At 47.2% G+C, this 70,456-nt stretch overlaps 5 protein-coding genes, 1 long non-coding RNA gene and 2 pseudogenes across 9 annotated transcripts in view; 4 read left to right on the forward strand and 4 right to left on the reverse strand.

Annotated features, from left to right (window-relative positions):
• Nucleotides 1-4,715: 4,715 nt before the first annotated feature.
• LOC133891089 (nucleoside diphosphate kinase 1) lies at nt 4,716-7,019 on the reverse strand. The gene is made up of 4 exons (XM_062331785.1): nt 6,789-7,019; nt 6,589-6,637; nt 5,522-5,753; nt 4,716-5,072 (listed from the first exon to the last, which is right to left on the reverse strand). Exons 1-4 carry the CDS (start codon nt 6,837-6,839, stop codon nt 4,955-4,957), a joined length of 450 nt encoding a protein of 149 aa, XP_062187769.1. The 5' UTR covers nt 6,840-7,019; the 3' UTR covers nt 4,716-4,954.
• A 1,468-nt stretch (nt 7,020-8,487) lies between these two features.
• Nucleotides 8,488-9,979, forward strand: LOC133890289 (uncharacterized; annotated as a pseudogene).
• An 8,217-nt stretch (nt 9,980-18,196) lies between these two features.
• LOC133890290 (BTB/POZ and MATH domain-containing protein 1-like) lies at nt 18,197-18,697 on the forward strand (annotated as a pseudogene).
• A 1,226-nt stretch (nt 18,698-19,923) lies between these two features.
• LOC133891178 (uncharacterized) lies at nt 19,924-24,314 on the reverse strand. The gene is made up of 8 exons (XM_062331896.1): nt 23,770-24,314; nt 23,052-23,191; nt 22,743-22,842; nt 22,545-22,643; nt 22,098-22,445; nt 21,606-21,698; nt 21,320-21,526; nt 19,924-20,385 (listed from the first exon to the last, which is right to left on the reverse strand). Exons 1-8 carry the CDS (start codon nt 24,193-24,195, stop codon nt 20,122-20,124), a joined length of 1,677 nt encoding a protein of 558 aa, XP_062187880.1. The 5' UTR covers nt 24,196-24,314; the 3' UTR covers nt 19,924-20,121.
• Nucleotides 24,315-42,463: 18,149 nt separating this feature from the next.
• Nucleotides 42,464-51,015, forward strand: LOC133890602 (putative casein kinase II subunit beta-4). The gene is made up of 5 exons (XM_062331055.1): nt 42,464-42,893; nt 49,240-49,458; nt 49,938-50,047; nt 50,113-50,278; nt 50,607-51,015. The coding sequence occupies exons 1-5, from the start codon at nt 42,692-42,694 to the stop codon at nt 50,735-50,737; spliced, it is 828 nt and encodes a 275-aa protein (XP_062187039.1). The 5' UTR covers nt 42,464-42,691; the 3' UTR covers nt 50,738-51,015.
• Nucleotides 51,016-59,587: 8,572 nt separating this feature from the next.
• On the reverse strand, nt 59,588-62,549 carry LOC133890823 (ATP synthase subunit delta', mitochondrial-like). Of its 3 annotated transcripts, none has more exons than XM_062331403.1 (2): nt 62,168-62,549; nt 59,588-60,068 (listed from the first exon to the last, which is right to left on the reverse strand). In XM_062331403.1, the coding sequence occupies exons 1-2, from the start codon at nt 62,426-62,428 to the stop codon at nt 59,724-59,726; spliced, it is 606 nt and encodes a 201-aa protein (XP_062187387.1). In that variant the 5' UTR covers nt 62,429-62,549; the 3' UTR covers nt 59,588-59,723. The 3 variants fall into 3 exon arrangements, 1 of the variants encoding a protein (XP_062187387.1); XR_009904116.1 differs by lacking the exon at nt 62,168-62,549 and adding an exon at nt 60,391-62,161 and having other exon boundaries at nt 59,931-60,068; XR_009904117.1 differs by lacking the exons at nt 59,588-60,068; nt 62,168-62,549 and adding exons at nt 60,077-60,390; nt 60,702-62,161.
• Nucleotides 62,550-67,872: 5,323 nt separating this feature from the next.
• LOC133889919 (uncharacterized) lies at nt 67,873-69,732 on the forward strand. Of its 2 annotated transcripts, XR_009903973.1 has the most exons (4): nt 67,873-68,094; nt 68,186-68,589; nt 69,042-69,247; nt 69,513-69,732. It is a non-coding gene; the product is annotated as an uncharacterized LOC133889919 (long non-coding RNA). The 2 variants fall into 2 exon arrangements; XR_009903972.1 differs by having other exon boundaries at nt 69,042-69,520.
• Nucleotides 69,733-70,245: 513 nt separating this feature from the next.
• The window catches only part of LOC133889918 (regulator of nonsense transcripts 1 homolog), a 10,690-nt gene continuing 10,479 nt past the window's right edge, over nt 70,246-70,456 (reverse strand). Inside the window, exon 29 of the mRNA XM_062330339.1 lies at nt 70,246-70,456. This exon is cut by the window's right edge and continues 471 nt beyond it. The gene's annotated coding sequence lies outside the window, so the exon portion shown is untranslated.

A 70,456-nucleotide genomic window follows, 5' to 3' on the forward strand; every position in this document is an offset into this window, starting at 1 on the left:
ATAAAAGACTAGGGCCGGCCAAGGACCCCTGGACGCGTCCCTAATGGACTCCAACACGATACACGGCCCAACGGCCCAAAAGATGGTGGCGCAGCACCCTGACAGATTCTGGACGTCCATTTGTTTTGACGATTCCTGTTGACTCAGAAAGAATTTGGACATGGGTCCAGTCCCGTTAGAAAGCTTATCTCCTTAGCTTTCTAACCATGTGTAGAACGTCAAAAACGGAGTCCGTTTGCGTCCTGGACGACAATTTTAGTGCAGGCTGGTCCTGGACTCCGAAACGGACTCGAACTTGATTGGACCTCCACCTTAGCTTGGGCGCCCTTGCTGTTCTTCTCCCGTGTTCCTAAGTAACAATACATCACAATTATTCAGTAGCATCCCATCCTCATCAAAATATAAAGGAACACTAAGGAACGAGCTCACATCATGATTTAGTTGACGTGCACGAGCTCGTGTCAATGGACCTATTGTTGGAGGAATACTCGATGTGTGTGTATCCGAAAGAGTGATGTCCTCATCAGGCTCACCGAGCTGTACATTTCGCAAGTGCTGCGGAGCAAGTGGGAGGACTGATCCCGCGACAGGGTCTACGTCGACGTCAGCCCTCATGATCGCCTCACGCTGCCGGAGACGGTGGCGGAGCCCCACAGGCCGACCTGGGAGGTGGCCCCGGCGAAGGACGAGCGCATGCGCTCGGTGTTCCACCACATCGACGATCTGTGCCGGGCGGGGCTGACCTCGGTGATGGTGGTGGCTGACTACCTGCGCCGCCGTCTGGCGCCCCTGCGGGAACGGGCCCGGTTCGCCTGGATGTACACGGGCCCGAACGACATCACGAGGACCCACATCGGCGCCGACGGGGACTTGGAGGAGGGAGCGCTGGCGACCCTGCTAAGGGTGGTGACCGGCGTCGATGACCTCACCTGGGCGGTTCTGCCCCGAGAGCAGCTGGCGCTCTGCGCGGACCCGGGCCTGGTGGCACTACAAGCGACGTTGCCGAAGTTCGACGCCCAGGGTTTAGTGGACCGTCCGGGGCGCCGGAACCCCGGGACTATTCAAATCCCCGGGGTGGACGAAGAGGCAGGCGGCGCGCAGCCGACTGGCGGCGGGGACACTGCGGGCGACAGGCCGCAGGCCGGCCGTGGGGACGCTGCAGACAACAGCCATCAGGCCGGCGGTAAGGACGTTGCGGGTAGCAGAGCGGAGGCCCCGGGAGACAAGAGAAAATGCCCCCGGTCGTACGTGCCCCAGCCGACACCCTCGTCGTCGCCATCGCCTCCACGACAATGGCCGGCGGCGGGCGGCGCGAAGGAGGGAGGCCGGGGCGGCCAATCATCGGGCGCGGAGTCCGGGACGGAGGCCAGGTCCAGGGCGCAGGAGCCCGAGGACCAGGGCCGGGCCGGTGAAGCAACAGCGGGCGCCTGAGCCGACTCGCCGCCGGAGGCAGGCTCCACGGCGGCCCCTCTGAGATGGCGGGTAGGAGGTAAGGGGTGGCCCTGCCACCGTCGCAATCCTTACCCCCCTCTGAAAGGGTTGTAGCCATTTCAGAGAGCGGTAGGCGCCAATTTTTGCAAATCTTGCCGCGAGGAGTCTATTTATTTAAATATTTAATCGAAAAAATATTTAATCTTGTCCACGCATGTGATGCTAGCCCACCCACCGCGCTCGCCCAAAATGCTCCTGGTTGTCGATCTTGATCGCACGGTCCTCCGCTGTTTTCACCGAGATAAAAATGTGTCGCCCTCTCTCACTGTCCTAACCCTAATTCCTTTTCCTCATCACCCCTCGAAAGCAACGGCGAGAGAGAGAGAGAGAGAGAGAGAGAGAGAGAGAGAGAGAGAGAGAGAGAGAGATGAGAGCAGTGGCAGCGGCAGCCTTGAGAGAGATGAGAGCAGTGGCAGCGGCGGCCTTGGAAGACCACCAGCGAGAGAGAGAGAAGGGGCAACACCGCTGTGTGTGTGTGTGTGTGAGAGAGAGAGAGAGAAGGTGTAGCACCATTGTGGGTCCACCCGCAAGAATGCATGCGATGAAGGTTGTGTGTGCCTCCGTCGGTTAGTTCTTCGGTGGTGCTCGTTCCATGAGATCGTGCATGTGACGACAAAGGAGGAGCACACTGGCGAAACGACACACAAGCACATGCTCAGTGGCGATGGAACGATGATGCCAACCAGAAGATCCGTGCGCAACCAAAAAGAACGGAGGAAGAACAAGGAAATCCCACTGGAGATGGCGATCCCGATGGGCATTTGGCAACACAAGGCATCCATACGTGTAAGACTCATCCCCCTCCTCTCTAGATTAGGGCTTGATCTGGGAATGTTGGGTTCAAATAGGGGATTAGGGTGTCAAAATTTGGGGAGGGGAATTAGGTAATTGCTTAGGGTTTTGTTAGGTTTTCTTGAGTTTTCCCTAAAATTCCCCTCCTTATTGCTGTTCGAGATCAAAAAGACAACGGCCAAGCCTCAATGGATTTGACCTGAGCCAAATCCATCCCCAAAACAAGCCAGTAAACACATAAACACATAAGCAACATCTAATTCATAAGCATAAACGCATGAACATTCACTTATTACATTAATTTTAAGTCAAAAACAACTAATCCGAGGCTAATGGTTCCAATTCATGAGCATATGGGTCATCAAACATGAAGATAAATGTGAAATTGATATGTTCCGTGAGTCATTAGTATGAAGCCGATGTGAATTAGGGTTAAACCCCATTAACCCGAAACAAAATCACCCTAACTCTATACTGACAATACTAATCTGTAAACAATTAGAGTTCAATTAACATCAAATATACCTAATTCATGAATAGGATTGCATAAACATAACATAAGGTACTGATCCGAGCCTAATTAAACTAAAGCTCGAGGCTAATTAGACTTAAAACATATAATTGATAGCTAATTAGCATCATCCGAACATAATTGAACATGATTAAGCCTAATTGGGTTTTATTAGGGGCTATCAAGGCTCTGATACCAATGTTAGAACTAATTCTCTTAGACATGATCAATATCCCTAAGATCAAACACCTTAATTACTCGTGGAAGTGTAAGACCGACCTGAGCTAGACGATGCCATTAGGTCTTGATTTGTTGGTGCAGTGAGCGCCGCCGTGAGGAAGAAAGCATCAGCTTGATGTAGTTGATCGACGGCACAGTCGTGTGGGCACGATGGTGTGTAGTCCATGTAGTGGACACCGGTGGTGAAGCGGCGGCGGTTCTTTGCTTCATTGGAGCGCCCTGATGATCGATATGGTTTTGGGGTTCTATCACTTAGGGTTAAACCTCATGGGGACCCCTATTTATATTGGCACACCGTGAAATAGGACCATAACCAATGGTTGAGAATGCTTCTGATCAAAGTGTGGATGTGGGATGCTCTCCCCCTCTTTTCTCGGTTCTGTTAGGACATGCGTGAGTTACGTAGTCGAGATCAAATCTAACAACCCGCGCCCACGATGACGATGCCCTCCTCTGATTGCAGCGAGGTAGCCATGGTGTTGCTGCTGCGGCAGCGGCGACGGCTAGGAGAGGAGTAGGAGCGAAGCAGAGGCGAGGAGAGGGAGGTGACCAATGCCATGGCAGCGACAATCGCAATTGTTTCTTGGACAGCAGTTAGAGAGTTGGCGCCATATGACTAGGCGGTGGTTTGGGGGCTTCATATTCCCGAACGAGAGTAAAGCCCTATTTATTTTCTATTTCTGGTTCTGCTGCTTTCGGAAGCCAGAATAAACGGGGTTCTGAAGAAGTGGCTCTTGAAGAAACAAAAAGCATGTTTATGAGGAAAATGAACTAAAGTTGAGAAGCTCGCTGAGAGACGTCCTTTTGAGAAGTTATGTGTTAAGAAGCTAAAAATTTATTATAGAAACTAACAACCTATTTCCAAAAGCAGGTTTTCAGATAAGCAAAAAGCACAGCTTTTCACAAATACCTAAAAGTAAAAGTCTAAACAAATAGACCCTAAGAGAGCAGGCATAAGAAACGTTCATACGAGACTTCACCATCAGAAATTTGGCCCTGTGATTCAGAAGCTTTCTTGAACGATCTGAAGGTTTAAGTGAACCCTACACTTATATTCCGCTATTCTGATTGAAACCTGATTGACCCCAAATCTCCAAGTCAGAGCTACCACCAACTTTTATATCTTGTGAATGTACTTCAAAAGAGAATACAAAAAAAAGGGAACAAAATTTATTTGTTCGCCTTCTAATGGAATCGTGTGACAAAATGGAGTCTCTTCTGCAATAATCAGCATTCTTATGAATTCTATGTGGTATCTAGTTCCAGAAACCATATGTGGTACTTTAAACATCAGCATTCTTTTTAGAATTCTGTCACTAACCCAAATCTCTAAACTTCAGGTGGAATTGAAACTGTCAAAATCTCTGATATATGTTCAGCACATTCCCGGTTTTTGTACAATGTCCCATTAGTTTCAGAACTACCAGCTGACGCGCATCTTATGGACCTGAATTTCCACACTACTGTTTGAGTGAAGAAAATAAGCTCATGCTTCCAAAAAGGTGAAGGAAAGAAACTCAGCAATTCATACTTGTGAGCTGCAAACTCAAAATTGTTGAAAGCAAATGAAATTGGATTGACAAGGAATAATATCACAGTGGTACTTTAACATTCATGATGCATCGAGCCAGGCAGGATCCGCCAGCTTCAAAAGGTTGAAGCAAATGAAATTGAACCGATCTGACATTTCTAAGAAAAACCGGCCTGCTTGTTTTTATTTTAGATCACATCAGTTGTTCGACAATCACAGCAAACCAAAACAGTAAAAAAGGCAGAACTCATAAGCCATATAGGTTCAGGCACATTTAACTGCTATATGTATCACAAAGCACTAAGTATGGCTCTACAGCCAGAACCGACATGTAAGTCTGAAGACAAAACTCAATTTTGACGGAAACCAGGCATCGAGTACCCCAAATCTCAAGCCTCGTAGACCCAAGGATGAAGGTCGCTCCTCCACTCTGCTAAGCCTTCGGGGAACCAAAGAGCGATCTCCTTCTTTGCATTATCCACGGAATCACTTCCATGGATGACATTCCTGCACAAGAATTAACAACTTCAATACGGGACCAAACGGGCAAGGGATCTAGGAACCATGATTCGGTTTTCAACAAAGCTACACAAATGAGACAGTTATGACAATGTTTCACATGATATGGAAGCAACTCTATACTTTAAACAAACCAATTATCATCACTGGTATACAGAAATTATGTGCTCGAATACATACTTCAGAATGGAACATGTCCTCACTCCCACTGAATGTGGATACATTTTCTTTGACTGACAATTATTAAATCCATAGACCACACATTTATTTAGACTGAACCACCAATTCTCATGACAAATCACTATTTGACTTTAGTAGTACAGAAATTATAAGAGTTTAAACTAAAACCCCCACTACAAAGTAAAATCCATCCATACAAAGAAAAAGATTTAAAAGTTCTAGGAAAAATAATTAATGACAAAGAAAGGTGTGTTCACCTGCCAACTTCCACAGCATAGTCACCACGGATGGTGCCAGGAGCTGCCTCCCAAGGCCTGGTGGCACCAATGATCCTGCGGCCAGTCAGCACAACATCCTTCCCCTCCCACACCATTGCAACAACAGGACCAGAAATGATGTACTCCACCAACCCAGGGAAGAAGGGCTTGTCAGAAAGGTCAGCGTAGTGCTGCTGCGCAAAGGACCTCTCCACGTTCATAAACTTCATCCCTGCATTATAGCAAGTCAAAATAATTCATCAACACAACCATCCATGAACAACTGATGTTTGTACCCAGGTTATTCATGGATGATTCGTCAAGGTAAAAGTAAGGAAAGTTGAAGTAAATTAACTCTCTCGTTACGTTTGTTTTGCTTCTATCTTGAAGAACTATCGATTAAATAGTTTGTCACATTTGACATCCATCATAATACGTAACAATATAATGAATGGCAAAACATCCATGGTATTTTGTAATGTTTGGTCTGGAAAAAAAATCCCTTCACACAGAAACGGAAAGAGAAATTTTCAAATACTAATGAAAGCACTAATTGAATTCTACTATGATCACCATGCTCGTTTACTTTTCAATAATAGGAAAGCACAATTAGGAGTATTTGCTTTTGGAGTTCATATCCTAGCCTGTTTTATGTCCTTTACCAATCTGTGGTCTATATAATTCATGATTAGACTTCACAAAGCATCAGCAGCTGAATTTAATTTTTTATTACTAGGACCATCTGCTGTCCAGATCAAAAGAAATCAATCATTGGCAAATACCAAAAGGATCTTGCTTTTCAATCATATCAAAACTCGACACAGTACTTCAGCTACCACACCCCCAACATCCTTTTCTAGATGCTAATCATACCCCAATATCTGTTCTCACAAAATACAACACATGAACCAACATAGATTGATTAGACAAATTTAAGATATCACCGGGCAGTGCTTTCCAGGTCTGCGTAGATCAAATCCCTGCCTAAATAACATCAAGAAGCATAATTCGAAAATAAAATAAGGTATGAGGTCCAGCAATCACGTTGAGAATCAGAACACCCTTACCCTTGAGGTAGAATCCTTTCTTCTCGAACCGACTGATGATATCTCCAATCTACAGAGGAAAAAAAAAAAGAGAGCTCCCAATCAAAACACCCACAAAACGTGTTGCCCAAACCCAAACGACATCAAACAGACACGAGCCCGAGATCAGTTGAATCCCTAGAATCTTCTCTGGGAAACGGGGAGCAGAAATCAGAGATTACCAGGCCTCGCTGGACGCCGTCGGGCTTGATCATGATGAAGGTCTGCTCCATCCTGCCAAGAACGGGCGACACACGACACGGTACACGGCGAAGCGAACGTGAGATGAGGTGAAGCTAGCGCAAAACGGAGGGCGCAAGCGGAGGCGATGAGCGGATGGGGAACGAATCGGGGTGCGAGAGAGACGGGCGCGCTTGCTTTACGTGGGCTTGGAATGGCTTTCCCGTGGGAACCGAATCATTCTCGAGATATTCGCACAGGGGAATCAGAAAAAAAAAACAGTGTGATTTGAAAGGGGCATTTTGGGAGGCAAATTTTATAGTATCTGGATTATCTTGAGCTGTAATAAAAATAAAATGGGACAAATTTACATATTTATATACATTTTGGAAAAAATACAAATACTCCCTACAAATCACTTTAAGCTGTAAATTAATATAGTTGTATTTACCATCCTACATGTTTAATCCTATTATAAAATTTTCTATCAAAGATCTAACTTAAAAGACATGTTAAGATATTTATCGTGATGTGACATCGAGTGCTCTAGGTAGGTTGATAACATAGACATGAGATTATTGGGAGGGTTTATTTGCGTGTTACATCCCACTAAACTTCTCGTTTGATCTAACATGTGAAGGGAATTGCAATGACATTTGATCCATTTGGTGCAACTTTTGTTTTATTCTGTCTTCTATCTTGACCCAGTTTCAAAGTGATATGTCCTCTATTTAATAGCAATTGCACACATGGGCTGTACTCAAATTAGGCCGTGTTTGTTTGACCGGCTATATTAATCCTCTTATGGTGTTTGGAGTAGTAAGCCGTTGTTAGTTGCGGAGATATTTGCATAACTCTATTAGCATTTTTGAAACTTTCTTGGCAATTTGGCATAGACATCATAGATTCATATGTTAGTACAAGGTGTCGTTCGATGTTCTTCAAGCAGCTTTTCTTCTTTAATATTATCTATATTTTTTTGTTCTTTAATTCTACAAGAATTATTCCCGCACAGACCTGACCTTGTTAGATTTCCTTGTTAACAAAGGCAGAGAAAAAGTCAGTCATAGTATTCATACAGACTATCTCCCTCATTTTAGTTGGAGCACCAACGCTTTGCTGGTCAGTATGACTATACAGAAATGATATATATAGTATCTTTAACAAAATAATTTTTTTTATCTCTTTTGCATATTCTATATATATGTACACATTGACTCCGTATTTGGCATGTACTTCAGCATTCAGACTTTCAAGAGATGGTAGCAGCGACATGTACACGACTAGAGAATACGGTCAGGTCTATCTTTTTCAGACACAGATGGAATTCTAGACTCCGGATCATGCTTCCACCTCTATAGTGTCGCTTGTCTCAAGTTTGCCCATACATTTGAGATTGTCTTTTTCTATTCGGTGGTTTCCTTTTTTGTCTTTTGGACTATATGCATCTTGGTCATACAGAGACTGAGAGTAAGCTCTTATATGGTTATATATCTTTTTATAAGGATAAGGATTAATAAAGCTTTTATTATTGAAAAAGTTCAGTTGTTGTTATAAGTCCTTGTTCTCCTTGGGGTTTTGACCAGAAGGGAGAACAACAAACACACAGTTTCAGAAATATCAGATTCCATTCCACAGCTCACTATAAGTTCTCTCCTACACCCGTTGGCCGCTGCGTTGTCTACCCGAAGAGCAAGAGGGAGTTCCCAAATGGAGATTTTCCTTTCTGCATTCCTGGGTGATTTGACAGGTAGATCAATATATTTCATCATTAACAAGTTCTCCAAGCCGCCAGCGCTAGCCGTGGAGGTCCTGGAGGACAGCATGCAAAGGGCTCTACTCCGGGGATAGGTCATCATCGATGAGGTCATGGGGCGGCACATCACAAACCAAGCCATGCTCCGCCAGCTAGACAAGCTGAGAAACGCCATGCACCGGGGCCATTTCACGCTCGACGCCTTCAGATACCAACCTCGCGACGAGAAGGACGCCCGAGGTCAGCCTGTGAGTCGCTCGTCATCTCTGTCCAAATCAAATTCTACAAAGGGTTTCGGTTTACCTGGTACAAGCAGTACACAGATGCATAAAGGTTTCGGTTTGATAGCTTGAACTCCATGATCCTCGGTATGAAGGGGCTCGTCGTGTTCTTGACGAGCTACCCTCGCATGTACCGCCAGCCTTACAGTATGCATCTCCTGCTGGGAAACTGCATGTTTGATCGCCAGATGGAAACTGAAGTTGTCATCAACTTCCTGATGCACACATAACCTCATGGTGCTAAAGAACTGGAGGTCCTACCGATTGTCGGTCCCGGCAGGGTTGGCAAGAGCACTCTTGTTGGTCATGTTTGCAAAGATGAAAGAGTCTGCGATTATTTTTCAAAAATCATCTTCTTGAGCGACTATGATTTTACAGACGATGAGCTAGCTACTTTCAGAGAAGGATGTGCAATGAAACATCAAAACCTCCCGTCAAACTCCAACAAATATGGGAGATTGCTAGTTGTTGAGGTAGCCGGGGATCTCAATGAAGATGCATGGAATAGGTTGTATTCAGCATCTAAACGGTGGGTGCCACATGGAAGTAAAATCATAATAACAAGCCGATCTGACAAGATCACGAAGCTTGGAACAATGCGGGCTCTAACTCTGAAATATCTGTCACATGAGGCGTACTGGTATTTCTTCAAGACACTTGCGTTCGGAAGCACGGATCTTGAGGAGCACCCGAGGCTCACGCACCTGGCCATGGAGATGGCCAGGACACTCAATGGAACCCTGATTGGAGCAAAACATCACCACACGTTTGCTGAGGGACAACTTTGACATGGGCTTCTAGTGCAAGGTTCTGGCGTTCATCAGAGAGTTCATCCATAGGCAAGTCTCCAATTTTGGTGCGCATCCATCTGATCTTACGATCCAAAATAGACTTGCATGGAGAACGGTTAGATCTTCAGAGGAAGTTATGGTTTATCATCAGTATCAACGCTCTTTGCAAGAGGAGGTTCCCAAGATAACATTCCAAGATGTGTTGTATGGAGACGTTAGGCCTCATGGGAGATTTGAAGCCCTACCATGGAGGTCTCAGATACCACCCTGCTATAACTACATCTACGCTTGTGAGATTCGTGAGCTGAGAAACTACAGCTGCTAAGAGGAAGCGTCCGATGAACAATGGAGTCACGCTGCCTTAGTTCTTCCATTATCAGGCTTGTATAGGAGTATATCTATATGTATGTGTTTGATAGGGTGTGTCAAGTTACAGTGCCTATCGTACGTTGCTTTTGATTGGGCTGAATACCTTTATGTAATATCCAAATAGTGTTCTCGCACTTTCTGTTTTGTCCTTGTGATTTCCTTTGTTTTTGTCTTCACTCTCCCCTATTTTGTAATCATCTCCACATGTAAACTTCTTCGCTTTCTTTTTTTGAGAACAGGAGCTTTCAATTATATTGGTATGGCAGGATTACATTGTCCAAGCAAGCAATTACAAAGGAATGGTGGGCATCCCCCATCCACAGATCATGCTTCTTGCTCAACATGGCTTGCTGTGCACACAAATGTGAGCAGCCGAGTTGTTGTCTCTTTGAACAGAACACAACATAAAATCTGGGAAAGACCTGCTTCAGCTCCTGAATCATTAATGAAATTGTTCAATGCTGGTTGTAAGACCAACTTAAGAGGAATTATGTTGCTTTATATTAAGAAGAAATAGATATTTAAATTCGATTTGAAGAAGACTCAAACTTAGGTAGTAGGGTATACACCCGCACCTCCCACCATCACACAATATTTTACTACCTCATCCTATGTAAATTATAATTGTTTATTTTATTTTATTTTATTTCTTGCGAGGGAAGTGTTTATTAACATATATTGCATGATGTCGAGATGTAGATTTCCATGAGATGTAATCATTTGCAAGTCAATGGTTTAACTCCAGATAGCCGCCTCTGAATTCAGGCATCCAGGCAATTTTCCCTACAAATATTCTTAACCCTGATTCTACCAGAGATGAATGATTCAATCATAGAGGTGTGTTTGAAGTCAATGGCAGTTGGGCGATAAACAAAGATGGATGTACTATGATTCATGGTGGCTCCCCAAGTCTATGATGATTGCTCATGTACACTCAAGCTCTCAAGAATTAATGCACGCCACGTTGACCTGCTTCGTTTCAGTAGGAATCCATGTTGATGTTGCAGATAATTATATAATAAGAGCATGGATACTAATATTCCATAAATAAGAGAACAAGAGCTGACCAATATATCTCCATTACACATGATTTTGAAAGAGATTAACAGTAGATTATAGTACATAATTGCAGTAATCATGTGTACTAGCTAATCTGAACAGCAAGAATGTAAGTTGATAAACGAGCTCTCAGATTTTCTGCAACAAATGCCCTCGGGATATATAAAGTCCTGCCTCTAATTATTGCCAGATACACATCATAAACTGGGTTGAAACTGAGCCTTTAAAAAGATTCAGAACCTATATAAACACTCTAGAAGAAAGATTTAGGTGGACAGTGTTGATGTTCTTTTTAGAGTACAAAAATTTAGAGGATAAATTCAGACTATAGCTATAATCAAGACAACAACAGAGCAATAGCTCTCCAATACATTCATTGACCAAAGACTAAACAATAAAAGCCTACTTAATATCAACCACAATTGAACAAACTGAGCCAACAGCAGCAATTAGTCCAGTGAATCAACCAAGCATAATCATACAACTAGAAAACTACACAGGTCTGAATCTAATGTACTTAGATAACAACCTAATTTCAGTGTGTTTTAATCGTCACATAGCATTTCTCATCCAACAAAACCGTCCAGATTAAAGAGAGAAAGAAAGAGTTGTGTAACCTAAAATACTCACAATGCCATACACTCAAAGGAGTCAGCAATTGAGGCTAGGCACGGCAAGAAATCTGATGTCTCATAAATCCTATTCGCTGTCGTTACCGCCGGTAAGAAAGACGAAGATACAAAGCCTCACCGTATCTTGTCGGCGTGTGCGGGTGAGCCTCGACAATCACAACACCGATGAGAACCAACACAAGGTCTCCTCCACCCAACTCTCCAATCTCCGATTCACCAAAGCCAAAGCTGAGCTCCTCTCAACTCCAGCTCAGTGGTGGTGACCAAAATCAAAGAGAAATCCATGAAGAACTCAAAAAGGGAAGCAGAGGTTTTTTTACTCTGTGCTAACCTAAGAGGAGTCGGCCCTAAAAAGATACGACGTCGCCCTCCAGTAGAATCGGAGAGGTGGTTGTGCCACCACAACTGCTCAGCAGCCGCCGCCAACCCCTCTCACTCCTTTTCATTTTCCAGCTCAGTGTTCTAGCTGACCGAGAGTTTTTTATTTTTATATTTTTTATTAAAAATTTAAATAAATAGATTTCTCGTTGAAATAATTACACAAATAGGCGCTTGCAGCCCCTGAGAGGGCTGCAGCCCTCTGAGAGGGCGGTTAGGCCTCCTTACCGCCCCCTTAGAGGGCGGGTGGCCTAACCGCCCCCTGAGAGGGCGGCAAGGCTGCTAACCGCCCTCTAAAGGGGCGGGTAGGGCCTGCCGCCCAGTGGGAGGGCGGTTAGCAGCCTTGCCGCCCTCCTAAGGAGTGGTTATGACATATTATTTTGTAAAAGTTGAAAATTTTAGTGTATTTGCTCAAAATTTGAAATAGAGATTTTGCAAAATTTGGAATTAAAATGGTTGAAGAGTACTGAAAATGGTATACTGAGGAAGCGAGAATTTGGAGTAGATTGGTAGTGAAGCTCCCTCTAAATTAGGGTATTATTCGAAGGATAAAAAATTAATATTTATGAATCGCAGCATATTACGCGGGTATGAGGTTGCGAACGGTGACAAATATAAGATTAAATATATGGTGGAAAATATTACATGAGACTGTAACCACGACAACACGATGAGAAAAAAAAAGGTGGTATGTACGGTTCGCACAAAAACCTACTTATTAGTGCATCGCTCCTAATCATAATATGCCTTAGGGAGTGAAAACATGTCGGGTTACATTAGATACTCTCTACTGAGTGTATTTAAGATATTTTCCCTTTCGCAAGGTATCAGGACCTGCCGCCAATGTCAACCATATTGGATGTTGGAGCTCTCATATCTTTTTTATTATGTCAACTAGTTAATTGTTCGTGCGTTGCAACAGGAACCAAAATTTCAACGAGATAAATATTTATTGTGTTAAGCTAATGCAAAATGACGGTTTATTAATCAATCAATGACTTGCGAACTTGAGCGAATAATTCAGCTCTTAAACTGAAAGATATCAGAGAACACATATATGTGGAGATATTATTTGATCTCGCATGTTACTACAATGTACTATTAGAAAGCATGTGGCGAATGCATCAAGCTACGTGTCGTTATCTTCAAACCGGAATCTATTATCTTCATAAAATTTTAACAGTGTTGCATGGTTCATTACAAAGTTAAATCATCATCGCCATGACCTCAAATTGGTTGACCAAGTATATAGAGCATCGATCATAAATCTCCATTAAATTTCTAATTCCTGCAGGTTGACAAACTATGAAGCAAGCATCATAGGATCGTAGCAACCCCTCACCGAGTGATTAACAAGCAAATTGGTGTTTTTATTTGCATACTTGTAATCAATTTTCTCACCTACAATGCAAAAGAACACAACTGCAATGGCACAATTCCATTAAGGATATGAAAACTAATTAATCCCAAACACCACTAAAACGCCAATGAAAGTTTGTCAGATTCTATGTACACATCAGATTCCATTATTTTCAATTAGGGAGAACTGATTTAGGAACAAGGTAGGTCAGTTCATCAATTTATATAATCAGGATTACATCTGATTTCTTTTACTTCAAACACTGAGGGGCTCTTAGTTCAAAATATCAATTAGTTTGAGAACCACAAATCATATAGAAATCATGACCTACAACCTTACCTAGTACATACAAGATCCACAAGACTACACCAGTGGTAATACAATTGATGAATATTTATTTAGCAAGAGATTAATTTAATTGAGTCTAACAAAATCGAATGGAACCCTGAATATCATGAAACACCTTCATGGCATAAAGCTAACACATCCACAGGAGGTCTAATGCATACCATTAGCTTGGCCTTATTTATAAATACAAGGGTTGGTTGGTGGTGAAATGTTGCATTTGCATTGGAAAGCGTCATAGACACAAATGGAGTCTTATGTGCTTCTCATAGTTCAATCAATCAATTGCAAATAATTGAATGTTGAAACAAAGGCAAGGAAAGCTATACAATCTATAGAATGAGCACCTCCTTCAGCATAAAAAATAATCTGACATGTGTAATATGAACTTGCATTAGTATTTTGCAGCAGATTGGCACTCAACAATCCGAACATGAGTTCGTAACAAATGAAGTTTGGCAGTACCTTTCTTGATCTGCTCCTCTTCTTATGCTTACTTGGTCTGATAGATGCCTCACGATCACTGTCATAAGAGCTTGTGCTACTAAAAAGAGAATCAGGTATTCAATATGACAACACTAGGGAGAACCTCGCGAGATTATAAGTTTTGCATACGGAAGATAATTTTCTTCATTGTATTCAAAAACACTAGGATAGCTATAATAATAGTTCATTTAGGAAGCTTAGGAAAAGAACAGGATATTGATTGGTCACAAATTAATAGGTGTGTTCACCCAACGAGTCAATGACCGCAGTCACTCTTAACCACAATCTCCCCAAAACTTGTCCTCCTCCAGCTAATCATCAAACCATCATTAGGGACACAAATGCCTCAGTTGCTTTATCTGATCTACTTTAAATGCACTGTTGCATGAACTAAAAGAACTACAGAAAACATGAGATTTCAGGTGTAGTTAGTTATGTACACACCAAAATCCCAGGTTATTGTCCAACCTAATATCACACCTTGTTCAGCATCTCCAACCAAACCATAAAAAAAATCCTGACTAAGGAAGAGCTCCATTCCCTTAATCCCAATATTTGCATCAACACGAGGTAACACATGAACGATGCGTAGAATCCAAACACCAATACTAATCCATTCACAGATCATTGGTTTTTTTGACCCACAAAATCGAGAGAACAGTGCAGTTAACCGAATATTTCATTGGGAATAATATACTGCATTAACAAGGATGTCTAGGATAGGATGTTTCAACACCAGTTGAATCTATGAAGGCATAAAAATTTATATCAATTGACACAAAGAAGCAAAAGCACATTGTTCACAACTGATGAAATATTTAGTCCTAAACTATTCTAGCATATTCTTTAAACATATGTGCAGAAGGTAATAAATTCTATATTACTACTGGATTCACACTCACAAAAGCCAACAAAATCACAATAGAAGAATCAGATCACCTCTTATGTGGTTAGTGATAGTGCCAATGGCAACAAAACTGTGATCTCGTCACAGCACACTCTGTTATTGTAAAGTCAGATGAGTGGTTATTTTTTTCATCTAACGGTCCGCACAAGACGCCATGAATTTAAATTTGACATTTTCCCCTCAAAATTTGAACGATATGCAAACTTGATCATGAAATACTCAATGGCAGCGATAGGTCAGAACAATAAGAACGGTCTACAAGAATAAGAACTTGATCAGAAGAATAGAGCTTTATCACTAAAATCAGTCATAATTTGAGAGACCATATTAATGAGACCCTGTTCAAAGCTTGGAGTAGTGTAGTACTTGTATGGATAGCACTAATAGCTAAAAATATCTAAAAATGCATGCGAGACAGTTGCATTTGTATTAAATTGTTGAATTCTTGTTCCTATCCCCCCCCCCTCCGCCCCCCCAAAAAAAGAATCATTTATGCCTAATTGACCCTATGCATCAGATGAATGCCAAACATCCTAGCTTCATTTTCATATTAGATCCACAGTATACAAAAGTTTATAAAAAATCACTATCAGTATTTAGTACTCAGTAAGGACGAAGGCCTCTAAAACTGACCAATATTCTTTTACGTACAGCCAGGACGAAGCAGTACCATCATAGTGCAGACATGAGAAATGAGTAATCTCTAGGTTGGAGCATCTTGTTTTCTTATCGAAGTTCTATTAGTATAGTAAAGAAGCATTTCTCTCAACAGAAAGATGTAAAATTTAAAAAGGAAGACCAAAAGTAACCCATCACATGTGAATACTTTGAAAATAGTGATGCCTTAACTTTTGAAGAAACGGCTAGAGAAATCACATTTCATAAGAAATAATGCATAACCGCAACCAATCTAACTACGATGACTGATGTTCGCTTCGTCACAATGGGAGTCCAGAGGACAACATATGTATGTCCCCTTTAATTTGTTGTTGATACGATGGTGCACATTTGTGTTAGCTGAGGGGAGACCCAAACTATGCCTCCGAGTTCCCTCATTTAAGGAATAACACTGATTTCAGCTAATGCACAAAAATATTAAATATGAATATGTGATGCAACCTGAAGGTGAATTGAAATAGTAAAGCAACATGCTGACATCTACACTAAAACGTCATGCAAGAGTTGAAAGTATCATAATACAGGAGGCTAATGTTCACAGCTACAATGCAAGAGCTTAACTGAAGTAAAAAAGAAGAATACAGCAGTCGTAAACTAACAAGAAAAACCACAAACTGATACACCAGAATCCATCAATGCATCCATTACAGCACGAAATCAATCAATTGGAAGGATTTATCCCTAAAAAATGGAAGGAATTAGATCAACAAGGCTTGCTCTTTCCGTGCTCCATTACAGCACGAAACAAAAGGACCATCAAATCAAACCCACACCATCACAAAAGACCATGAGGCTCACCAGCTGTCAGCGTCTGCATCACCAAAGGGAGTTACGACAACCGAGTGCGATGGGGAACCTCGGCTCGCCGGGGATGCCCACGGGGTCTCCAGGGAGGGAGAGGATGCGCAGCTTGCCAGGCGCATCGCCCATGAAGACACGCTAAGGTCACCAGTGATGGCGGCGGTGACACGCAATAAAGGAGACCACACTGAGGTGACACATGGCTCGATAGATCGAGAACGACAGTGGCAGTGACGCTCAGATCGTCGATCGCGGCCGATCCAGTCGAACACGGCTTCACGCTAGCACGTGCATGAATCGCTCGGGGAAGGATGTGCATGACTCGCTCAACAAGAAGTGTGGCAATGGCGACGAGCGCAGTGTCAGGGTTTTGGTGGACGCGCGGCGTAGATCGCTAGTCACGCGCCATCCAACAGGATGCGGCTTCAGGGGAGCACGTGCACGACTCGCTCGGGGAAGGACGTGGCCCAGGGGCGGGCAGTGGAGGGGTTCGGGGAGAGGGCAGCACGGTGGAGGGGTTGGGGAGAGGGTGACGCGATGGAGGGGGTCGAAGAGAGGGCAGCGCTCGTTTCCCACATGCTCTCCTTAATAGTCTGATGTAGATCGTGGAAGGTTAGGGGTGGGGGTCAGAGCGGTGGTAGGAGGTGTGGGTGGACGGCAGTTGTGCAGGGGTAGAATGGCAGCGGCGCGGGGACGGGGAGAGGAGGAGAGGGGATTCAAGATTGCGGGAGTCGTGGGATGAAAAGGCGAGGGGACTAGAGATGTGGGATGAATAAGTGAGGGGAGGTGCGCATGGGATTTGTAGGGACGTGGGATTTAGGAGATGCAAAACTTATTAAGGACTTTTTAAATAGTAGATTATTGTGCGAATGCTCTAATCCATACCATGAGTCCTTTGAAACTGGGCTTCCCGATCGAGACGCGACTCAAAATAGCCCAGAAGGATTGATGATCCAGCCCAATTATACAAGGTGCGACGTGGAAGGAATTGACCATCTTGGACGCGGCGGACGCTCGTTCTTGCTAGAAGAATACTAGACGATCACGACCGTACCTCTCCTTCGCCCCCCCCCCCCCCTCTATAGATACGTACCAAATCCCATGCATGAGATGAAGTAGGAATCCACACGGCCAACAAAACATGTGGGACTCTCGTTTCGCGCCAATCACGCTGAACTACGCGGAGACGAAGAACCTCGTCGCCGGCGACGCAGTCTGCTCCGACGACGTCGCCGTCGATCGGGGGCCACCTGTGGAGCAACAACGGCAAGTGCGTGTCCCTCTTCCTCGAGCTCAGGAGCAAATCTACGGGCCGCGTCAAGGCCGTGTTCGAGGCCTTCCTGTTGGACCTAGACGGCGAGCCATCCGTATCCTACGCAGAAATGCTCGTGCAGGTGGGCCCAGCCGACGAGTATGAGCTGGGGTGGACTAGGTTCGTGAAGCGACACGTTCTCAAGTCGTTCTGGCAGGCAGACGACGGCTGCTTCACGCTCGTGTGCGGGATCATAGTCGCCGGCGGCGATGACGCCATACTCTCGGACATGTGGGGAGCCATATCGCCCGCCTGATGGATATCACCGTCGGGACCGACATCTCCTTCCCGGTGTGCGGCGAGATGTTCCCTGCTCACCGTGATGTGCTCGCCGCCGCCCGCTCACCGGTCTTCAAAGTGGAGCTCTACTTTGGCCCGATGTCGGATGCCACATCGCCATTCATCACGCTGCAGGATATCGAGCCTGCAGCGTTTAGATTTATGCTTCGCTACATCTACACGGATGCTTTGCCTGGAGACGACGAGCTCGGTCGTTCTCCAACCGAGACGATGCAGCATGTGCTTGCCGCGGCGGACAGGTACGCATTGGACAGACTGAAGCTTATGTGTGCTCAGAGGCTGTGAGGGATGGTCACGGTGGATACGGTTGCTTCTACTTTAGCTTTCGCTGATACATACAACTGTCCAGAGTTGAAGAACAAGTGCATCGACTTCTTTGCGGTGGAATTTTTTTTGAAGAAGGTCATCTTCACGGATAGTTTCCTGTTGTTGATGCAGAAATTCCCATCGCTTTAGGCGTAGTGCAGTTCACTAAGACGGTAAGGGAGGAGCCGGCCGGCTGGAGCCTGAACCCCGTCTCCTGCAAAAGCCTAAGAAAGGCTAGGTAAAAAGACCCTTTTTTAAGAAATTCTCATCGCAAACTACTTGTTGCTGAGCTCAAAAGAAGGATTGGGATGTAACATGCTTAAATCTTCAACGTCCAACCATAGATAATAGATTTAACATGAACAATTGGCGCTGCCCAGCTTTGATCCTCAATGAGCTATAATGTGAGTACCTTTTGGCATTTTTTTAGATGAGTGAAACTTTATTCCCATATAAAATAATGTTACAGCCTCTACACTTACAGGTGCATGTTGGCAGCATGTGACCATTACATAGATAAAAAAAGAAAAAAGTAGTTTGCTCAAAGTAATATTGAAGTTCACACCAAGATTTTCATCTCCTAAAAATCCAAAACTTTAAGACCACATGAGATGCTTGTTTCCAGCTATTGTCACTGCTCCCAAAGAGACAAACGGCGCCACAGTTGCGCCACCACCCACAGCGTTCTCTCTAAGCCCAAGAGCCATCACAAACCCGAACCCAACCCCCAAAACCCTAACATCGCCGGCTGGGCTGCTGCAACGCCATCGACTAACGACTGAGCACGAGACTTTCCATGGATTTAATATGAAATTTGTCACCTAAACAGTACCAAAAATTTGCTTACTAAAATTTAAAATTTGGTCACCCGTTTGTTCATTGATGCAACACCAAACATCATTAAGGAAATGAGCTAAGGTAGTGAGGAAGGAATCTTGCAAAAAAAATGAGTTTGCAGCAAAGCGACCCTAATGAACCTCACCCATGTTTAAATTTTTTTACCGAATCTGACACCCCAAATTCAAGTTAAATTCTGACACCCATATCAAATTCCGAATTGTATTTCACATGTTCAAAAAAATTTACCGCATCAAATATCCGAATCAGAGTTAGATTCCAACTTCCGTGTCCATATCTAGTAACACTGGTTAAACATCGGAAAGATGCATAGAAAGTGGTCGCCGGTGCGCGCGGCTTGTTCATCAAAGCAAGTCAGGGTAAAAGGGCAGCACTTTTGGACGATACAGCAGATGCCATAATATACCAGCCAGAACGGAGCGACACCCAGAAAAAAGCGGCCAACAAGGTGGATTCCGCACCCAGGAGAAGCAGTGAACGTCAAATATAAGTTCTTATATCTGAGAACGAACAATTGCTTTATCCCGCACCAACAACGAACTGTGCTTATATATTTATTTATTTTGCAACGGACGTCAAAACATCAGAGCCCGTATGGTAGGATTTAACCCCATCCATACCACAGGATGGCACACGCGACAGATGTTGATTTGCTCAGATTTACTGATTTCTCAAAGCCATAAGACAAAACACTACCAGTAGCACAAACGTGATGTCTAAAGTCCAGGAATTGATTCAAGGTTGTACTTTTCGGATGCAGTCAGGGCATTCTCCGGACCTGGTTGGGTTCTCGATTGCTCCAGTGCGTTTAGCGTCTGAACGTATGAGTAGGAGGCATTGCGATTGGGAGGCGGGCTCAGGTTGCTGATCTTGCTTGCCAGGAAGCGCCGGATGAGGCCTCTGAGGAATGGAGCCATGGTGTCTGGTTCGTACTCCAGAAAGTACATGATTCCTCCCATGCACATGCAGAAAAGTGCCACCTGCAAAGGTTGCCAAGTTACTTCCAAGTTAGTGTATACCGGATTGCAGCATGCTAAGAGAAGCAACACAGGCAAATGAAATATTTATAAATATTTATCATGTACACTCTATCCTTCAAAGTAGCAACATCGGAAGTTCCGACTCCTAACTTTATAGACTGTCAACAGCATGATACCATGGCCCACAGTCATTTTCTAAAAACCCGAGCCCCACAACTGGATTATGCCAGAAGAATTCAGAAATGAAGATCCAGCTGGTTCCTAAAAATCAAGCCACCAGCAACTAGAGGATTGTGCACTCCACTTTATGCACAATTTGCACCAATCTAGAAGACTTTCTCACATTCAAATGTGATAAATAAGTCACTGGCAGGCAACACCGTGATAAATAAGTAACTGGCAGGCAACACCGTGTCCGCTGTGCTACTACATAATCAGCACTTAATTGGCAATGCCTTATTGGATACCATCAAGGAACTGTTACTAGGCAATTGGTGGAACTCAATCCCGTGGTCACTATCTAAGGCTACTTGCCTAAAAAGGTGCTCCGACACTCCCCTCCTTCTGGATTGCACAGATTTGATTTAACAATCAAGGGTGGATTACAAGTTACAACTAGTTGTGCTTTGGGGTGCTTTAAGAGTTGTGCAACCCCTATAAAAGAGGTGGAACATTGAAGCACTACTTGGCTCGTAGCCAAGTAGCACAATGCCCATAAAAGCTTCAAGCATCATTATGTACTAATGTACTATAAGATCCTTTTCAGTCATCATGGCAAACACCATATTGTGTGAAACCATAAAATTTTCTGTTTCTTGTGCAAAGGAAAGTATTATTCATTTCACCTCTTAAATTATTATTCTGAATGAAAATAAATAACAACAAAACAGAGTGAATGGAAGTGAAAGGGAAATAGGCAATAAAGAAAAATTACCTCAGCATTTTTAATATTTGGGATCAGGTGCCGGTTGATTAATATATACCATAGAGAGTCTCCAGCACGGGGGAATACATAGAGGGCTAGCTCAGCTCTTCTAACTTTCTTTTCCAAAAGAATTGAAAGACCCGACACTAAACCAGCAAACCAGTACACAAGTTTGTGGTCTTTGTTTGCAACTTTACGGTGCAAACAAATGGCAGCCTAATAATGATGCAAGAATGCTATTAAAATCCTGGAATAGATATGTGTGAAAGAATGCACTGCTGTTATAGATAGTTACCTGGAAGAGAGTGACAAAAGCAGACAAAAAGGTGGTAGAGCGAACTGCACCCACAAGAGCGCGCCAACTAGTTGCAGCTGGAGATTCCAAGAACTAATGTTTGATCAAGAAATTTTGTGTGTTAGATCACTGACAGGAGATGGATATGCATGAGCAACCAATAAGTAAGACTACAAGACAATAAATGGTTACAGTATGCTAATCTTTTTGGGTGGCTAGGACTTGGGTAAACATTTTGTCTCATTAGCAGAATATAACTAAATAAAATAATACAAGCATATTTGCATTTAGAAAAATCATACTCAAGCATGCTATGCAAGCACAGTACAATGATGGTGCCACAATATAGTTCAATGTTATCTTGTAAAGTTAGGTTTCTGCGAATCAAGCAATATTGGAAAGAGAAATATCTTACACAGATAATAGTATATCAGGTTTCAGTATGACAGCTGAATCCTTAAAAATAGAGAAATAAAGATGCTAGTGACTAACCTTTTGAAGACGTAGAACAACAAAGGGGACAAATGTCAATGAGAAATACAATGGGAATGTCTTCTTGAATGTTGATGAAACAACATTAACATTATGAGCCAAGCATGATGCTCTGTCAGGATGAATCACGGAACACGGAATAATGGATGGATTGTTTGTCAAATTTATCAAATTTGAATTCTTCTTGTTTGATAAGTAAGCTGAGAGGCCAATGATATCCACAGGACCACCTCTGCAGCATTCTCTGACAATCTTAAAAACAGGTTCTGCAACTGGTCCTGTCTTGAGGATGAAGTCTTGGTACGACTTAGGTAAGCTCTCAGGCCTCATAACAAAAGAATACATAACCTGGAAAGAAAACCCAAGTGATTACACAAGTCTTTCCCTCCAGAACAGAATCATCTTCATGTTAAAGCAAGTTTGTGCTAGACAACTTCAGTTTATTACCTGAGCAGATGCCACAGAAAAAAGTAATGTATCTCCATGTCTCCAATGGCTTCCCCAAAAGTGAAATTTATTCTTAGACTTTGCAGAGTTATATGCACACTGCAATGATCAAGCAGTAATGCATCAATATTTCCTTTATAATGGATCTTCTATCCAATTTTGCCACATAAACATGGAAACTGTTCGGTTGCTGCGGACCTGAGCAAGCCTTGCTAGAAGATATAGAGATAGAGTGCGCCTCCTACTTGAATCATCTAGTGCTAGTATGGCCAAGCCTGCCACCGAACCTGCTAATATTCTGCTCCATCATGTCCTTCAGTTGAGTCATGATTCATGAATATAATTTGAGGGAGAAACTTATAAAGAAACTAGCCTAATATGGACCTACTAGTGACCACCCAAGGTCCAAGAACTGGTTATATGTATACTCGTAGTGAACATGTATCTAACTAGTCGAAGATCTGTACTGAAATGTAGGCAAAGGAGTACCATCATATAGGTACTTACGCATTGTACGGTGTCTCCTTTTTCCGAAATCTCCTTAGGAAACATCTAAGTGCATGATATGATCCAGTGAACCCTCCAAAAAGTAACCCTATGCGGCAAGCTTCCTCCCTTACTATAAGATCTTTCTCCGAAACCAGTTGCTGTAATTAGAATATTTAAATGAGTTTATTTAATAAAAAATAATGAATCAATGAGAAAGTCAGAATAGTATTGATGGAATATTATTTGTTGGGAAGGGAACCATGGGCAGCCTCAAGATAAGAAACAGCCCAATTCCAGACATACCAGGAAACATTCTGTACGCATATCAGCTAAAGCAAACAACTGAACTCTGGCATATACTTACTACTATATGCGCTACAAATAACTCAACATCTGGCTCAAATATTTTAAGTTTATTCAGTCAATTATCACTGATAATTCAATCCAATAAGCATTGAGAAAGCGATAGCTGTAACATCAGCAGCATGTAAACATGAATCTGGCCTTTGCTCAATTCAACCATTGCACTTTTTTTTGGGTGCATACTCAGCTAAGCAACATCGCTAATTCGAATCAAATGAACCAACCGAACCAAAGGTAGTAACTTTGCATACCCCAATCCCAAGCTCCCAAGTCCCAACTGAATTCTCGCAACCGATTCATCCCACTCAATCCAATTGCGCGGCGATTCAGCGCCAAACGAAGTAAGATACAAGGCCTGGACGAAGGAGGAAACCTTGAGGTCGAGGAGCGACGCGTAGGACCTGCGTCGCGCGAGCTTGAAGGCGCGGAGGAGGATGCCGATGCCGACGCGCACGCCGTAGGAGAGCAGGAAGGTCTGGCACAGGTTGCCCGCCGCGTGTGCCACGCACGACTCCCCCTCGTGCCCGCACCCCCACCCGCCCTCCAGCTGCTCACCCTCCCCCTTCCCCTTCCCTCCGTCCCCGCCCTGATGGCGGTGCAGCTCCTCGATGGCCTCCCTCAGCCGCTCCTCCGCCTCCCGCAGCCGCCGCGCCGCCGCCTCCGACACCTGTGGCTGCTGCCGATGCGCGGCCGCCGGCGCATCAGCAGTAGCCGGAAAAGGAATTGGCATGGGGCGCGGGCCGAGGGTGGGTTCCGAGCCGGCGGAGAGGTCGAACGACGGCGTCGACAGGAACGGCATCGCCGGCGACCGACCGCTGAAGCCTGGGCCTGGGCCTGGGCTTTGGTTCGGCCTCGGGCAGGGTTGCTTCGCTTCGGAGACTCGTCGGCTTCGCGACTGGCTTGGGATGATGGCCTGCGATTCTTGATGGCTAATAAAGGGGAGTTTTTTTTATTTTTATATTTTCTAACTTAAATCATTAAATGTATAGGTTCCGGATGAAAGATTTAAAATAATAAATATTTATCGCCTTCTGAGAGGGTTTCTGTCGGAGAGTGAACTTCTATCGCAGGGATCCCGAGAGACCCCTTTTTAGAGATTCGGCCGGGGGATGATCCTGGAAAAGCTTGTTTGGGAAATAAGCGGGAACGGAAATAAATGCGATGGCTAGTGGGAGACGATCACCCTAATGCAAGAAAAAGTGGGTACGCCGGGTTTTAGACAGGTTCGGGCCGCACGGAGGCGTAACACCCTACTCCTGTATGAGCGCTATATTTATCCTTGAAGGGGATTCTTCAAGGAGGTATCTGGTTCTAAGGGGAGAACTGTTTACAAAGAGCTTGAGGCTCTTATGTTCTAGCTTAACTTGAGCTGGTTCGAGTGTCCGTCGATCTATCTTTGGCCTGGTTCGTCGGAGATTGTTGGTTGTCTGGTCTCTTGATCGTCTTGTGGTCGGGGGCTGTCGTTCTCTCTCCTTTCCTTTTATAGGCGCGCCGACCTCAACATATCCTGAATGGGAAAGAGGGGCGCGAATGCCAAGGTGCCACGGAGAAAGGCGTAATCATTTCATCTTGGCGAAGTGACAGGGGCGGTGGAGAAATGCGGCGCGCATTCGACCACCAGCCGCTGTGGAAGCCTCCGGGCGCCATAAAAGGGGCCCACCGGGCAGCCTCAGAGGTGCCCGATGCGCCCACCCTGTCCTGCTCTTCTGCTATGGCAGGGTGGCAGACGGAGCGCTTCGATCCTGGCAACGTTATCCCGAGGCACCCGGATGAAACGGGACGGGACCCGTGCATTTAATGGACCCACGCCCCCCCCCCCCCCTGCCAGTGCATGGCAGGGTCTGACACTGGGGCGTGGTCAGCTGAGAATGTCAGGATGTCAGGCCGCGCGTGCCTATTAAATGCGGCATTGGGCCTTTGACTGGATGACACCCTGACGACGGGACCCTTCGGGTCGTCGAATGATCTTGCGCGAACCTTCGGGGAACCGGGTCCTCGGGGGCTGCCATGTGCAGCCCCGAGCACTCTCTCCCGAGCTCTTGGGTGAAACCTTCGGGGAACCGAATCCTCGGGGGCTGTCACGTGCAGCCCCGAGCACTCTCTCCCGAGTACTTCGGTGGGACCTTCGGGGAACCGAGTCCTCGGGGGCTGCCACGTGCAGCCCCGAGCACTCTCTCCCGAGTACTTCGGTGGGACCTTCGGGGAACCGAGTCCTCGGGGGCTGCCACGTGCAGCCCCGAGCACTCTCTCCGAGTACTTCGGTGGGACCTTCGGGGCACCGAGTCCTCGGGGGCTGCCACGTGCAGCCCCGAGCACTCTCTCCCGAGCACTTCCTTCTTGGTATTTGGGTTCTGCGGATCATCGGGGAACTAGGGTGCTCGGGAACCAGAGGCGGCGGCCCCGAGCACCTTCTCCCGGGACTTAGCTTCTTCTTACCTTGCAAGGTGGTGACATGTGGCGGATGGCCGGCCTGGTCTCGGGACTTAGGGACCCCTGGTTCTGAATACACCGACAGTAGCCCCCGGGCCCGTTGGTAGCCGACGGGACGGAGACTGCGAATGGGCCCTTCGTCGCGACCGAGGCCGAGGCTGGCGCGGACGCCATGTGGCAAGCTTTCGAGATGTGGCCCTTGCGGACCTAGACCTCAAGAACGCCCCAACAGAAAAATGAGTGGACGCGTGTCCACATAACTTCCGAAGGGTATGATGACCATACGGGCGACACGGGCGGTTGCCGCGCAGCTCGAGGAAAATACGCCTGGCAGCCGCTGACATCGCGCGATCGGCGGGAGATTCGCCTGGCAGTTGCGTCGATCGAGGCGACGCTTCGCCGAGCGAACCGTCTTGGGCGGCAGTTTTTTGAATTTTGAGCTATAAAAAGGGGGAATGGATCGGACCGTTCCCCTTTTTTACGCTCTCTCGTACTTGCGCTCCTGCCTTCTTTGTGCTCTGAAGCCCTCAGGAAACTCCCAGGCGACCGGAGCATTCTCCCTTCTCCCTCCTCTCCACCAAAAAACACCTCCCACCCTGTTGAGATGACGAGGGTTGGAGGAGGACGCCGGGATAGGACTTCGGACAGCATCTTGCCGGAGTCTCGTCTGAGGAACGAGGAGGCGGCGGATAAAATTAAGAAGCTGCTGGTGCCGGAGGGTCAGGAGGGTGCTGTGGCGGTGAGGCCGGCGACTCTGACGCCGACGACGACCGTCCCTGGGCGGACCGTCCTCTTCACCTCCTTCGTGGCGGCGGGGCTAGTGCCACCGTTCTCCGCCTTCTTTCTGCAAGTTTTGGAGACGTACGGCATTCAAATGGCGCACCTAAGCCCCAATTCCGTCGTGGCGTTGGCGGTCTTCGCGCATCTCTGCGAAATGTTCGTGGGGGTGATGCCGTCGGCGACGCTGCTTCGCCATTTCTTCGTTCTCCGGCCGATGGGGAAGAAAAGGGGGCACTCCACGGCGGACGTCGCGGGGTGCTGCAACCTTCGGCTCCGGGAAGGCCTGGGGGATCATTACATTCCCCAGGTGCTGCGCAGCAAGTGGGAGGAGTGGCGGCGGGACTGGTTCTTCGTCGACATCGACCCCCACGAGCTCCTCGAATTGCCAGAGAGGGCGGCGGAACCTCGGCGATCGACGTGGGAGGCGCCGCCGCCAGAAGACGCGAGGCTGAAGCCGGTGCTGGAGCGCATCTTGGAGCTGCGCGAGTCCGGGCTGACCTCCGTCATGGTGGTCGTGGATTTTCTGCGCCGTCGGTTGGCGCCCTTGCGAGAGCGGACCCGACCAAGCTGGTTCTACACCGGGCCGGAGGATATCACCAGGACCCAGATTGGCCCGAGCTGGGATCTGGGGCAGGCGGAGCTGCGAGGGATGACCCGAGTGATCACCGGGACGGAGGACATGAGCCGGGCGGAGCTCCCGTGGCCGGAGATGGCGCTCTGCGCCAATCCCAACCGGGTGGCCATCATGAGGCGGCTGCCGGAGTTTGACGCCCAAGGGCCCGCGGACCGGCCAAGAAGCCGGAGTCCCGAGGTCTCTGAACTCCCCGGGCTGGAAGAACTTCTTGGCGAGGAGGTTGCTGGCAGCTCGGCGCGGGCTGGTGACGGGGCTGCCGCAAGCAGCAGCTGCCGTGCCAGAGAGGAGGGCGCCACTGAAGTTGTTGAGGAGTTGGCGCCGGGAGACCGGGGAAAGCGACCCCGGGCCTTGATCCTAGTGCCGGACTCCCCGCCGTCGCCGACGGCAGCGGCGGCATTTCCGGTGCTGGAGCCGCGCCTGGTGCGGATGGGGCCTGTATCGGCGCCCGCAACCCGCATGGCGGAGACCGAGACCCGTGCGGCGGCACCTGAGGTCCGCACGACGGCGCCCGTACTCCACGCAGCGGCTCAGCCGAGCCCCCAACGGAAGAGGCGGCGGGAGGAGTCCGGACCGACAGCGCCGGACCCGGACATCAGGCTCCCAGCGGCCAAATGGCGGTATCAGTGAGTCTTCTTGCTTGCTTTTCCATGGGCATTTCCGGCCCGAACTGAGTTTTGACAACTTTCACTTGTCTCCCGTAGGCCGGCTGCAGGCGCTGCTACGACGGAGAGAGAGCAGGCACCGGGGCCAGAGCCGAGCCCGCCCGCTGTGACGACGGAGGCCGGCATAGGAATGGCGGAGGCGCCAATTGACGTGGCGGCCTCTGGGAGAGAGGCGGAGGCGGCGGCCAAGAGAAGGGCGCCGGCGGAACCTACCCCGGGCACGGAGAGCCCGGGGCGGATAATGGCGGAGGTGAATGTGCTGCCGGGGCCAGTGGACAGGGCGGCCGAGGCGGGAATGCAGCCGCCGCCCGAGTCTTTGGAGCCGTCGGAGCCTACCCCGGGCAGGCAGAGCCCGGGGCGGATGGCGGTACAAGGCCCTGCGGGGAGTTCGGCCCCTCCTGCGCCTGGCCAGCCCGGCGATCCTTTCCTGGCCGCCATCGAAGGCGTCCAAGTAGCTGTTGGGCGGCTGGGCGCAGTGGTGAATGCCAAGGAGGGGGAGCTCGAGGCTGAGCGCGCCCGCCTGGCAATGGAGAGGGCGCAGCTGGCGGCCGCCCAGGAGGAGGCCCGTGCGGCAGCCGCGCGGGAGCAGAAGCTCCTAGAAGACATCCGCGCGGATGCCGCGCGGGAACGAGAAACTCTGAAGACCGCGCGGGCAGAAGCCGCGCGGGAACGGGTAGACGCCGCCCGCTTGGCTGAGGCGTCGAGGTAGCAAGCTGCCGAGGCCCTTGTCAGGATGGGGCAGGCGCAGGAGAGGGAGGCGGCAGTCGCAGCCCGGGAGCAGGCTGCGGAGGAGCGGCAAGCCGAGCTGGTCCGCCGGGACGGCGCGGACGAGAAGACGCGCACCGACCTCCAGCGCTGGGAAGACGACCTCCGGAAGATCAGAGAAGAAATCAAGCGCTGGGAGGAGGACGTCTCCATCCGGGAAGTGGATAACGAGCTATTGGCGTCGGATCTCGGTGCCCGGGAGGATTCGGTGGTCCAGCAGGAGGATGTATTGGCCCGGCGGGAGAATGAGCTGAGTCGTCGAGAAGGCGAACTGAGTCTCCGAGAGGGCGAAGCTGCTGCTGCGGGGGCCGCCGCGGCTACCAGGGCGGAGGAGAATGCGAAGCACGAGGCGGAACTGGCCGCCCGTGAACGCGCCTTGTCTGAGATGGTGGCCAAGGCGAAGCAGGCTGCCGCCCCCGCCGCATCTGGCGGTTCTTCCGGTCCGGCCGGGGACCAGGGACTCGAGGCGCAGCTGCGGGCCGCCAAGGAGAAGCTCGAGACCGCCTTTGTCTCGCGGGTCAACCTTGAGCATATGCTGGAGGACATACTCCGGCGGATGCGGCGGGCCGTAGAGAAGGGTGGCCTCGGACGGCTCGTTGAAGGCGAGAAGGGCGACGGCCCCGCACGACAAGTGTTGGGGCTGCAGCAGGTCTGCGAGCGCCTTGAGGCCCTGCCTTGGGCGGTCCAGGAACTCGCCGCCCGGGAGGGACGTGGCTTGGCGCACGCAGTGGCCGAGCACGTTCTGGCCTGCTACCGAAGCAGGGACCCAAACTTCCCGCTGGAGCCGGCGCGGGAGGGAGTGGTCGAGGCTGAGGGAGAGGCCGCCCGGGCAGCGGTTCGGAGTACCGCCGCCGAGGTGGCGGCCGGCTTCAGGCGAGAGGTGCCGCCGCCGCCAGCGCCCGGGGACAACTCGGAGGATTCAGCCGACGCCTCTGCCGCCGACTAGGCCTTTTGTGCCCTCTTTTCTTTTGTTGTAGATGTAGGAGTGAACCCTTAGAAAATGCCTTGGAAATATCCTGTGAACACTAAATGGCAGTCTTTCCTTGGGCTCGCAACTCCAATCTTTCTAAGTGTTTGATGCTTCTTCGGGTGTTTTACTTTGAAGTCCCAGGGAGTACTCAGTCGGGCCATTCCCGACCTTCCCGTCCCCGAGGCCGAAGTTGTCTTGATCGCTGTTGCTGGCACAGTCGGCCTTCAAGCTCTCGTGAATCCGCATTGCCTAAGTTAAAAACAAAGACACAAACTTCCTTGCCCGGGAGATAGATCGATCCCGCTCAGAACACACCGTGCCCGACGAGCACTTTTTCACCTTGCAACCACACAGTTAGTAGAAGGGAGACGCGTGTGAGCGAGAATGTGACCAAGAGTCCTCGCGGTCCGGTGGTGCCCGGGCTTAAAACGGGCCGGACCGAGTACTGACAGCCCGCCCCCGTGACCTGAGCTCCGGACTACCCGAGAAGCTCGAGCGATAGGATTACTCAGGGCACCCGAGGACTCGGTAGTGCTCGGGGTCCTTAAAAGCGGACCGAACACCACAACCACCACGAAGGGCTTCGGTCAGACGTTATCGCAAGCACGCTACTCTTTTCTGCCAACCGTTCTGTCGCTCTGGGAAAAAGTAGACACGCGGCAGGGTTTTTGCGTGCAAGGAGACCACCTCGCCGAACAGATTAAACCGCGAGAGCCCCCGAGAGCGACTCGAGGACATAAAATTACTGAAAGTAGATTTGTCTGAATATAACCACTCACCAGACAGCTGTCGGCCTTTCGGCCCACCGATCCAGGAGGGAGGTGCTTCCGAGCTCGGGTGCCCGGGAACCTGATTCTTTCAACGGAGCGCCCGAGCGCCCAGAGGCCTACGAGGCTCCTAGGGTCGGGTGATCTTGACCACCCAAACCTAAGTGGTAGGACCACCCGAGGACCCTTGGGGCCGACTAGAGACCGGGGCATTGAAGCCCTCGCGGCCGAGCTGCTCGTGATCGCCAGCCTGTGACTTAAGAGGAAAAATAGGATTTCTTTGCCTGGTGCGCTCTGTCAGTGCGGTACTTGCTACAGACTGCTCTCGTTTTCGACCCGAGACCTCTCGAATACCCAAACCGGCGGACAAGAGCGGTCAGAGGCATAACCCAGAGGTCCTATGGTTTGGTGGTGCCCGGGTATGACAGACCAGACCGAGCACCGACAGCCCGCTCCGGGGGCCCGAGCTCCGGACTACTCGAGCAGCTCGAGCGATGGGATTACCCGGAGCACCCCGAAACTCGGTAGTGCCCGGAAGCCTGTCACGACACCGAACACCACAGCCTACCACGCCGGACGTAGGTAAGCGGCGACTGCTCGCATGCACACCGATCGGGATTCTTTTATCAACGGGGAAAAGAGAGAGGGCGAACTTTTTCTCGCGCAACCAAGCACCTCACCAGACAGATTAAACATAGGGAATCCAGAAAAATAATTTTGACATAGCGATTGCTTAGTGAAATACTGAATGCGCAATATTTACAAGGTTGGGCGACAGCGACTTACCCCACGGGGCGAAGCCTTCAGACTGCTCGGGCGGGGAGAAGCCCCCGGCCTTGCTGACCTGAGCTGCGAGCACGACTATCTACGGGTAGAAGCGTCGAAGATGCTCGATGTTCCACGGATTCGGGAGTGGCTGTCCTTCCTCTGTCGCCAACCTGAAAGAACCTGCCCGGGGGACCGCGATCACGGTGAAGGGACCTTCCCACACAGGGGACAACTTATTCATTCCTTCGCGCGACTGGATGCGTCGGAGAACTAGGTCCCCCACCTTGAGAGACCGGGCCCGGATATGGCGCAGATGGTAACGCCGCAGACCCTGCTGGTACCGAGCCGCCCGGACAGCAGCACGCCGCCGGCGCTCTTCCAGGTAGTCTACGTCGTCGCGCCTTTGATGCTCCTGCTCACCCTCAGAGTATGCATGCACTCGAGGGGAGCCCAGAGTGAGCTCGGAGGGGAGGACTGCTTCGGCGCCGTAGACGAGGAAGAAAGGAGTCTCCCCGGTGGCGCGGCTTGGCGTAGTCCGATTGGCCCACAGCACGGCTGGTAGCTCGTCTACCCATCCCTTCCCGTGCTTAGCGAGCACGTTATAGGTCCGGGTTTTGAGGCCCCTCAGAATTTCCGCGTTGGCGCGCTCGACCTGTCCGTTACTCCGAGGATGAGCGACGGACGCGAAGCAAAGCTTGATGCCGAGATCTTCGCAATAGTCCCCGAACAAGGCACTAGTGAACTGGGTGCCGTTGTCGGTGATGATCCGATTGGGGACGCCAAAGCGGCTAGTGATGCCGCGGATAAACTGGAGCGCCGTGTTTTTTGTCACCTTGATGACTGGGACCGCCTCCGGCCACTTGGTGAATTTGTCGATAGCGACATATAGGTATGCATAGCCCCCGACTGCTCGGGGGAATGAACCCAGAATGTCCAAACCCCAGACCGCGAAAGGCCATGACAGGGGAATGGTATGGAGAGCCTGAGCTGGCTGGTGAATCTGCTTTGCATGGAACTGGCACGCCCTGCAGCGCCGAACCAGCTCGGAAGCATCCTGGAGAGCTGTAGGCCAGTAGAAACCTTGCCGGAAGGCTTTCCCGACCAGCGTGCGGAACGATGAATGGCCACCGCCCTCGCCCTCGTGGACCTCAGCGAGAAGATCGCCGCCTTCTGCCCGAGAGATGCATTTCAGGAGGACACCTCCTGCGCTACGCCGGTAGAGATCCCCATCTACTATGGCATAGCGTTTGGACTGCCGAGCAACCCTTTCGACAGACGTCTCATCCCCGGGTAGGAACTTTTCTTTCAAGTACCCTCGGATGTTAGACATCCACGAGGCATCTTGAGAACATTCGGCGAGCACAGCGCACTCGCCGGACGGCGGCGCCCTGACGGGGCTTCCCACTGAGGGCACCGCCGGGGTCCCCTGAATTGAGTTCGAGGTTTCCCCTTCATCCTGTTCGGCAGGCAGGACGGAAGGCTGTGCGAGTCTTTCTTCAAAGACTCCGGCAGGGGCGCGCGCACGTGAGGAGGCCAGGCGAGAGAGCTCGTCGGCCGAAGCATTGTCGCGGCGAGGGATATACCGCAATTTGAGGCCGTCGAAGCGTCTCTCAAGCTTCCTGACTGCAGCCACGTACGCCGCCATTTGAGGATCCGTGCACTGGTATTCCTTGGATACTTGGTTGACGACCAGTTGGGAGTCCCCCTTGACCAGGAGGCGACGAATCTCGAGCCCCACCGCAGCCCGGAGGCCGGCGATGAGACCTTCATACTCCGCCATGTTGTTGGATGCGCGGAACTACAACTGTACGACGTACCGGAGCTCTTCACCTGTTGGGGAGGTGAGAACCACTCCGGCCCCTGCGCCTTTAAGCGAGAGGGAACCGTCGAAGTGCATGACCCAGTACCCGGGCGCGTCGTGCCCGGGATAAGTAGAGATTTCTTCTGGGACGACGCAGGGGACGGGTGTCCATTCTGCCAAGAAGTCGGAGAGCGCCTGGCTTTTGATTGCCTGGCGACAGACGAAGTGTAGGTCAAACTCCGCCAGCTCGACCGCCCATTTGACAACGCGCCCGGTGCCCTCCCGGTTCCGGAGAATGGGTCCCAGTGGATAAGTGGTAACCACCGAGATCTTGTGCGCCTGGAAGTAGTGGCGCAGCTTCCGGGAGGCGATGAGCACGGCATAGAGTAGCTTCTGAGCTTGGGGATACCTTGTCTTGGCCTCCCGGAGGACCTCGCTGACGAAGTACACCGGTCGCTGTACCCGGCGGGCCTGGATAGTGGCCCCACCCGGGGGATCGCCACAGCCCTCGGGGTCAGCGATATGGTCGGGGCTGGCCGGGCACTCGAGCTCGATTCGTTGGCTGGGAAGAGCAATGTGCTCGGGCTCGACCCCTTGCTCCGGGGGAGCCACTAGGACAGGTGAGTGGTCGGGGGCCTCTGGGAGCTGGGACCCAGCACCCGGCCCTGAACACTCGTCGCGCTCCACCACCAATACTACGCTCACAACCTGAGGAGTGGCTGAAACGTAAAGCAGCAGGGGCTCACCTTGAGAAGGAGCCACCAACACGGGTGGCGAAGTAAGGTACTTCTTTAAGTCGCGGAAGGCCTGCTCGGCCTCCGGCGTCCAGTCAAAATGACCGGATTTCTTCAGAAGCTTGAAGAGGGGGAGCCCTCGCTCCCCGAGCTTGGAGATGAAGCGCCCGAGGGCGGCCATGCAGCCGGCGAGGCGCTGGACTTCCTTGAGTCGAACCGGGGGTCGCATCTGCTCGATGGCCCGGATCTTCTCTGGATTGACCTCGATCCCTCGGCCAGAGACCAAGAAACCAAGGAGCTTGCCCGCCGGCACCCCGAAGACACATTTCTCCGGGTTGAGCTTGAGGCGGGTAGAGCGGAGATTGTTGAACGTCTCGGCAAGGTCTTCGAGCAGGGTGGCGCGGTCTCGGGTTTTGACCACGAGATCGTCGATGTAAGCCTCGATGTTGCGGCCAACCTGTGAGTTAAGAGTAATACGAATAGCGCGCTGGAAAGAGGATCCAGCGTTGCGCAGGCCGAAAAGCATCGACATGTAGCAATAAGTCCCCACCGGGGTAGTAAAAGCGGTTTTTTCCTCATCCCCTACGTTCATGCGAATCTGGTGATACCCAGAGTTTGCATCTAGGAAGCATAAAAGATCACATCCCACAGTTGAATCTATAATTTGATCAATGCGAGGTAAGGGGAAGGGATCTTTAAGACAAGCCTCGTTAAGGTCGGTATAGTCCACGCACATGCGAAGCTTGCCGTTGGCCTTCGGGACGATGACTGGGTTTGCTAGCCAATCGGGATGGAGGACTTCTCGGATGAATCCGGCGTCGAGGAGCTTGCGGACCTGCTCGTGGATAAACTCCTGGCGCTCTGGCGCCTGCCGCCGGACCTTCTGCTTCACCGGGCGGGCGTCCGGACGCACAGCCAAGTGATGCTCGATCACCTCCCTAGGGATCCCGGGCATGTCGGACGGTTGCCAGGCAAACACGTCCACGTTAGCCCGGAGGAAGGCGACGAGCGCGCTTTCCTATTTGCTGCCCAGGTCGCCGCCGATACGGACAACCTGGGTAGCATCTTCGCCCACCTCGACCTCCTTCGTTGGAACAGAGGTGTCGGCGGCGAGTCGGGGTCTGGATGAAGAGGGTCCCGGGCCCCCTGAAGAGCCATCAACCTCGGCCTGTGCTGAGACCAGAGCCATGTATGATTGTTCGGCGCAGGAGACGGCGCCGCGGGAGTCGGCGACCACGGAGATACTGCCTGCGGGGCCGGGCATCTTAACCGTAAGGTATGCATAATGCACGGCCATCATAAACTTGATAAGTGCCGGACGCCCGAGGATGGCGTTGTAGGGGAGAGGGAGTTCCGCGACATCGAAGAGGACGCACTCTGTGCGGAAGTTGTCCCGGCTCCCGAACGTGACAGGCAACTCAACCTGCCCGAGGGGCAGGGAGCGCCCGGGGGTTACTCCACAGAAGGGGAGTGACGGCTTTAGGCGTCGGGAGGATACTTGCAGCTTCTCAAAAACCTCTTTGGAAAGGAGGTTGAGGCCGGCGCCACCGTCGATCAGCACTCTGCCGACCTTCACATTGCAGACAGTGGGGGATACTACCAGAGGTAGCCGTCCCACGGCTGCAGTACTGGAGGGGTGATCAGCCATGCTGAACGTGATCAGAGCATCCGACCACCTTAGGGGTCTTGTGGCCTCCTCGCTCGGGGTTCCCGAGCATACTTCGCATCGCATGACCTTGATGCCACGGCGCGAGCAGGGTGTGTAAGCGCCCCCGTTGATGAAGGCGACGGCATGCTCGGGCTCCTGGAAGCCGAGCTCGGCGTTGTTGGGGACGACCTCGGTATCGCCTCCTCCGCGGGACTCGTCGCGCTCCCTCTGGCGCTGCTCCACGAGTCCTTTGACCGTACGACACTCCGTGAGGTCGTGCCATCTGGTCAGGTGTATGGGACACCATTTACCTGGCTCGGGCCCCGCGGGAGCGGGGGCCCTCGCTGGAGCAGGAGCTCGGCCAGGGGCCGGGGCTCTTGCTGGAGCTGGCGCCCTAGCCGGTGTCGGGGCCCTCGTGGGCACAGAGGCCCGAGGAAGAGCCCGAGCAGGGGCCCTGACGGGGCGCCGATCGACACCTGGCCGACGCTCTTGCCGGTGATCGGGCTCTTGCGGCTCCCTGTGAGCGGGGACTTGGGCTAGCTCAACGGGAGCGGCCTCGCGCTTCCTTCTCTTTTTCTTTTCCCGCTTATCAGAGAGGGAAGAACTTGGCTGGTCAGAAGCGGGGCGAGGAGCATGCCATGCCCTGGCCTCCGCAGCCTTGGCGCACTTATCGGCCAGTGCGAAAAGTTCCGCAGGGGTCTCGATCTCGTGCGTACCTAGCTTTTCGAGCATCCGCTCATCACGGACGCCCTGCCGGAAAGCAACAATAACAGCATGGGGGGCCACTCGCGGAATAGTGTTGCGAACCTGGCTGAAACGCTGTATAAATCGCCGTAGTGTCTCCCCTTCCTGCTGTTGAACGGCGTGGAGGTCGCACTCCAAACCGGGACGCGCGAATGTGCCCTGAAAGTTGGCCACGAATTGGTGGCACAGGTCATCCCAGGAGCCGATAGATCCTAGGGGTAAGTTCATAAGCCAAGAGCGGGCGGAACCCCTCAAGGCAACATGAAAATAGTTTACCATCACCTTTTCGCTGCCTCCGGCCGCTTGGACGGCCGTCGTGTAGATCTGGAGGAACTCGATGGGGTCGATGGACCCGTCGTACTTCTCCGGCAGCTCGGGGCGGAACTTGGAAGGCCACCTCACCCGGCGGAGCTCGGTGGTGAAGGCACGGCAACCGGTGCCGTACCCCGCAGCACGAGCGGGGGTTCTTGGTGGCGAGAAGCGGCGAGCCGGGGATCCCCGGTGGTCGTGGGCCGGGAGAGAGGAAGCCTGGTCCTCTGCCCCAACCCCCTGCCGGGTCTCCCACTGACGTTCGAGAGTGACTCGGGCATCTTCGTGGCCCCTCCGCTCGTCAAGGTGCAAACGAAGGTCCCGGGCTTCTGACACGGCCAGGGGGACTGCGCTCCGCCTGGAGACCCCTCGGCCCGTGCGGGTGTTGCCCGCTGAGGAGCCGGCTCTGGCGGCACCATGCTGAGAAGTGGTGCGAGGACTCCCGGCTTGCACCTGGCGACGAGCAGTGCCGACCAAAGCGACGACATCTTGTATCCACCGGCCTTCCGGAGTGTTTGGCGTGGCCTGAACGGGCGGGTGCCTGAGGAGAGCATGTGCTGCAAGCAGCGCGCTCCCTGGGCTGGCCTCACTGAAAGCGAGCCTGCGCCGAGGCGGCACCCGACGTGGTCCAGAGGCGGACCTGGCGGCCGGGGTCCCGACCACCTGCTGGGGGTCGGAAAGTACGTCGGCAGCGGCGGCGGCGCTGATGGGCCCAGCGCCTTGATCCCCTTGGGCGGGAAAGACCGCGCGCGTGGATGGCGGCTGCCGCGGGCACGCAGCAGCGACGGGGCTTTCTCGGTCGTCGGGCAGCGCTCCGTTACTGGAAGTGGAGCCGGAACGCTGGAGACGGTGCCCACCGGCCATCTTTTCCTGTAAGAAAAAGTGAAACAAACAATCCAGGGATATTCCCCCCTACCTGGCGCGCCAGCTGTCGGAGAGTGAACTCCTATCGCAGGGATCCCGAGAGACCCCTTTTTAGAGATTCGGCCGGGGGATGATCCTGGAAAAGCTTGTTTGGGAAATAAGCGGGAACGGAAATAAATGCGATGGCTAGTGGGAGACGATCACCCTAATGCAAGAAAAAGTGGGTACGCCGGGTTTTAGACAGGTTCGGGCCGCACGGAGGCGTAACACCCTACTCCTGTATGAGCGCTATATTTATCCTTGAAGGGGATTCTTCAAGGAGGTATCTGGTTCTAAGGGGAGAACTGTTTACAAAGAGCTTGAGGCTCTTATGTTCTAGCTTAACTTGAGCTGGTTCGAGTGTCCGTCGATCTATCTTTGGCCTGGTTCGTCGGAGATTGTTGGTTGTCTGGTCTCTTGGTCGTCTTGTGGTCGGGGGCTGTCGTTCTCTCTCCTTTCCTTTTATAGGCGCGCCGACCTCAACATATCCTGAATGGGAAAGAGGGGCGCGAATGCCAAGGTGCCACGGAGAAAGGCGTAATCATTTCATCTTGGAGAAGTGACAGGGGCGGTGGAGAAATGCGGCGCGCATTCGACCACCAGCCGCTGTGGAAGCCTCCGGGCGCCATAAAAGGGGCCCACCGGGCAGCCTCAGAGGTGCCCGATGCGCCCACCCTGTCCTGCTCTTCTGCTATGGCAGGGTGGCAGACGGAGCGCTTCGATCCTGGCAACGTTATCCCGAGGCACCCGGATGAAACGGGACGGGACCCGTGCATTTAATGGACCCACGCCCCCCCTGCCAGTGCATGGCAGGGTCTGACACTGGGGCGTGGTCAGCTGAGAATGTCAGGATGTCAGGATGTCAGGCCGCGCGTGCCTATTAAATGTGGCATTGGGCCTTTGACTGGATGACACCCTGACGACGGGACCCTTCGGGTCGTCGAATGATCTTGCGCGAACCTTCGGGGAACCGGGTCCTCGGGGGCTGCCATGTGCAGCCCCGAGCACTCTCTCCCGAGCTCTTGGGTGAAACCTTCGGGGAACCGAATCCTCGGGGGCTGCCACGTGCAGCCCCGAGCACTCTCTCCCGAGTACTTCGGTGGGACCTTCGGGGAACCGAGTCCTCGGGGGCTGCCACGTGCAGCCCCGAGCACTCTCTCCCGAGTACTTCGGTGGGACCTTCGGGGAACCGAGTCCTCGGGGGCTGCCACGTGCAGCCCCGAGCACTCTCTCCGAGTACTTCAGTGGGACCTTCGGGGCACCGAGTCCTCAGGGGCTGCCACGTGCAGCCCCGAGCACTCTCTCCCGAGCACTTCGGTGGGACCTTCGGGGCACCGAGTCCTCGGGGGCTGCCACGTGCAGCCCCGAGCACTCTCTCCCGAGCACTTCCTTCTTGGTATTTGGGTTCTACGGATCATCGGGGAACTAGGGTGCTCGGGAACCAGAGGCGGCGGCCCCGAGCACCTTCTCCCGGGACTTAGCTTCTTCTTACCTTGCAAGGTGGTGACATGTGGCGGATGGCCGGCCTGGTATCGGGACTTAGGGACCCCTGGTTCTGAATACACCGACAGTTTCAGAGAGCTGCAGTCCTCTCACATAAAACTAAACGTCTTTTATTATAAATCTTTTCATCCAAATTTTTTTATTTAATTGTTTAAGTTAGAAAATATAAAAAATCTCAATAAAGGGTGGTGGGCTGGTCGGGTCGTGCGCGCTATGACCTGCACTCGTCACGGCAGTGGTTACAGTGTGGGGTACACCGTATCGTACCGGAGCAGGAAGATAAACTAGAGTTTAATAAACGTGGTAGAATGAGATGATGCAGCTATAATTCCGGTTTCAGACCGGCTAAAGGCAGCGAGAGGCCTAACATTTTAACTATAGATATATATAGTTAAAAAAATATTCGATAACTAAACTATGTTACATATTTAAACCACCAGAAGTTAATTGGGTTTTGAGATGATAAAGTGCTGTAAGGAGAAAAGAACCAGAAAAGTATATTGGTTTGTTGAGTGAGAATATAACACATAATTATAAAATTTTAACAACTACTATATATACAACTATTGTACATATAATATATAATCAACTTTTTAGAAAATAAGTGCACAGATGTACACCTATAGCCAACGTGAGTTCGCCACTGACTAAAGGAACTACGAAACGCCATGCGCACTAGACGATTTTACATGGGACAATATGTGGTACAAACATGAAACATGTTGTGGTATATGTCCATGGGATAGTTTTCCATATTTAATATATTGAAATGGTTGATCCATAAAAAACAAGTTGTAAAGATGTTTTTAACAAACATCATGTGGACAATGGTCATAGGGGTATTTGATGTCACAGAATAGTTGCGGGTGTGAGACTGAAAAAAAAAAAAGTTGCACAAGCATTTCTACCAGACCCAAAATTGCATCTAGGTTTTTGCAATTTTCCATTTAAAATATTAGATAGAATGGATGCATATCAAGAGGGCAGTTGGGATTCGCCGCCAATACTAGATCATAATAAGTTGGACTATGCTTTGGAAATTAATTGTATGGAATTATATTTTGGACTATCATAATATCCATTATATCACTACGTAAGAAACCAGTAGTGTAAAAGTTTATGATCATAATATCTATTATTTAAGCAAACTATAGTATAGAAGTTTATGGTCATCTATTATATTATTTAAGCAAACTATAGTGTAGAAGTTTACAGTCACCTATTACGATCGTATATAATTGAAGGTAAATAATTGATATGAGTATGTTTTTTTTTTTGGTAAACTAACATATGCTTATAAGACAATTATAATGGGAGTGTATCTATGAATCTGGATAAGTTCTCTTGTGCTCTAAATCTTGAAAATCTTGTCAGATGAATCTGATTGTGGCTTAAATCTATTGTGGATCTCAATAGATTGTTTCTCATTCTATCCAACCTCGTATTGCTTCTGTTTGGCTCTATATCGCTTATTCAACTCCTGATTTCCTCTCTTGAGGTAACATCTCCCCTCCTTCTATAGTTAGGTTAGAGAGGTATACTATACTTAAATTGTGTTATCTGTATGATTCTTTTCTGATCCATGATAGTTTTCGTGTGGAGCACGATAAACTGCCTGGAATAGATCAGCCGTGCTCAGGATCATAAGCGACGAGAAATTTCACACATGATTAGAATACACTGTTTTTGGATAACTTTGAGTTGGTGGTTCATTCATGATTGCGGTAACCATGTTTGAAGTGATCAACTTCGATGGATGACAAGAATGTCAATTCTTGAGATTGTTTAATTCAGTATTTACTTTTACTTTATTTAAATGTTTTTACTGAATTTTGCCTTTACACAAATAAGCCACTATAAGCTTTCTTATTGTGGTTATCTTCATTTTATTATTTTATCATAACTTGCAATGTACGAGATATATTCAACTTGCTATAACTGCATTGCTCAGTTGGAAAAAATTCTGAAGATTACTCTGAGGATGAAAGATTTTAAATGGTACTCTACATCAATTGCCTGTGGGAGATGCAGATGAGAAGACTAGTCTAGCTGTGGTGTTTATTTGTTCTTTGACCTTGAAGGTCTCTATGTAAGTATAACTTTTTAAGTTAAATTAATAATATTATGTATTTTTTAGCATCTATGAAATCTCCAGATTAATTCTTAGCTTAATATATGATAAGAGTATTGGCCTGTTCTTAGACCAATCTCGACAATTATCTTGCGCAAACCTTCTCATTACATTCGTACTAACTTTTTCCAAAGAAAACAAGACAATTTCTTGCTAATCCAACTGTACCAAGCTGAAAAGGGGATGCTTCCTTTTGCATAAACATCTGTATCATTCTTCGGTGTTCCGACAAATTTGAGTCATACAGTTAAAACATATCATTCAGAAGATTCCTTAATCGGGACCACCTTTCGTCGGGATCGAAAAAACTGCAATAAGTTGGACTTTTCAGCACCCAAATCATTCTACACCTGATGATTCATGCTACGCGTATTTTCTTTTTCTGTTTTTATATTTAAGCGCATCATAAGAAGCATTACACCTAAATACTTTATTGGTATTCTCCATCCCAACAATAAAACACAAATCAAACCGGTTTTCCAAAAGAAAAAGAAAAGTCTCCCCCGAGTCCTTCAAAATAGCCAAACTATTTTCCTCCAATGACTTAGACTGATGCCCGTCTAATCACCATTCCACCACACAACTAATCCAGATCTGTCCGAAGCTAATTTTCCTTCAGTCATAAATACATATCGTTTTAAATTTTTTTTATCAAACTTTTAAAACTTCAACTAACAATAGTTTTCAAAATATTTAGTTTTAAAACCTTAATATCATATAGATAGATTTGTCTTGAAAAATACTTTTATAATATCACAAATTTAATGGATTTTATAAATATATTTTAATAGAAAATAATAAGTAAAGCTATGCATTAGATATCGTGTCTTAGTCAAAACGACATGTATTTACGACAGGAGAGATTATTTAATGGTAAAATTTTAAAACTGTACGTGCATGCTTTAGTCTTATAGCAAACACACGTATTATGCTCCTAAAAATATATAAAATTAATTACGAGTTTGAACTAATTTGCTTTTTTAAATTTGCCTGCAGTAAAATTGTTCATAAATTGCTTTTATTTTTTTATTAAAAATATGTAGCAGCTAGATCTGATATTTCTCTTTAAATTGTTATAATTTGTTCTCAAAATTTATTGAACGCCCGATCTGAATTATCTTAACATGTTTCTTAAATTGCTCATATATCCATTCTAATTTACTTATGTTTTTTCATAAACTTACTTACATAACTGCATGTAAGAGCAGATGAACAAATAAATTTTTATCAAATATTTTCTATATTTTTCCTATACATTGAAGTGTGTCACGTATAAGTGTTGTAAATCCAGATGTAAATGCTCATGTTTAACTATTTTTTCATAATCTAAAGCAAGCGCTACAATTTTTAAATATGTCCATCAATTTGAAGAATAATTAATTGAACTTAAAACCAAATCCATGCCGAGTTGCAACAGCAAATATGCGCCAACGTCCAACAAAATATCCGGAGCTGTACGACATTCCGATCAGCGGCAGCAAGGCCCGGCTAGCTAGCTGCTTTGATTCAGACCTCAATTTTTTTCATTCCCACCCCTCGTTCCCCTCAAAATTTGCGGCGTGTCCCTCTCTCATTGCTCTCCTGCTCGCTCGCCCTCCCTCTCCCCTCGCTCGTCGCCTCCCCCGCGCGCAAACCCTAACCCTAGCCTCCTACCTTGCCTTGCCCCTTGCGCCCGCGGCGGCAATGGAGCGCTCCGTGTGAGAGAGAGAGAGGGGCTGCAGCGGGAGCAGAGCAGTGAGGGCAGAGATGTATAAGCAGGGGGGAGGGGCGGGGCTGGACCGGAAGCGGATCAGCGACGTGCTCGACAAGCACCTCGAGAAGGCGGTCGCGGCGGCGTCCCCCTCCACGTCGAGGGGGTCGGTGGGGGGCGGCGGCGGCGGGCGCGACCACCACCGCCTCGTCGTGCCGTCCTCCGCGTCATCCATCCCCAAGGGTCGCTGCTCCGAAGGTGACGTCACGCGACCCCCCCCCCCCCCTCTATGACGTGTCGTTCCGTAGGCTTGTGGTGCGCCCGAATCCGTGGCTTCTGCGGTGCAGTGATGAAGCTTTGGAGCTGCGTTGCTGGGTGGTGAAGTGAAGGGTGGATGTGGATGCGGTAGGAGGGGAATCGGTTTGGGACTGGGGTTCGGAACTGTTGACGCACCTTGCAAATGGAGTATTGATGCGCTGATGCGCGGGTGTTGTTGAGATTTTCGTTCGGGCTTTGACCTTCACCTATGTGTGTTGGCGCCGCCGGCAATTCGGCGGGTTGCAGGATGTAAATGCTGGACTATCCAGTGAACCGTGGGATTGCGCGAGAGCACGAACATTGGAACGAACGAATGAACGTGATGGTTTTTTTGTGCTGCTCCAAAACTCAGCAGCTTTTCTGAGATTTACTCAACGGTATTTAACAAGCAAAACGAAGCAACAAACTCCTTACTAATCGGGCCACTAAGTCCTGCACGATCCGGAAGCGATGCGTGCCATTCCACGCTCGCCACAGCCCGGAACTCGCGGTGACCACGCCCTGGACGCGGACCCGACGTGAATGCAATACATCTCAGGTCCTCCACGCGCATGACTCGCACAAACGCAAGACCGTGCTCTTCTAACAGCTAATGAAAGAAAAGACCAGATGCACAAGGTTTATTTGGAACAATACACTCCCTAAAGCTTGTGCATCACTTTGGTGTTGACCATCCCAATCTTGGATTGGAGCTCCTGGAACTTGGCCCGCCCGAGTGCCTTGGTTAGGATGTTAGCCAGTTGTTTGTCGGTGCTAATAAACTCGGCCGTGATCTTCCTGCTCTCCCTACACTCCCCAAGGTAGTGAAAGCGAGTGTCTGTGTTTGCTCCGATCATGGAAGACGGGGTTCTTGACTAGAGACATTGATCCGTAGCTCGACGGCCTGCAGTGCTTCACCCTTGAGTTCGCTGAGTAGCCATGCGAGCCATATCCGCTGGCAAGCAGCAGTGGTAGCCGCAATGTATTCAACCTCGCACGTTGAGAGCGCGGCGACCTTGTGATTTTGTGATTGCTAACTGATCAGGCTCTCGCCAAGGTAGAAGAGCACGCATGTTGTGCTCTTCCTGGTGTCCACATCGCCGTCCATGTTAGAGTCATTATAGTCGATCAAACACGTTTCCGTCGTTGTCCTCGTGAACCGGTAGCCGTAATGCACAGTTCTAGCGAGATACCGGAGCACCCTTTTCAACTCAGCTAGGTGCTCCGCCGTGGGTGTCTTCATAAAGTAACTCACATAGCCGACAGAGGAAGCTAGATCGGGGCGAGCATGGGTGAGGTACCTCAAGCTCCCGACAATGCTGCGAAACTCTGTGGCATCCACCGGCGACGCCGAGCTCTCCTTGCTCAGCTTGAAGCGTGGTTCCATGGGGACACAACAGGGATTGCATCTGTCCATGCCCGCCTTGCTGAGAACCGCTCTGCATACGCCGATTGGTTCAGCGATCTCGCCGCCACTCTGCTTCACCTTAATTCCGAGGTAAAAGCTAAGCAGCTTGAGATCAGACATCTTGAACTGCTCCTTCATCTCGGACTTGAAACAGTCGATCTCTTCTCCACGACTCCCGGTGATGATGAGATCATCAATGTATACGCTCACCAGTAGACGCGCCGGTCCATGATCGCGCTCGTACACGATGTGCTCCAAGGTGCTTCGTCTGAACCTGATAGCGAGCAAGCTGATGTCGAGCTTCATGTTCCAAGCCCTGGGTGCCTGACGAAGCCTGTACAACGCTTTGTCAAGCCTCAGGACTTTGTGTTCTTGCTTGTCGACGACGAAGCCCGGGGGTTGCGCCATGTACACCTCCTCTTGCAGCTCCCCATTGAGGAAGGCGGACTTCACGTCCATGTGATGGACGACCCACCCTTCATGTGTGGTGATGGCGATCAACATGCGCATCGATTCTAGCCGTGCCACTGGGCCGAACACGTCGTTGAAATCGATGCCGCCCTGACGCTGTACATACCCCTTTGCCACCAAACATGCTTTATGTTTGATGATGGCACCGGTGGAGTCCGTTAGCTTGTATACCCACTTCAATCCAATGGGACGACAACCTAGCGGCAGATCGACAAGGCGCCACGTTCGGTTCTCCTCCACCGTGCTCATCTCCACTAGCATCGCCCTGCGCCAAGCTTGATCGCACTTGGCTTCGGCAAAGCTTGACGGCTCCTCAACGACAAATAGGTACAACTCATCGTCATCAAGTGTGCGCTCAGCTTGCCCGATCGGCGATGCTGCTCTGTCACCTAGCATGTTGTCGATAGTCCGGAGCAATAGGGGTACATAGTCGTCGTGATCCTTGTCGACGGCGTCGGTGTAGCTCGTTGGTGGCGTGGCGAACTCGATGCCGTCCATATTCGCTACGTCCGGAGCGCGACCTGCAACCGGTGGGGTGGTGGGCACCGTGTTGTGGTCTTGAGGCAGCATGCTCCTCGTTTGAACGGAGCCTGGCGTTGCGTAGGGTGCAGAGTCAGGCATGACGTAGTCCGTGTACTCCACGAACTCGCTCGACGCCGCTGACAAACCCTTGGCGCTGGAGCCCCAGTTCCATCGCGCGCCCTCGTCGAACACCACGACCCTGGTGATGTGCACGCGCATGGTGTTCGGATCAACCACGCGGTATGCCTTTGCACCCTCCTCCCTCATAGCCGATGAAGACCATCATCTTGCTTTGGTCATCCAGCTTGCGCAGATGTGGCTTGATCTCCCTAACGTGAGCGACACGCCCGAACATGCTCAGGAAGAGCACGTCTGGCTTCCGCTTGTGCCACGCCCCGCTCGTCCACGCTCTTAGTTGGTGCTCAGTTCAGCAGGAAGATAGCGGTCATAACCACCTCTCCCCAAAATTCCGGCGGCATCCCCTTCACTTTCAGTAGACACCGCGCCATGGCCACCACCGTTTGATTTCGGCGTTCCACGACACCGTTTTGCTATGGCGAATAGGGAGCGGTGATGTCGCTGGACATCGTGCTGCGCACAGTGCTCCGCGAATTCAACCGACGTGAACTTGCCTCCATGATCTGTGCGAAGGACCTGCGACCTCCACCACCACCTGGAACTTGACAATGGCTGATGGCACCTCTGATTTGGCGGCAAGAAGACGGAGCCACATATACCTGATGTGATCATCCACCAACAACAGGAAGTAAACCTTTCCTCCATGCATCGGCGGCGAGATCAGCCCACAGAGGTCCCCATGGACGAGGTCGAGGAGTCCGTCAGCTCGGTACTTCGCTTGACGTGGAAATGACGCTCGTCGCTGCTTCCAGGTGAGACAGCTGTTGCAAAGCTGATCCACCTGCTTGACTACAGGCATCCCGTGCATCATGCCCTCCTGCGCCAGCTTGCGGAGGGCGTTGAAGTTGAGGTGTCCATAGCGCGCATGCCAGCGCCACGCCTCATCGTCGTGATTAGCTGAGAGGCACACGAGCTTGGCAATGGTGAGCTTGATGGTGTACAAGCGGTTGCACAAATGGTTCACCTTGGCGAGCAGACAACATTGCCGATCTTATACGCGCAAAACCCCGCCGCCAATGAGCACCTAACAGTCGTTCTCGTCCAGCTGTCCAAGGCTGACGATGTTGTTTCGCAGCCTCAGAATGTGGTAGACACCTGTCAATGCTCTGTGGCGTCCGTTCTGGCATGCGATCAGCACTGTACCGCATCCACGAATCTCGACCACACTCTCGTCGCCGAACCTGATCGAGCCGGTGATGTTGGTGTCGAGCTCAGAGAAGACGTCGTCGTTGCTGGTCATGTGGTTGCTTGCGCCTGTGTCAAGACACCAAATGGCATTGTGCGGATCCTCCTCGTGCCCAAGGTACTCTTGTGCCCGTACTTTAGGGGTGAAAACTGATCGGATATTGACGGATATAGCTCATCTTGTATCCTATACCATATTTTTTCTTGGAGTCAGATTTGGACACGGATAGTGCTGGATAATTATTTCTTCATCCTGTATCCTATCATACATTTTTTTATCGGAGTCAAAGTCGAAGCGGATAGTCAGATATATATCGATTAGTCGGATAGATGAAATTTTTTCACTTCATTTGTATCCTCATATAGCACATTAAACAATATAGGGGTGCAATCAAAGTAAGCACAGAGAGAGTGATCGGTGTGATGTGAAAACTAGATCATTCAGTATTATCTATCTACGGATGTGTGACAATCTACATATATATTATTATGTTTTAAGTGAAATCATAATAGATTTTCTTGTAACATCTAACATACGGATACTTCGGACGGATACCAGTCATCTTGTATTCTATCCTATATTTTTTCTCGAATCCGAAGTCGGATACGGATAGTGTCGGACACGGATATCAGTTATCCCATATTTGCTTTGCAAGCCTTTGGGTAGTTGGGCGGGTGGGAAATATTCATCTCGTTTTCATCCCTACCGCACTTCCATGAGCTTGGCGCCGTCGCCGGTGACCTTGGTGCTCTCTGTCAAGGCACACACCTGCGCCATGAGCAGTGATGGTTCATCGTCATCAGCTTGGGCGAGATTGGCTTGGTTGGCGCGCTTTGGCTGGCGGCAGTCCCAGGCCTAGTGCCCCGTCTTGCCGCAGTTGCGGCACTTGTCGTGGGCATCGTTCTTGTAGTCGCAAGTGCTGCCCTTCGACTGCCGAAGGACTTGCCTCAGTGGCGGTTGTTGCGCTCGGTCTTCGCCCCACAGCCACTGGAGGCCTCCCCGGCTTGATGTTGCTTGTAGTGAGTTAGCCATTCCTCCTCGCTGAGGTATAGCTTGCTGCCGTTGCTCGCACTCCCCAATGATGGAGCCTTGAGTTTGTCACGTTCTTCCACAATCCTTAGTCTCCCGGCGAGCTCCTCAACCGAGAGAGCTATCTGAGAGAGCCGTGGGGGAATGTTCTGCTGAAACTTCCTCACCACCGTCTCCTCGTCGTGCGGCTCACCAAGAGTGTTGAGCTCGTTGGTGAGGTTGGTGATGCAAATCGTGATGTCGTCGACAGACTCCCCGTCACGGAAGGCAAGCACATCAAATTCACGGCGCAGCGTCGACGCCTTTGCCTTGCGCACACGATCAACTCCAACGCGCTGGGTCTTGAGCGCGTCCCACGCACGCTTGGCCAAGCCCTTTGCCGCGAGCGTGCTCATCATCTCCGATGGCATAGCCCGCGGAATGGCCTCGAGCGCCATTCGGTCCTCCTGGAATTCGACGCCGTCGATGTTGATGGCCTCCCAGAGCCCTTTGGCCTCGAGCATTACCTGCATCAACATGGCACAATTACCATAGTTCGTGCATGTCAGTGTTGGGTAGTTCGCCGTGACACCCACTTCCTTCACCACATGCTGATGCGCCACAAGATCCCGCCTCCCGTCGTCACGACAACGCGGTCTTCGTGGCGGAGGTGATGGTGAGTGGCGATGACCACCGCACGACTGTGTCCTCAACCCCCATCCATGAACGGATGTCGACATCACACCCCTCCGGCAACTGGCTCTGATACCAATTGTTGGCGTTGCCGACAATCCGGCGGGTTGCAGGATATAAACGCTGGACTATTCGGTGAACTATGGGAGTGCGCGAGGGCACGGACACTGGAACAAACAAATGAATGTGATGCTTTCTTTGTGCTGCCCCAAAGCTCAACAACTTTTCTGGGATTTACTCGACGGTATTTAACAAGCAAAATGAAGCAACAAACTCCTAACTAATCGGGCCACAAAGTCCTGCACGATCTAAAAGCGATGCGTGCCATCCCACGCTCGCCACAACCCGGAACTCGCGGTGACCGCACCCTGGATGCGGACCCGACGTGAACACAACGCATCTCAGGTCCTCCACGTGCATGACTCACACAAACGCAAGACCGTGCTCTTCTAACAGCTAAAGAAAGAAAAGAACAGATGCACAAGGTTTATTTGCAACAGTGTGAACGGTACTGGGAGCTTGGTGAGAGGTTATCAATTTGGCAATTTTTTGGTTTGGGATGTGTTCATGTGCTTTTAGAGTGGGTTCTTGATGTGTAGTTTTTCCAGTACTGGTGGCTGTGATCAAGATGCAAGGTCACTGTCGGTGTATTCTTGGTTTAGTATAGTGTTTGCTTAGAACATGGCTGCTACAAGTTTGAGATAAAGGAACTTTGCGGAATGGTTAGTGTTATGTTTCCATGTGCTTTTGAAGTTGTTCTGTGGCTTTTTCTACTGGTTTAGTAGAATTTCACTTAGGCATGATGGGTTGCATGTAGTGTTGTATTCACATCATAATCCATAAGCACTCATGCACTGACACTGTCACCCTTAATATTGCAGGGGAGTCTGATTCTGATAGTGAAGCATCAGATGTTAGCGGCTCAGATGGAGAAGATACCTCATGGATTTCATGGTACTGCAACCTAAGAGGAAATGAGTTCTTCTGTGAAGTCGATGATGATTATATACAAGATGACTTCAACCTTTGTGGCCTTAGCAGCCAAGTTCCGTATTATGATTATGCTCTTGATCTTATTTTGGATATCGAGTCCTCTCATGGTAAATGTTCTACATAATTATTCATGCACATAAAACCTCATGGTTGATGTATTTGAGCCAAACATGTTCTGGTCCTATAGTTGGATATTGTGAAAGCTTTTATTCTTAGGATCTAGAATCCCGTACTGGGCAGTGGGCTACTGCATTCCATTGTTCCTAACAAGGATCATGCTAGGTTTTAGTAACAAAAGTTGTCAAGGAATAGGTGTATAGTTTCATCCATTCCTACAACTTTTCTAGGCAATTAGATGTCTTAACCTAGATGTATAAGATGTCACACAATGTCATAACTCACAATTAATCTTTTTTCACGAATTTTTGGAGTCCAAAGTATATCTAAATTTGATAGTCAGATCTAAATATTGTTAGTAATTTTGATGATTTATTTTTATGTAATAGCTTTTGGATTAGATATTCTGGTATTTATCCCTTGGTTACCTATACATTTGTTGATGTTGTTCAGTTATGCAATTGTGTAGGTGATATATTCACTGAAGAACAAAATGAGCTGGTAGAATCAGCTGCAGAGATGTTGTATGGGCTGATTCATGCACGATACATTCTGACCAGTAAAGGACTGGCTGCAATGGTACATGTTCTGCTCCGCCTCTTGCTCTTTGATAGAGTTTTATTTATGAGGGTTGTTTTGAGCAGTTGGAGAAGTATAAGAACTATGACTTTGGACGGTGCCCGCAAGTTTACTGCTGCGGTCAACCATGCCTACCAGTTGGACAATCAGATATCCATCGATCTAGTACTGTGAAGATATACTGCCCCAAGTGTGAAGACATCTACTACCCACGGTCCAAGTACCAAGGCAGTATCCTAACAATTCTCTTATTAGTCTGTCTTAATGTGTGTTTTTAAACCTCAACCACTGCCTGGGATCTCTTTTAGTAAGGGTGCTAATCTGACACTGAGAATGGGCTCGAAATGTTCTCATATGTGCTAACAGCCACAGCTCTATGTCAGTAGTCACGAAACACCTTTAAAAGGTAAAACTAATCACATAGACCTCACCCTGTGTTTTCAACTCCGAGATGGCTTGGTACACGAGGTCCAGTAACTCACATCCGTGTTACTGTGCTTCCATAGTTGCAGAAAATTGCCATTTTGTTATATTCTGCTGTTTTCTTGACCTTGTTCAGACATCGACAGCGCATACTTTGGGACAACATTTCCCCATCTGTTCCTGATGACATACGAGCACCTCAAGCCTCAGAAGCCCTCGCAATGCTATGTTCCCCGCGTGTTCGGCTTCAAGCTCCACAAGCCATGAACCTCATGTATTTGGATTTTAAGCTCCACTTGGCTGAGCCGCGACGCGGAGGAGTCGGGAGTTTTGTAGGTCTAGAGGCCCTTGAAGACTACATATAAGAACTCCATTGGCAGATCGGTAAACTTTAAAATTCTATTCATGCTGCCGCACACTTGTACTTGTACCCTAGGCTGGGCAGGCCAATCCGACATTTGAATGTAGCCATAAGGACATCAATGTTGTTGTAACCTCATTGCACTTGTTTTGGTTAGTAAATCTGGACCTCCTAAGATGTAGAATATTGCGGCCTTGCGCTGGAACATATTGTGCTGCCCTAGTCTTAAGCTACCCATTCCCTGCATGGTTATCGTAAGATGGTCTTTGAACGTGGCATTGCGTTTCTTAAATCTTAACCGAGGCCTGACCAGAATTCCACAGCGTTCTCATAAGACTGCAGGGGTTTGACTAAAATTTCACATAACATATCTCGGGACTGTTACAAAAGGACATCTCTTTATAATTAAATATGTGATCAAATATCATTAGTAAATATAACTGCTTTTCAGTTATTATTCAAAGGATAATCATTCACTACTGAATGGATATGTTCATGCCATTTGAATATGTATATATATATATATATGTAAACAGTCATCAATCAAAGATGAGGCTAACTCTCAATCTCTCAACAAAACTACTCAAACACGTCATCAGCATATAGATTCACCACTGAGCAACAATAGAACAAGAACAGAGGACTCGAAGGTCTCTCCCAGCATAAAAGGTAAAGAAAGAAGATAGCTTCACCTTCATCCACCACTGGAAATGTTCTTCGTTGTTTGATGGATTTGGAGGCGACAGTTCTGCGGCACATCTCGCCGTTCGGCCAACAGCGTGCTCGTCGTCGTCGCCGCACACGTGGTCCTCGCCGTCGTGGCCACCACCATGACCCTCCAAGGGCTCAAGCAGCCCCTGCAGTGACTCTTGCAGCCACTGTCCCCGCCGGCCCTCCACCCACCATGGCAGCATGCAGCGGCGCTGCACCTCTCTTCAACAACACTCCGACAGTGCCGTCCGAGGAGGAGGAGGAAGATCCGGAGGAGCATGTGTGGATGTACTCCCCGGAGTACACTCCACTGTCTCCTCCAATGGCCACCGAAGCTCCCTCTACTACGATGGCAGAACCGACTACGAAAATCTGCCGTTGCAACTGGATTTTTCGTGTCCGTCACGGTAGAAGCCTCTCGGGAGCAATGGCGGACTACACTCCGGCCTCTCCTTCCCGGGGCATCGATCTAAACACGCCAGCTTTCATAGACTCCAGCACTGAAGTCGTGGAAGTCCTCTCTGAGGACCCATCCACCACTGTCTCGATGGCCGCGACGCCGTTCATCCAAATCGACGGCTCCTCTTCGTCGATTGCTGGCTCCACAGTGGTTACCCCCACTGCACCAGTCGGCCACACCCTCCGTCGCTTCGCCACTACAGCGGCCAACCGCCGCCCGGGCCTCTGCCCGGGGTCATGGGCCCTTACGGCTTCCGGCCTCCCCTATGAGGGCTTCTAAATGCGCCCAGGCGCGTGCGCGTGTGGGGGGGGGGGGGGGGAAGGGGCAGCGCACCCTCCACGGCAGCTCGGTCGCTCCTCCACACGACGGCTCGGCCGCCCTCTGCTTGGCCAGCCCCCCACGCCCGGCGGCTCAACCGCCCTGTGCTCGGCGCGCCCTCACGCCCAGCGGCTCGGCCGCCCTGTGCTCAGCCGGCACGCTCGGCCGATGACGCCGCTACTGCTCGGCCACGGTCTCCCCCGCACAACAACTCGGCTCGGCTCGGCCGACCCTGCCGCCTCGGCCTCCATCCACACGGCTCGACCGAAAACATTGCTCGGCCGCCGGCTCCTCCACACGGCGCCTCCGCTCGGCTGATGCCGCTGCATGGCCGCCGGCTCATCCGCACGGCGCCTCGGCTCGGCCGCCGACAACGCCGCTCGGCCGCAGCCATCTTCCCCGCCGGCGGCTCCGGCCCTCTACTCCGCCGACGGCCGCCGCTCTCTCCTTTTGCTGGCGGCTCCACAGCCTGGCCGGCACGGCTCCCCAAAAGATTGCGGCGGCGGTGGCTCACAAAGGCCGGTTAGGGTTTGGTAAACCCTAACCCTAACCGGCTAGGCTTTATATGCTGTGGAGGAAGGGGGGGGGGCGCCTATGGGCTGGGCTGAAAGGCCAAAAAGGCCATAACCCAGGTTCTTTCAGCCCATCAGCCGAAAAAAACAAAAATACTGAAATAATGTCATTTTTTCAGAAACCCCCCTGGGCTTTAGAATATTTGTAGCCGATTTCAGTATTTAATATTTACAGTTCTGTAAAATCACGTTATAGCCCTTGTCTTTAACTATAATTGTGATTCGTTCTGTTTATGTTGTAAATATATATGTTCCAGTCCCTGTTCTCTCTGGAAATTTTATATGTTCCATGCATTTTGCCCTTATGCATACTTATTACATATAAATATATGTTTACCATTTTGATTTTGCAATAGAAATTCTATTTCTTGCAAAATACTTATTATTGCAAACTATGTGATTACCTCTTCCACTTGATATAACACTATATTCCAAACTTTCGCATATTGGCCATACACTAAGTAGTACTCTAAATAGTACTGCGGGATCTACGCTATGTTTAAACATAATGACTATCCTTAAAGTGCGTACTCAATATCAAATTTGGAACAAAGGTCTACACCTTTCCAGGTGATTACCTTAATTTATATCTCATATTGGCCATACACAAGGTAGTACCTAAGTACTACTGTGGGATCTACACTATGTTTAGCACACAGTGACTATCCTCAACGTGCGTACACAATTTGAATATGAATTAAATAAAGGTTTACACTATTTTGGTGATTACCTTTAAAGTGTTAACACAAGATTTGCATAACACAAGGTAATAGGAACATAGGCATCTACTGACAAATGTCAGATTATGCCTCATACTACTGTGAGATATACACCACATCTGGTGATTATCTTCAACGTGTTAACTACATAATTTGAAGTCTACACTATGTAATTCATGTTTCAACTTGACTTTACAAATTTTGCATTATTATTACAATATTACTATAGTGATTTTTAATTTATCTATTGTAAATTAATCAAATCTATGGTCAAAATCCATATACGATACAAAGACCGGCAAAGAGTTCGATGAACTCACACACGACGGTCACAATTATCCAACATGGACAATGGACGTCAAGATTAGTCTTGTGTCCCACGGAATAATAGCGGCACTACTACCTCTCCAAGAGAGAACCACTGCTACAAGATCATATTATATATGGTGCATTATATATAAGGCATCATATCCATCTGGCTCTCAAGTCCGAGTATCTGATGGAAGAAAATTCGAGCACTTTGAGGCTAGCTCTCAAAACCAGATATGAACAGCAGTAGGCAGTCATTCTGCCTGATGCAAATCATGATTTGACACATCTCTGACCCCAGGATTTTAAGTCCGTCGGAAATCACAAACATGATGTTCATAAAATCTGGTAAGAATTGGTTTTTTGCGAAAAATAACCTTTAAATATGGAAAAGCTAGATAAAACTTTATCTACTATGCTTCCCGCTGATAGGATCTTACAGCAACAATATTGTGCAAGAATACCAAGTTTATTCTGACTTAATCCATGTATTACTTCAGGCCGAAAAACATGATGACCTCCTTCTAAGGAATCATCATTAGCGTCCAATTTGCGCTACTCTTTTACCTGAAGTACATGCTAATATCCAGAATAACAACAAATTCGATGGCTCTCTTAGGCGTCATCCAAATAACTTCAATGGTAAACGCAAATGCAACAAGAAGCAGAAGCCCTATACACCGGATCAGGGTCACAACATTTCCAAAACTTGACAAATCTAATGTTCATCGCAAGTGTGGATGCTACAATCTGTGAAACATATCCGACCTGCTCAAGGAGAAAGATTTGAAGCACACTTTAATCTTCAAAATTACTCCACTAAGGATGCTAGTTGTTCATAACAAGTTCTACAAGAACCAAGTAACAACCAAACTCTTCTGCAACCAGAAGATCCCATGAGCATGGAACACATGTTTGTCAAGTTTGTTTCGCACAACATATTTGGAGACCCTATTTAGTCTCCTAATTCCTTAGATACCATGTTATGTACGTCCCATTAAATGTTGTAATACAATATTGTATCAGCACTATAATACTACAATAAAGTATGTATATATTCTATATATCTGATAAGAATTTCATATGAAATTCTTTAATTCTATATATAGAATTCTACGGGAGTCAATCCGATGGAGGAAATGTGTCTTGTGGATAGTTACACCGCAAATTCTATACTTAGGGAAACTAAAATATTTTCAAACTCTTACTAAGAGATAATGAAATGTTTTGGCAATCGCTGGATGCGATATAGTAATTATTGGCTTTGGTCGTGCCATAATTACTCTCCCTATGGGTACACAAGTCATAATCGTTGATGCTCTATAGTATCTCGATTCAACCCGTACTTTATAAGTTATAGAGATATCCGTCAGGATGGTTTTTATATCGAAACCCATGAGGAATTTCTCCTCTTAATCAACGGATATGATAAGCTACCCTATATACCATCTGTATTGTAGTATACATACATTAAATCCCGTACCACATATTGCGTACAAAATATTTTTTCTATCTTGATTACATCAAGACTTGGCATGATTGCCTTGATCACTCTACATTAGAGATGATGAGAAAAATTATTAGCAATTCTATTGGTCACAGTATTCCCAAAATCTTTAGATTTATGTGCACCGCATGTGTCACAGGGAATTTAATTTTAAGACCCTCTTACCTTAAAATTCACAATGCGCCACCCAATTTCTTGAACGCATTCAAGAACATACATGTGGTTCTATTTCAACAATTTTATAGACCATCTAGGTATTATACAATGTTGATTGATGCATCTAGAAAATAGTCTCATATGTGTCATTTATATATAAGGCACCACACTTATGCCAAACTAATTGCTCAAATTATCAAAACTAGAGCAAATAATCCTGGACGCAGGATCAAATCCATTCACATGGATAATGCCATTCCTTAACGTGCATTCAATTATTGTTTGATTTTGGGCACTACTGCATTAAGTACCATATGTGCACATTCAAAATGGTCTAGCTGAATCTCTCATCAAGAGAATCAAATCATTTGCTTGACCGACCAAAGAATTGTAATTGGCCAACATCTTGTTGGTGACATGCGGCTTTACACACCGCATCATTATACTAAATTCATCCAACTGCAATCCTACGACTCTCTCCGTTGCAGTTAATACATGCAAATTTGGCCTCAGCCAAGTATTTTCCATCTGCGAATCGGTTATGTTCTGCACGTACCGATATCACCACCATATAGCATACATCAAAGGGCATTGGAGATCTATATGAGGTATAATTATTCGCCAATCATATAATACCTCAAGTCCCTCACAGAGGACATATTCATTGCATGTATGCTCATAACATTTTGAGGACAATTCCAGACATTAGGGGGAGATTAATACCACAAAGAATACCAGGAATCATAAGAGAATGTCACACATGTTCACATTCAATCCTCATATTCACGTATATGAGATCTGAATCATTATTCAGACCATCTTGTATTTGCAACATATTACAAATCATCTGCCAGATGCATTTACTTGTCATAAAGGTGTCATCAAATCCTACATTTCTGCTAAGAATGTGCCGGAAAGAGTGGAGGTACCAAACAAAACCACTCAACTCCTAAATCAAAATAAGAGGGGGAGAAGTACGGTCACAAAGGATAAAGCTTCTTGCAAGCTACCGCGGAAACAGAGAAATCCCTCCTCTACGACAGTAAATACAAATGAACAACATTAAGTTGATAGACACCTTATGGATATTCACTATCCAAACTCCTATGGATGTTCAGCATCCAAATACCCAGCACAAATGTGTACACAAATTCAGACGCTGGATCATGGGAGCACCCTAACTCTATTATTTTGGGATAATATTTCCACAAACTATATTGATTCCATAGAATCAATCAATACCAAAGACTACAAATTGTCGACAAATAATTTCTCCTTGAAAATTGTAGAAGATCTTCAATTGGATCCAGGCCAAAGTCCATGGCCATGGCATGGTGCCTTAAGCACTCGGACTGGACCAAATAGAAGGAAGCAATTGAGGTAGAATTGCACTCGCTCACAAAAGAGAGGTATTCACAAAAGTAATACCTACACCTCTAATGTCTTCCCTACGGAAGCAAAATGGATTTTTAATTCATAAGGTGGTGAAATAGCGAGGCTTGTAGCACATGGGTTTACGCAGAGGCCCGTCATCAATTATGATGCTACATACCCCATGTTATGTGTGGAAATTATGTTCTCGTATTCAATATCATCGACAGATCAAATGAATTGGATAGACTCGGACATATAAGTCCTTAATGGACTTCGCATTCTGAATCTAAATATAAATCGCAATATATATTGTGTACAGCTCAAAGTCACTCCATGACTTCAAGCAGTTAAGTTGATTGTGGTACAACTTACTAAATGAGTTACTTCCACAGAAAGGTTACTCCAAACACAATGATTGCATATGTGTGTTCATAATAAAGTCTCAATTGGATTTTGTTTCATCTCCAAACCACACACGACAAAATATGTAATCATCTTAAGGACAGAATTTGAGATGAATGATTTGGGTAAAACCAAATTTTGCTTAAGTCTACAATTTGAGCATATTCCTTCCGAAATATTTATCCATCAGTCACCAATATCCAAATGATATTGGACAATCATATCCATCAAAATACTTATAGTCATTCAATCCCTAAATATGAATCAAGATCCATTCATACATTGGATTGACAATGAAAAGATATTGAACCTAAAGTTCTATATCTTAGTGCCATCAAAGCGCTCATGTATCTTGCAAATCATAACAGGTCTGATATTGCATTTGCAGATAACTTGCTAGCTTAAATAGCGTAGCTCTAACAACATCATTAGACGGGAGTCAAATAAGATATCAATATATATCTTTATGGCACCAAAGATCTAAGTTTTTCTATCAGAAAATCAAGTTATGACCATAGTGGGATATTCTGACACTGGCTATGTAACTGATCCCCATAATGCTAGATCACAGATTGATATCATGGTGATATAGCCATCTCACAGGAGTCATCAAACAGATTCCAGTGGCTACTTCCACCTATCATTCTGAAACATCACATACATATGTATGTCTTCGTAGAATGATCAACTACATAAAAAGTCATGTGGTATTAGTTCCATTGAATCACCAACCATTATCTATGAAGATAATGCTGCATGTATTTCTCAAATGCAAACATGTTACATAAAGAGCAATATAACCAAACATATTGCTCCTAAATTGTTTTATCTTCATAATGGGGAGATAGAAATCTTGCAAACTAAATCATGTGATAATCTCGCTGATTTATTCTTTAAGTTCTTATCAACTTCCACATTCCAAAATGTATTCACGGAATTGGTATGCGCAACTTCGAGATTTGCAAGGTTCAGGGGGAGTTAATCCCTGAATGATAACCTGTTCATAATTATATTGTACTCTTTTCCTTTATGAGTTTTTCCTATACTGTTTCTCATATAAGGTTTTTAATGAGGCAATATTTACACAAAATCATATATCATATCTCTTATTTTTTCTTTCGGGGTTTTTAAAAGAGATATCAAAGACATATCTATTGTTCTCTAAAATCGCCTATGAGTTTTCTTTTTAAAGGGTTTCTCATATAAGTTTACAAAGAGACAATAATCAATATATGTTGTACAATTTTTTTCTTATTTTTTCACTGAGTTTTAAAGGAGTTTTAACAGCATATCACTAGTATTCCTCCTATTTTCTCAAGAGATTTTCGGAGGTTTTAATATAATCCATAGATTATAATTATTGTTCTCTAAGCTCATCAAAATGAGTTTTTCCTATTTAGATTTCTCATATGAGCTTATGATAAGGCAATAAACAATATATGCTATATCATTTTCTCCTTATATTTTCTCATTGGATTTTGAAGGAGTTTTAATGGCATATCAATATATTATTTTTTCCTCATATTTTTCCAACAGGATTTTTGGAGGAGTTCTAACAAGAAGTTTACATTCAAGATAATTGATCAAGAGGGAGTATTATGAATAGACACTTCTAGATATAACCATGTGATCAATTATCAAAAGTTGTGTCTATTGAGAAGAGATATCTTCCCAATAGATATGTCCTCTTATCGTATCTTTTCACCATGTATAAATATATAAACACCATAATCAATAAATAAAAAATTCATTTGCTACCCTATTATCTCTCTCAATTACTATCCACACAACAACAAAGCCGAAGCAGACCTAGCCTCAGGTCGCGTCAGGAGGAAGCTCGATTTACTTTGGGCTCCAAGTACTGCTAAGGACCATACCGGCCCACTACATCGAATGTTTGTTGCAACGAAGGATTCCTGCACCGCGAAGTCTATCTAGCTTTGCGCAAGTTGTAGTTTCGACAACCTTGCTGCAAACACAGAATGAGCATCCCATCCCGTAAATGGATTTCTGATGAATTCAACTCACAAGGAGCCTGTAAATCACAGTTCACAGGCAGGAACCGAAACCGTAAACAGCAATTGTGTTGTCATCAGGGGAAAAAAGAACCATCTATTTCTGATTCAAGCATCAACTCAGATTTTGACAACAGAAAGCAGCAGCACTAGGTCCCGGTGCACTGAGTGAAATATTCACCGGTACAAAAACAAATCCGTGCAGGATTCAAGTAAAAGAGGAAACAAAAGTCTTTGTTTGAGATGTAGTTTATTTAAGATCATTCCCTCCATCCCATGTCCATGGGTTTGCAAACTTCAACTCACATTCTAAAAATGTTGATGCATAGACAATTCAAGATGTCATCAATTAGCCGGTCAATGCAGCATTGAGCGCACTGTGAACATCGACTCCGATCTGAGCCTCAGCCTTCTCCAAGTCAGTTGAGGCTGATCCAAGCTTCGCGGTGAATTCGGTGAGACCCTTCTGGACCAAACTTGGGTCGATCTGATCCAGAGGGACAGCCTCAACAGCCACAATATCAGCAATTGAGTTTGCGTGGACGAATGCAAAGCCACTGCTCACAAAGTACTTAGTCACATCGTTTCCCTCGTGTACCGAGAGAACACCAGGCTTGAGCTCTGCGATTGTGGAAACATGGCCTGGCAAAACACCCATCTGGCCAGTTGTAGCTGGTACAATTACCATGTCAACCTGAAAAAGGTTAAAACGATGCCACATCAATGAAAAGCAACACAAGATAATACAGTTGATTATACAGATGGGAAACATGTCACATTAACCATATCATAACTATACAAGAAAGCAATGTAAACCAGAAACCGATTCCATGTCACATGTCAGACAAATAGCAATGATGAAACAATGAAACATGACGGTAGAGAACATATTATCTAAACCTATATACAGCATAATGTAAAGAGTTAATAACATCTATGCTCAAAATGACAAGCAAGTAAGGAGCACAAATCGATCTTGATGTAAATACGACCCCTTAGATTAAGCTTAAACTAACCTTCAAATAATACTCAGATCACCCTTCCATCCCAAATAGCAAGTTCAACAACCTCCCCAGAGCATACAGCACGATAAAATATCAAGTAGTTGGTGCATATCATAGTAAATACATTAGAAGAGACGAAATAACAAAGCCAGTGATGTCAGCAAGCTACCTTTACTGACAAGATACTAAGTTGCAACAATTGAAGCGATTAGCAGACCAAGAAACATTTTTCTAGTATGGAAGTTCAGAATAATCTTTTCCCAATCAGGTTAATCTACACCAGGGATGTTGACATTAAATAGTAAACGCTGACAAGTAATAACCTTACTAAATCTACAACAGCACGTCAGCACCAGAACACAATTACACGATAAGCACTTGTACAAGTCCAGGTCACTTGTCCTCAATCCACTATTTCAACTCAGAACCACACACAGAGAAAAGGTATGATTTACCACACATCACAACAACAAATTAAAACAGTGAACATATAATAGAATTACATGCAATATATCATGCTAGTCAGAAATAAAGCATTGCTTATGCAATCATTGACATGAGGTAGAGATTATTCTGAGAAAATAACTGTACAAGGAATCCCAAATGAGACCCAAAATCCTCACTCACGGGAAAAAACCAACAGAAAGAAGTCCATAAAAGGAAGTCAAGCAGGCAAGCATGCATTTTTACAGCCTAAAGATGTCAAACTTGGATGCTCTGAAATTACAGCAACTCCTGTACATCCACTAAACCCCAAAATAACTGCAATCATTATCAGCAGCAATCATTTGTCTTCAGAGATCTCAAATGCTCCAAGTTGTACTCATCGGTTAAGCAGCTGAAGTCGACCAACACCCATTTATGTGGTGGATTACACCAAATTGACCCATCCAAGAATGTCTGCTCCAACTTGCCCGTGCCAGCCGACGACCAACGAAAACAAGGAAAATACCTGATCATTACCTCACAACCTCGCGCAAACAGAAAGCCGAGCCCGTCCCTTTGTAGGATCGCATCACAAACATTTGACCTCAATACTAACGTCGGGTGATAGCATTCATCACACCACCTTACATCGAATCCACAATCCCTAACTGAAACACGCTGACCCCATTTATGTGGTGGATTACACCAAATTGACCCATCCAAGAAGGTCTGCTCCAACTTGCCCGTGCCAGCCGACGACCAACGGAAACAAGGAAAATACCTGATCATTACCTCACAACCTCGCGCAAACAGAAAGCCCAGCCCGTCCCTTTGTAGGATCGCATAACAAACATTTGACCTCAATACTAACGTCGGGTGATAGCATTCATCACACCACCTTACATCGAATCCACAATCCCTAACTGAAACACGCTGACCCCATTTATGTGGTGGATTACACCAAATTGACCCATCCAAGAAGGTCTGCTCCAACTTGCCCGTGCCAGCCGACGACCAACGGAAACAAGGAAAATACCTGATCATTACCTCACAACCTCGCGCAAACAGAAAGCCCAGCCCGTCCCTTTGTAGGATCGCATAACAAACATTTGACCTCAATACTAACGTCGGGTGATAGCATTCATCACACCACCTTACATCGAATCCACAATCCCTAACCGAAACACGCTGACCCCAGCTGAACATTCCCATCACCCCGGGCGAACTAGATCGCCGAAGGCGCGGCCCTCCCCTATATCGCCCCATCGCCCAAAACCGACCCCCAGATCGCGCAGACCCCAAACCCTAGAAACGCCCGTGGACACAGATCTGGGACCGGGGAAGGGGCGAGAGGCGGGTATACCTCCTTGTTGGCGATCTCGGACTTGTACGGGAGGACGAAGTTGATGGTGAGCTTGGTGGGGATGGCGGCTGGCGTGGGCGGGCGCGGCTGCATCAGGGTCATGGGCGTCTTCGGGGCCTCGATGTTGGGGGCCACCTTCTTCCACGCCTCCACGAACGCGGAGTCCTCAGCGGCCTGCGCGGGCACCCCCGCCGTGGAGAGCGCCCTGCGGCCGGCGACGGCGGCGCGGGAGGCCAGGCGGTGGGCGGCGTGGCGCAGCATCTTCCTGCTCTGCTGGTTGCCCTCGCGGACGGATGGACGGATGCGTGGAAGGGAAGGATGCGGCCTGGGGTGCGTTGGGCTTCGGCGATTTGGAGAGGAGAGTCGCTGCCGTTGGGTTGGGTTGGGTTGGGTTGCTTGCGCTGGACCTGAACAGATTTAAAGTTGGGCTGGGCTCGGTGCTCCAATTTTTATTTATTTTTTCTTCTTTTTGAGACTCTTTTTTTTACCTCTTCTTTTGAATTTGGTTTTGACAGAACTTGCTCTATCTGTCCCATAAGGAAGCTTTTCCACCGATTGTTCCTATGAACATTGATGTCGGTGTATGGTTAATAATCTTTGTTTTTAGATCCAATAAGAATAACTATTTGCAAACCATACTCACAAAAACAACTATAAGTATAGCATCAGAACCGTTCATTGCTTTCCCATTTTGAGCATGCCAAGTGGAGATGGACTTTTTTTAACATGTCTCGTTCCATTAACTAAACCGTGTGTCTTGTCATCGCATGTGTTGCCTCATTAAAAACCTTAGATTAAGAAAATCCAGTGGGACAAAACTCAACCAAGGAAAAAAGAGTACAACACTCAAATTCATTCCGAGAATGAACTAGTTTGATGAAGAACTAAAGTATCCACTAGAGATAAGCAAGTCTTTAAGCCTCCTTGTGCCAATACCTCGAATATGCTTCTAAAAAAGAAACATTTAATGACTTTGTGAAAAATATTTGCAAGATTCTCACTTATTCGATCTTTTCTATTTCTATGTCCTTGACCTCCTATTATTAAAAAGGATAGAAATATTTAGGGAGTATATGATTTGTCTTGACATAGCCATTCTTTATATGTGCAATGCAAGTAGGGTTATTCTCATAGAGGATAGTTGGGGATTTATCCACCTCTGCACCGCTACATTCTATGATATGGTATACCAACCTTCTCAGCTAAATGCATTCCTTAGTGGTTTTATACAGAGCTATTTTCTTTGAATGATTTGTCGACGTGGTGACAAGTGTTTGCTTAACTGATTTCTATGAAATAGTTATCTTGCCATTGAGAAACATATATCCAGTCTGTAATATGGCAGTATGAGTATTAGACATACCGAGTAATCTAACAATGTGATATCTTGTCCATTGAGATAAAAGAGACTAAGATCAATTGTCCCATTGAGGTATCTTATGACTCTTTTAACTATGTTCCAATGCCTCTTAGAAGGCTGTGAACTATACTAGCCAAAACAACTTATTGTAAAAGAAATAGCAGGTCTAGTGTTGTTTGCAGCATACAAGAGTGTTCCAATAGTGCTCAAGTATGGAGTTTTAGGACCTAATACTTCCTTATTGTCTTGCTTAGGTACGAGGGGATCCTTATTTGCTTCTAATGACATTTCAACCATGAGTATATTAGTTGGATGAGCTTTATTGAAGTATAACTTCTCTAAAACTTTCTTTTTTAGGTGGATTGGTGTTGGAATATGCCACCAAACAAATTCTCTATTTGTAATCTGAAACATAATATAGTCTCCCCTAAATTTTTTATCTTGAATTTCGTCTCGAGATATGAGCTAGCTTTAATGATGACTTTCTTTGTACCAATTATGTTCGAGTCATCAACATAATGAGCTTGTATAGTGTGATCTCCTTAAACATAATATGATGCAAGACACTAATCTGAAACATAATCTGGTTACCTGGTTTTGAACTACTTTAAACTATTTTAAAGTTAACAATAGAGAATACAATTGAGTCCTCTCATAAACTGCTTTGCGCTTAAAAGTAAATTGTAAAGCCTTATCCTTGAATCACCTTTATGCATCTATCAAACACTTGAAGTAGTATAGGACTTACTGAGCACTTTCCATACTCACTTTTGTTGTCATTCAGATGAGGAAACTGAAGCCGATTTTACTGGAGGAGAAGGTGAGGATGAAGAGTAGACTTAGAATTCATGTTCGCCCTCTAGCTGTTTGTGGCTTTGGGTCGTTGTCTTCCGCTGTGCTTTTGTTAGTCGTTATGCCAGATTTGTAATATACAATATGATTTATAACCTTTTGTACTCTGTAACCTTAATGCTTTATATACGAAGTTTGACTATGATACCACAACTGTTATACTATGTGTATCAGCTACTTGATCCAGAGACTAATACATAAGGAATAGGAGATCCTGGGAAATTAGGGTCTTACAGTTCAAATCAATCGATTCACCATCATTTCCCAATATGGTTGAACTTGATTGTTCTGTTCCTCTGAGTCAGGCGTATTTCTCAATGTATTATCATTGAGTGGTGCATCCACTGGATACCCATCAATATGATTGAGTCATTCATACGGAATTTCTCTCCCTGTTACTTGCATCTCTCTAGTGGACATATCTGCAGAACGAGATCCTTAAAATCAAGTGGTCTCCCCCTCTTCTTGAGCAAGAAGGGAGAGTAGGAAATAGAACCCTTTGCCCAAAGTGGTTTAACTCTCTCTGGTGCATTTACGTAGGTATTTGCAACTGTGTTATTCCCATATGATCCGTGAATGAATCTAGCAGCTTGTTTGCAAGATTTTGCAAATCAAGTATACATTGGACCTCTGTCTTAGCTTTTTTGTGTGTGGATCTATATACTGAAGGGTACTATAATTTCATGATAGTTCTTGACATTCCAATTGGATATGGTCCTTTTCTCCCTGTAATGCCGTGAATGGCTCTTCATTAAAGATCAAATCAGCGTATCTTGTCATGACCAGATCCCCTGTAATTTGTCCCAAGTATTTGAGTATAAATGGAGACTCAAATCCAATGTAAATTCCCAACTTATGTTGTGGACCCATAACAATATGCTGAGGTGGTGAAACCCTTACGTACAGAGCGCAACTGAACTTTGCAAATGGGAAATATTTTGTTCTTTCCCACACACAAGCCAGAAAGGTGAACATTTATGGTACGCTGATGGACATAGCTGAATCAAAGCAGTGTCATATAATACAATATGTCCCCAACATGTAGTTGGCAGACTAGACTTCATTAATAAGGATCTAGCTATTAGCTTGATTCGCTTGATTAATGATTCTGCAAGTCTATTCTGAGTATGAACATGCGGGACCGAATGTTCCACCGTTATACCTAAGGCCATGCAATAGTCACCAAATGCTTTGGAAGTGAGTTTGAGCATAGGGTTGTTGCTGACAAGTTTGCGCTAGCCTTGCAATAAGTTCTTGTGTTGAAACCCCAATGCATAGAGGCGGTCTTCGCTAGTTGTATTGCGCACCGGCGTCGGGGTCAACTCTGGCGAGCTTTTGTAGCCACTTCACCATAAGCCCACCTACGGAGAACACCATACCCGAGTTTGTATTGAGCCATTGAGCTTCATCCGAGAAAGCCTAAGCATGATTCATAACAGTTGCCGCCGATCGCTTGTATTCTAACAAGTCAGCGCCATTAGCCAAGCAGGGAAGGACTTTTCCCTTCTTTACTCCGATCGTCGGACGTGGCAGTGCCACGTGTGTGGCATGCAAGCAACCGTAGGACGGGCCATGCTGATGCAGCTGATCTTATCCCCTTAGTCCACCAACTCGGTCCACCATGAACCACAGACTCGAGTCACTCTCCGGTCCAGCCCATGAACCGAGCGAGCCCCACCTGCCAGCCTCTCATTTTCCTAGATAATCGAATAAATGTGAAATCTGGAATATTCCCTGAGAATTTCCAGAAAATGGTTAAACCTGAGTTAAACTTCAATAAATCATAACTGATTCAAATTAAATCAGAAAAATATTGAACGAGATTCGTTAGTCTTGTAAAATTGAGTCCTATCTGTTTAAATTGCCGATTGTGTTATTTGGTGATTTTTTAATCTTCCATTTGAATTTGAAGTCCTTTTTTTTGCCATAGTTTGCTTATATCACATTAAATTTGAACTCGGACGATGAGTGCACTGAGGAGAACGAGGAAGGATAAGGAAGACCAGGACTGGGGTCCAAAAGACTGTCAAGGCAAGTTCCCTACTCCCCTTGACCAAATTGCCCTTATGTTTCAAAGTAGGAATAACTTTGTTGTGAATACATTCATGTTATACGCATTACTTTAAATTGCTTGCTAGTTACACCTATCCAGTGCCATATGTTCTTTACCCTGATCCACTTAAATTGAACCCTAGGTTGGTCATACTTGTTTTCATGCTCATGCATAGTTGCACTGTTACTTGTTGATCATACTATCACCGTAAAAACTGCTTTGTGTAAATGCTTAAAAATGGTGATTCCACTTGTGTGTGTGTTGGTTGCAACTAATAATAATCAGAAACCTGATTTCATATCGGGGTGAGATAGCAGGGTACCTTGCGAGGTATCGTACCAGGGGATGGGTTGGGACTTGGGAGTCCCTATGGGGTGTCCATGGTGGATAGAAGTGATTAGAGACAAGGGATGCCTCTGCGTTGTGCCTGTAATGGGTATGCATGCGTGCGTACTTGAAGATGCTTGTCCTGGCCAGTTAAGGATTCAGTTGCTGTGCTTTTGGTTCCTAGCATTCCTGTGCAAACCACATGTCCTTATATGGGAGTGGCTTGGCGTAGTACCCTTATTAATGGTTGATATTAACCAGCAGGCGTTTAGTTGATGGTGTTAGGATGGAATGTGTTCGTAGAGCCCACCTGATTACTATACTTGATGTTCAGATTCAGAGCCAAGCTATGACTTCAAACGATGGAGAAGACGAGTAGAAGATGTTGAACCGATGGGCAGTCGTATCCACACTCAAGTTTGCCTGTGGAATGGAGCGTCACTTAGGGTCTATTTGTTTGAGTTTTTCTAAACAAGCGAAATTGCTAAAAAGTTATGTCTAGAGAAATTAGAAGTATGTTTTAAAAAAATGAACTAGAAGCTAAAAACTAACTGAGAGTAGTTTTTTTTTAAAGTAGTATGCTGAAAAGTTAAAAATTTATTGTAAATGCTAACATCTAAAATCCAAAAACACATTTTCCAAAAATCCAAAAACACAGCTAAAAATGGAAGCACAAACAAACATGCGCTTAGAATCTTCTGCAGTGGTTTTTCTTTGATGATGTATCAGCCTTATACCTACTTGTGCTGCGTGACATGATGATGTAATAAATTTGAATATTTATGTACTCGTTTAATATAAAGTTATGGAAATAATACCATTTGTGCATTGATGATTTTCTTCTGGGACCAACAATGAGGTACAAAGGGCTGGTATTTCATTGTAAGGAATTCCGGTCTGTTACATTAAAAACTGGTATTTCATTGTAAGGAATTCCGGTCTATTACATTAAAAACACAAACATTTTGGTTCAGGCGGAAAAACGAACCAGGTTTCGCCCTGTTGCTGAAAACGGCAATACAAGTACTCGGCGGACCATCTGCCCTTTTCACGTATATCAGCAGTTAGCCGATGGATAATAGCACACTTATTATGAGATAAAAGTAGCTACTCTACTCGCGGTTATTATAGTTCAAAGGAGAGGAGAGGAAAGGAGAGGTCCCCCTGAGGTCGGCCGAGCGGGCGGAGCGCCTTCAATGCGTCAGTGGACACGGACGAGAGGCGGCGGCGGCGGCGGCGCGTGGACTTCATGGTTCATGCTGGACATCAGCAGGAGCACCCGCCGGAAGAGGCGCTGAGGCGGTGCTGCAGCACTCGCCGGCTCTCGACAAGAAGGTCGGCATGTCGTTGGGAGCTCTTCCTATCTGGTGCCTCTGAACTGCTTTTTTTTTTCCCTCGTGATTTTTCTATTTTTGCGTTTTTGTAGTAGGGACCCTGGCGCGTTTGGTGCAAGGGAGAAATTCGTCATCCGAGTCTACTGAATTTGTGTCCATATTTTTCAGTTTTTGGTGCAGCTGTCCAAATTTCAATTGAAATATAAGCTTTTGTTTGTTGCTTTCTCGACAGAACAACTGTGTTTTTAACTTTTAGCTGCTGAATTATGCTCTAGGTATTACCATCAGCAACCGGCAGCCCCTATGACGCCTTTCCAGGCACAAAGTTTCATTTCAGATTTACACCTCCCGTCACGTTGAGCGACCATGCGCAAGCATTCCTTGATGTCTGCTGATTCCTCTATGCCACCTGATGACAACACTCATGCTGCTGGTGATTGTTCCTCATTTGTCGGACCAGTGGTTACTGCCATCGAGCCGCATCACAACCTTTGTGGTGCGTTCCTTTATGAAAAGCTGTTTTGTCTCTATTAATTCTAGCTGTTTAGTTATTAGTGTTGTTATAATTTAAAACAAGATTTCCATGTCTGCACAAATGAAAATATCCAGAACCATGAGCAATGTTTTTTGCCGTAAAAGAGATGCATGCAGTTCACCCATTAACTTACCTTGGTTACATTTTTAAGGAAATGAAGAATCTGTAGAATAGTTTTGATTGGCCAATGCACTTCCTAGCACTGTATATAGTTTACATATGAGAGACCAATGCACTTCCTAGCACCGTATATAGTTTACATCTGAGAAAATGTCATCATTGTAGCTTATCACTCAGTTGCAATCCTATGAATGTTACCGTGTTTTTTCACTGCACATATGTCTACAGTACCATCTTATTGGTTTTTGTGATTGATATTGATCACCGATCACATATTTTGTACTATGATGCAGCTACAATTCTTAAGGATAGATAAACTCTGGACTCCAGAGTATGTTCTGTTGTTTCATTGGACCCCATCTTTGCTCGATGTGAGTTGTGCTTGGCTACTTGCTACAGCATCTGTGACACTATGAGCTGAACTTCTTTGCCATTGATCATGAAAAAAGACTTCAGGCCTTCGAAAATGACTATACTGCGAATGCAATTGCTGTTTCAGGTTAGTTTTTGACTTTTTCGTTGTTTTACACTGTTCAACACCGGGTGTCCTCTTAATAGACTACAATTTGAGTCGCCATGCTTATGGAAGTGGTATTTCAAGATATATTTGGATACTCACAAAAACATATTTCATCTCCAACCAACATCCCTATTTTCTGACAAGCGTAAGAACCGGAAAAAAAACATCAACTTTTCAATTTCTTGAAACTCATCCACAATATTATGTCCATGGTAAATTCAATTGCTTTATGTTCTACTTCAAGGTTCTATTTCAGGCCAGCCTTGCTATACTGTTTACACTGAAGGTTTTCCCTTTACTTCAAAGTTCTCTTCGAGGCCAGCCTTGCTCTATCGATGAAAGTATGCTTCTCTTTCAATGGTACTGAAGTCATATTCATTGAAAACATACTGTACTGATAAACAGCTGCAGGCAATAAAATACACATCCTTCGGGTGCCTCACAACACGAGCTTACCTAGAACCTTCTATATGACCTGGGAAATATGAGTAGCACTTTGGTTTTTGTTTTATTTTGGTTGTTGAGGAAAAGCACTTTGGTGCAGCTGTGTTCACAAAACGTCTTGCAATATGTATCTTGGCTGTATCGGCCCTCTGGAACCCATCTGAGTGCTCACCAAACTCTGCAGCCCATTTCTTTCAACTATATTAAATGATTGTAACCCTATTGGATCTGAGATATAATATATAGGAGCTAAAGCTTTTCAGAAACCTATGATGTTTCTGAACAATACGAGAATTTATATAGTACTACGACGTATTGGAGATTCATGTCGTACTGCATGAAGGATAAATTTTTATGCATGTAGTTGTTGCTCTTGATTGCGCCCGTGGCAACGAGCGATACCTGAGAGTTGATAAAGGAAACCCATACCGATCCTGCCATCCCGCTCAACATATAAATATCAAAACCCATACCGAGTTACGCAGAAACTCCCAATTTCCAATCATCAGACTCCTACTTTCGCCAACATCACCTACACAATTTCTGTGAAATAAATATCAAAACTATATAGAATGCATACATAATGTAAAGGCAAATATCCTGGTCATGTGCGAGAGATTTGAAAGGGTTGGCCACCCCACCTATAGCACCTCTATACAAAGCCATTCCTCGGGCATCTTCGTGGTACTACGGAGGCCGGTGATAGCTGCACTTGACTTGCATGGCAGCAAATCCTGGAATATT

The sequence above is a fragment of the Phragmites australis genome, chromosome 14, assembly GCF_958298935.1.
Source record: "Phragmites australis chromosome 14, lpPhrAust1.1, whole genome shotgun sequence".
Lineage (NCBI taxonomy): Eukaryota > Viridiplantae > Streptophyta > Magnoliopsida > Poales > Poaceae > Phragmites > Phragmites australis.

Bases quoted from the DNA above. Each gene is read 5' to 3' on its own strand.
- LOC133891178 (XM_062331896.1), bottom strand. From the start codon at position 24,195: ATGCCGTTCCTGTCGACGCCGTCGTTCGACCTCTCCGCCGGCTCGGAA. The intron at 22,644-22,742 runs GTCCGCAGCAAC...TGATCATTGCAG, and splicing joins TTCTAGCAAGGCTTGCTCAG to TGTGCATATAACTCTGCAAA. The intron at 22,446-22,544 runs GTAATAAACTGA...TTTTCTTTCCAG, and splicing joins TTTCTGTGGCATCTGCTCAG to GTTATGTATTCTTTTGTTAT.
- LOC133890823 (XM_062331403.1), bottom strand. From the start codon at position 62,428: ATGCTGCGCCACGCCGCCCACCGCCTGGCCTCCCGCGCCGCCGTCGCC. The intron at 60,069-62,167 runs GTATACCCGCCT...AACCTTTTTCAG, and splicing joins CCGAGATCGCCAACAAGGAG to GTTGACATGGTAATTGTACC.
- LOC133890602 (XM_062331055.1), top strand. From the start codon at position 42,692: ATGTATAAGCAGGGGGGAGGGGCGGGGCTGGACCGGAAGCGGATCAGC. The intron at 42,894-49,239 runs GTGACGTCACGC...TTAATATTGCAG, and splicing joins CAAGGGTCGCTGCTCCGAAG to GGGAGTCTGATTCTGATAGT. The intron at 50,279-50,606 runs GTATCCTAACAA...GACCTTGTTCAG, and splicing joins ACGGTCCAAGTACCAAGGCA to ACATCGACAGCGCATACTTT.
- LOC133891089 (XM_062331785.1), bottom strand. From the start codon at position 6,839: ATGGAGCAGACCTTCATCATGATCAAGCCCGACGGCGTCCAGCGAGGC. The intron at 6,638-6,788 runs GTAATCTCTGAT...TTTCCTCTGTAG, and splicing joins ACGGCGTCCAGCGAGGCCTG to ATTGGAGATATCATCAGTCG. The intron at 5,754-6,588 runs GTAAGGGTGTTC...GCTATAATGCAG, and splicing joins GAAAGGATTCTACCTCAAGG to GGATGAAGTTTATGAACGTG.